Source organism: Uloborus diversus, chromosome 9 (assembly GCF_026930045.1).
Source record: "Uloborus diversus isolate 005 chromosome 9, Udiv.v.3.1, whole genome shotgun sequence".
In the NCBI taxonomy this organism is placed as follows: Eukaryota; Metazoa; Arthropoda; class Arachnida; order Araneae; family Uloboridae; genus Uloborus; species Uloborus diversus.
The window spans coordinates 33330169-33402257 of record NC_072739.1 but is presented as its reverse complement, the minus strand read 5'-3'; the positions used below and the strand labels follow the sequence as shown (position 1 = coordinate 33402257).

Genomic DNA, 72089 nt, shown 5'->3' with positions numbered 1-72089 from the left:
TGTATATTGCCTAATGTATATTATAATATGTAGCATTTTTTTTTTTTTTCAGTTCGATGCATTTTTTAACCCCCTCTCCATACTTATGAAGTTTAAGGGAAGGGGTTGAGCGCCTTCTTTCAGTTGAAATAGGAAGCTAAAATTCTTCCTAAAAAAAACTATCCACAAGTCTAAAAATATTGAGGAGTAAAAACTGTTATCTAGGAGAAACTTTTTTTTTTACATGTATTTTTGTACCACTCTTGTACACATTCCGTTTTACAGTAATAGTTATTTTAAACTTTTCTTGAACTTTTAACAGTGTATGCGTGTTTATTGTAGAATGACATTCGTTACTGAAGACATAAACGACACTTATAATGAGTATTCTACTCCGAAAAACGTGTTAATAATCTAATTACAAAAAAACACCAAAAATTATGGAAATTAGTGTTATTGTTTCTCGAAACATACTCGTCATCGTTCTTTACAAAATCATACACCTGGTGTCGTCGCTTACCCTGAGTTCTTTTAATTCCCCATTCTCGCAGTACCTCGGTAAACAATCGCACCACTTCCAGTCCAGATAAGGTATGTTTTTCAACTGCTTGCATACGGCGTCGTTCTTGGGATCTGCACAAAGTCTCGACATCGAAAATCTAACAGCAGAGAAAAATGTTGATTGAAAATATTTATCAACCTTTTAACGCATTCATTTTGTGATCAAAAGTTCAATAATGCATTTTGTAGCATAAAAATGAGGAAATAATTTATTTAAGCAACATCGTTTCTTTTTTTCGTTTTGAATTTTGTCAAGAGTCATTTTTAAACAAGAAACATATAAGAAACTAGACACCACAATTGGGCGGAGTCGATTGCTGTAAAGTTCTTTTATTGGACTCTTGATGCTCGCTAATCTACGGCTATTATGTTGAGGACGATATACGTCCGTAGCACTGCTCGTACCACTAACTACTACAATTCACTATGTACATTTAACTATATACAACAAGATATAACAGGTGTGTGTATCAAAATTTTCTACCTACATCATTCTCACGGGAAAGAAAACAACTGTTTACATTTACCATAATTTATTTCAGTCTTCAGATTAAATAGAAAATATCTGAGCCGTATGTAAAAACGTTCACTAACAAATAAGAACTAGAAAAAAAGCCGAGGCGCATGTAAAAACGTTCACTAACAAATAAAGGTAAGTGCACCAAATAAGGCCACCTTAAGTTTCCTACTCTGTTAAAACTATAGGTTGCATTTGGCTCTTTTCGACGGTGAAAAGCTGGTTCACCAGCGGCCCCTTATACGGTGCCGAAATTGCATCCTTAACACGAGTGAAAAACTGGCACCCTTCACCCAGCGTGCACCGCGGGGAAAAATAGAACCGTAAGGCAGAACATTGGCGCTCTTTCTGTTTCCTGTTACTGACCCCCCCCCCCCCCGTGTTGTGTGTATTTTTGGATAAAATTGTGTAAATTGTTATTTATTGTTTTGGGTTATAAAAAAGTCTTGTACATTTTCCACATTGCATAGTTCTGAAAATGATTAAAACTTGTAATTTAAGGAATCGGATCACATTTCAACTTTCCAACTTAGTTTAGAAGTGTTCATCACTTTAATTTGTACATCCACTTGGATTGCTCAGTAATTTTAATACGTTATTGACATTTACTGCAGCACGAAATGAAGAGCGTAGGTATTTGTAAATCATTTACGGGAACAACCATAAATATTCAATTGTATTGCAATCATGGAAAAATAAAATCGTTTCATAAACGTTCAAAATTTTAATCGAGAGCCGTACGTATATATGATTCGACACGTGAATATATCCGTATAGATAATAAATAAACAGTTTTTTCAATGTGAAGTTTTTCGTCAGATTAAAAGCCAAAACAAACTCTAACGATCTATTCACTCTTGCTAGAGTGACGAAAGAAGCCCAGTCATTCGCTTCATGCAAAAACGCCAACAGAAGATAGTCAACTAAAGCACGGAGATAATCAATTTAAAAAAATCGAGACGCGGAGAAGGAATTTCTTTTTTTAACCCGCTTTTCTTTCTTTTTTTTTTTCGTGCTTTCTGTTTTGTTTATACGCAGCACCGTTAGAATTTCAGTTCACTTGCTGGTTGCATCTTATTGTTAACAATACATCTCCTAGTTAAAAATCCACAAGCAAGTAAAACCACATATTCAAAATTAATGGTTGAATTAATTTTTCAACTATCATCTAATTTAAGCGTTTTGATTATTAAATGTTACTTATCCAGTGCTGCTAGCTATTTTTAGGTAAAATTTAAGCATGATAGAAATAATAAATGTACATAACGGCAAACTGATCAATCAACGTACCTTTGAAACACTTTTAAATATGTTCGAATTCCTTAAAAGCTACACTATGATCAAATGCCTGTACTCACACGAAATTTTGAAGAGTAAATCGCAGAAACTTTTGAGTTTTAATCCAATTTCGTACTTTATTCAATGGGAAAGTGCATCGGCGTAGTTATTTCCTTCGTCCTCCATTGATTGTGGTTGAACGACGTCAGAGACCGCATGCGCCAACGTTTCACCCTTGTTTTTAGGAGGTTTGTCTTCCCATTTATTAGCGTCATTCACCTTAATCACATTTCCTAGCCTCCATTGCACCCTGAAGCACCGTGTTTTCACCTCAGAGAGCCAAATAGCTTTCCAAAGGCACCCGTAGTTTTGACAGTGTAGCATATAGTGTCTCGTTCATTTAGTATTGTATTGGTCCCAAATCTTGCACATTCATCACACGACTCAAAAAAATAAGGAAAAAATGATTACATGTTTAAAGTCTCAACTATTTTTGTCCGCAATTTTAACAGAGAAAGGTGATTTGGCCTTCTTTAGGAACAGGAATCCCCAGAAGGCCAATCATGAAAAAATGCCAAAAAGTACTTTCAAACTGGAAAAATCGAAAAAACTTTTATTGTCAATATAAAAACATATAAAACCACATCTGATAATCTCAAGAACATTGTCAAAAAATCCATATTTACTTCAATGGAAAGATAATATGATAAGTCGTTATTTTCTGGATTTTTTTTTTTTTGGTCACTCTTCCTACAGTTCGTGCAAATATATTGTAACGGATTCGGTGCGACTTCCACTTTCTTGAAATGAAGACACAGTTCTTGATAAAAACACAGGAAATTTATTTACACTATGTACAGGAAAGATCTTCAACAACTGCTAAATTATTCATCAGCAATTAAGCAATTATCACACAACACCGTAAACTCAACGTTTACACACGTATTTACTTCCAAATACGAAAACAACACAGCGAAATGCCTCGCTATCAACAGAGCAAAAATCTTCTCAGTTCGAAATATCAAGCGAAACTAAAACTGTTTATCCATCGCTAACGGCTTAAATACACCGAAAAGAATTTTCTCAAATATTCCACACGCTTCTCGAAATGCGTTGACCGTTATCAAATTTCATCAATAAACAAAAAGGGAATAGGGGTCGTATATTTTAGCCATATGAAAAAGGGGTTGTATATTCATTACGGGAAACTATTTACAGGTTACGTTACTACAATAATTACTATTTACAGGATTTGTAACATTGCCCCCTTCCCAAGGACTGCACGTCCCGGGCAGTACAATCCCCAGAAAGGGTGCCAAACTTCTATCACATGTTCACAAATATACACATTAATTAATAACTAACAGATACAGAAAATACAATAATAACAAGAAATATTACTAAACATTAAAAGCAAAAAAAATTATCTACAATTTTTATGTTATCAACCATGGTTGTTTACGTAATACTCATGAACTATGGCCATAGTATGGGGCTAACCGATCATAATGTACAACCCTAGGTTTTGCATTAGGTGATTTTTGGATCCTCACTACGACGTCATTCAGTCGGTTAAGGACTTTGTAGGGTCCATCCCAATGCGACTGCAATTTGGGTGACAGACCTTTCCGTCGGATGGGATTCCATAACCAAACCTTGTCGCCTTCGTTGAATTCATGTCCAGTAGATCTTGTGTCGTATCGGGTCTTCATCTTCTCCGCCGCGATGTTGATTCGCTCTCGTGCGAAGTTATGAACGTCTTCCAACCGGGCCTGGAGATCCTGGATGTACTCCACAGGCGATGAAGGCGCATCCGGAGGACGACCGAAGACGAGATCACAAGGTAGCCGAAGCTCTCGTCCGAAGAGCATCTGAGATGGGGCAAATCCGGTAGTCTCGTGGACAGCACTGCGGTAGGCCAGCAGGAACAAAGGTAGCTTCTTGTCCCAATCCTGTTGATTTCTGGATACCATAAGCGAGAGATTATTTAGGATTGTGCGGTTAAATCTCTCCACCATGCCGTCCGATTGTGGGTGTAGTGGTGTTGTCCTAGTTTTCTCAATTCCGAAAATTTGACATAGGCCCTTAAACACAGCAGAGATGAAATTCCTCCCTTGATCGGAATGAATCTGCAAAGGTGTTCCGTATCTCGAGATCCAATGTTGGACTAGAGTCTCTGCTACGGTAGTAGCCTCTTGATCTGGAATGGGATATGCTTCCGGCCATTTGGTGAAGTAGTTGATGGAAACAAGAATGTATTTGTTCCCATCAGCAGTTCTTGGTAGAGGACCCAGGATGTCGATCCCAATTCGTTCGAAAGGAGCTCCAACGTTGTACAGATGTAGCTTCCCTCTGCTTCTCTTCTTCGGTCCTTTACGAGCAGCACAGGCGTCACAAGAATGGCACCACTTCTCCACGTCATCCTTCGCCTTGCTCCAGAAGAAGCGCTCCCGAACTTTATTGAGAGTTTTCAAGACACCAAAATGTCCTCCAGTCGCACTACTATGTATTTCTTTCAGAACATCTGAAATCCTGGATCGGGGAAGTAGTAGCAGCCACCTAGATGTCTTGCCGTCGTCAGATTCCCATTTCCGGTGTAGCACGCCGTTCCGTAAATGGAGTGAGTTCCATAAAGCCCAGTATCTTTTTGTTGCAGGACTGAAGATTGAAACGTCCTGCCAGCTAGGGCGTCGACTGTCACTTTCCATGAACTCTAAAATTGGTTTTATGTCGGGGTCTTCAAGTTGATCTTTTCGAACTTGGTCGTCACTCCATGGATCAGGTTCCGATGATATTGGAGTCACTGTCACCTGATTGGCGGTAGGGCTAGTCGTTCCATACTGGTTCTCGATTCGGGAACAATAGTGGCAGTTCTCAGGACAGGGTCTCCTTGATAAAGCGTCAGCATTACCGTGAGATAACCCTTTTCGATGCTTGATCTCCATGTCATATTCCTGGAGCCGCTGTATCCATCTGGCTATCTGACCTTCCGGATTTTTGAAGTTCAAAAGCCAAGTTAATGAGGCATGATCTGTCCGAAGCAGAAATTTTCGGCCGTAGAGGTAATGATGGAAGTGTTCTACAGCTTTCACTATGGCCAGTAACTCCTTTCTGGTGACGCAGTAATTTCGCTCCGACTTTGATAAGCATTTGCTCCAGTAAGCGATGACATGTTCATTTCCGTCAATTTCTTGGGATAAAACAGCTCCAATTCCCTCGTTGCTCGCATCAGTGTCCAGGATGAAGGATTTTTCAGGCTGAGGATAGGCGAGGATAGGCGTTGATGTTAAAGCCTCCTTCAGTCGTAGAAATGCAGCTTCGCATTCTTTGGTCCATTCAAACTTTTGCTTGCTCTCCGTCAGCTTATGCAAAGGTCGTGCAATGTTGGAAAAACCCTTCACAAACTTCCTGTAGTACGTGCAGAGCCCCAGGAAACTTCGCAATTGATGGATGTTTTCGGGACGACTCCAACTCCTGACCGCAGATACCTTCTCTGGATCGGTTTGTACACCCTCAGAAGAGATGATGTGACCAAGGTAGTTCACTTCCCGGCGGAACAAATTACATTTGGACGGGCTTAACTTCAGATTGGCTTCCTTAAGCTTTTGCAGCACCTTCCTAAGATTTGCCAGATGTTCTTCGAAGCTGCGTCCCACGATGATGATATCGTCTAAGTAGACCAGACAGGATTCGTAAGAGAGTCCTCTTAACACTGTCTCCATAAGACGCTCGAACGTAGCTGGTGCATTGCAGAGGCCGAAGGGCATCACTTTAAACTGCCATAAGCCTTGTCCAGTTGTAAACGCTGTCTTCTCTCGGTCCTCAGGGTGTATCTCAACCTGCCAGTAGCCGCTCTTCAAGTCCAGGGTCGAAAACCACTTGTGTCCGGAAAGAGTGTCCAAGGTATCGTCTATCCGTGGAAGAGGGTAACTGTCTTTCTTGGTGATTTCATTCAGTCGTCGGTAATCGACACAAAATCTGGTGGAGCCATCTTTCTTTCGGACCAAGACGATGGGAGAGGCCCAAGGACTGGATGAAGGTTCGATTACATCATTCTCCTTCATCTCTTTCAGGAGGGTTTCAACCTCTTCCTTCTTAGCGAACGGTAGTCGTCTTGGATGCTGTTTAATAGGGGGGTATTCTCCAGTGTAAATCCTATGCTGCGTTAAATTCGTACGGCCAACATCCTCCGATGTAGATGAAAACAGATGCTTGAAGTCGTCCACCAATTGTTCCGCAGCAGTTCTTTGATCCTTCGATAAGGGTGCACTCCCAATTAACTTCGATGTCAAGGACTCAGAAGACACAGTCTCGGGGGAATTGATTCTTCTAATGATGCAGTTTACGGGAGTACAAGTTGCTAACACTTCGCCTTTCCGGATATTCCTTGGCCTTTCACTCACGTTGGCGACTCTCACAGGAATTACATCCTTAGAAAGGTCCACAAGCGTAGATGCTACCAGCACTCCTTTTGGGTTATTGCTTAAGTTGGGGTATTCAATGAGTCCAAATCTAAAACTATTGCTTTCTTCAATGGAGCCGGGTATTAATGATTCTGACCTTGAGGGAATTGATAAATCTGTTTGGGCAATTATTTGATGAGCGGATTTTACATCACTTTCTGCGGGAAAGACTGCTATGTCTTCTCTCGTCGAGTGCAGCTCGTTAGTCTTGAAATCGAGGTTGAAGTCATACTTCTTTAAAAAGTCCAATCCGAGAATGAAGGGGTCTATGATAGCAGCAACGAATGCGGTATGATGGTAAATGGCATTTCCAAACACAATTTCTAAGTTCACTTTACCTTCAATCTCGATCTTGTCACCTGTCACAGTTTGGAGGGTAAAGCAGGGCGGCGTCCACAGAATGTTGAGTCCAAATTGACGAGCCACATCTGTTCTAATGATCGTAACATTGGCTCCAGTGTCAATAATCAGTTCGCAGGGAAACCCGTTTACGTATGCGTAAACAAACAGTCCATTACTGCCGCCACTCGTCGATGAAATCTGGAAAACTTTAAGATGGGGCTCATTCCAATTTGGCGACCTCCGCCCCGCGAGATTGCCATGGCTTAGTTTTCCTGGACCTGCGAGGGACAGGTGCTCTTCCCTCTGGTTTCTTGGCGAGCTTCGCAGTTTCTTCGTAAGTGACCCTCGCCGCCACATTTCCAGCACTTAGGTGATTGTCCATTTTGGTACTTGGGAGCCGAAGTCCTTTTGAGGATTCCTGCAATTTCTTTTATTTGCTTTTCCAGTTCAGCAAAGCGTGACGAAACCGGATCAGGCTCATCAGTTTTCACGCCGCGGATTGAATGGCGATCCTTGCGGGTTGCTTGCTGGGCGGCCTCCAACTTCATCGCATACACAACAGCCGAACTCAGGTCCTTGACATCCGCCATCCGTAGAGCTTTCTGGATTTCCGGATCTCGAACCCCGTCGATGTAGTAGTTGAGTGCCAGGTTGTCTCGAACATCCGCAGGACAGTCGCAAAAAGCAAGATGAGACAGTCTCTCGACGTCCGCCGCTAGCTCTTGCAGGGTTTCCTCGGTTTTCTGGAAACGGGACTTCAACTGGAGTCGGCTGAAGTCTTTCTGGCACTTCTCACCGAAGCGAAGCTCCAACGCAGATGTGAGGGCGGCGAAATCCAGGCGCTGGCTGTCCGGAAGGGTCTGAAGAATGTCCGCTGCGTCACTTCTCAGGGATGCTGCAAGATGGCAGGCCTTGGTAGCAGAGTCCCATCCGTTCGCTTCCGCCACTATCATGAATTGAGTTTTGTAAACCTGCCACGAAGTTTTCCCATCAAATGTGGCAAGTTTAATGGACGGTCGAGCAACCGATGTGGGAGCGCCAAACTGTACAGAGCTGCTTTCCGCGATCGCCAATCTCCTTTCCATGTTTTTAATTTTCTCATCCACATGGTTTTCAACTGTTGCGATACGGTTTTCTACTGTTTCAAACTTTTCATCAAAAGCATCAACTCGATGCTCTATCTCATTAAATTTGTTTTCCATCACAGTCTTTACCGAAGTAAGGTCGTTTTTAATTTCCTCTTGGTTAGAAGCTAAATCATTTTTCAGTACCATTAAATCACTTTTCAATTGTTCTTGATTAGCCGCAATGTCATTTTTTAATTGTTCTTGATTTGCAGTAAAACTTGCAGTCAAATCACTTTTTAATTGTTCTTGATTAGCCGCCATATCATTTTTTAATTGCTCTTGATTAGCCGCCAAACTTTCAGCCAAGTCACTTTTCACAGCATTAATTGCTTCCAGAAGTTGTTTTAATTGGTCATCCATTGCGCGAGTAATCACCATAAAAACAAGTCTATAAATTCAAACAGTCTTTATGAAAAAATGTCCAAAGTCAAACTTACTCCAAGAAAGTCCAGAAGAAGCCCCACGTTGGGCGCCAATTGTAACGGATTCGGTGCGACTTCCACTTTCTTGAAATGAAGACACAGTTCTTGATAAAAACACAGGAAATTTATTTACACTATGTACAGGAAAGATCTTCAACAACTGCTAAATTATTCATCAGCAATTAAGCAATTATCACACAACACCGTAAACTCAACGTTTACACACGTATTTACTTCCAAATACGAAAACAACACAGCGAAATGCCTCGCTATCAACAGAGCAAAAATCTTCTCAGTTCGAAATATCAAGCGAAACTAAAACTGTTTATCCATCGCTAACGGCTTAAATACACCGAAAAGAATTTTCTCAAATATTCCACACGCTTCTCGAAATGCGTTGACCGTTATCAAATTTCATCAATAAACAAAAAGGGAATAGGGGTCGTATATTTTAGCCATATGAAAAAGGGGTTGTATATTCATTACGGGAAACTATTTACAGGTTACGTTACTACAATAATTACTATTTACAGGATTTGTAACATTATGCAGCATATGCAGCACAAAGTCATATTCTCTACCTGATCCTTCGGTTGTCTTAAAAAGGATACCGGAGTCCTGAGCCATTTTGGGCTACAGCCTATTTTTCTAGGTTTATAAAATCACAAGAAGAAATGGTGGAACGCATCGATTTTTTTTTTGAAGTCGTCAGCTACGAAAATTAAGCCAATTAAGAGCAGTTTTTATACTTGCAAACTTAAGGGCCTGCAGAGCTATTTTGGGGCCAGTGTCAAATGACTTTGACGGGCCCCCTCCATATCGTTTACCTCTACGCATCTAGTTATTTCGCCCTCATTTTAAAAATCTCGGGCCCTCTTCAGGCTAGGTCTCGGGCCAACAGGTGTCCCTTCTCCACCCTGTGTTACCTGCAGTGAACCATGAAAAAGCAAAATGTTCTCTGAAAGCAGGCACATTTGCCTGTTGATAACAAACTAGTAGTTGATAACACTTTGTCAGCAAGTAGGCTTTTTTGATGATGATAAAATTATGATCTGGCACATTTTTGCTTTCCCACATAAGAAATAAATGGGGGGGGGGGCTTATTTGTCTACATGGCCTTATTTTGGGCACTCACTTTATTCTCATAAAGCCATACTCTTCTTAAAGAGTTATCAAGGATGTATTAAAGAGAATATAGTCTTGGTTGAAATGCACTAAGCTAAGTTTCTTAATTTATCCAATAGGATATAAAGTTAAAACCCTGATAATTATTTCCAATTACCCCGAATGAGATAAATAAACACCTTTGTGCTGAAAAGTAAAGCACAAAAGCTTTTGTCGGATGTCTTTTCATCCATAAACTAATTACTTTTTGCATTGAAAAAGGGGTTCCCTGTAACGCCGAAACACGTGTCTGCAATAATCTGCAATTTGTGCTTTTTTGAAGTTGTTATTTCTTACTTTACCCCGAATGATCTTAATGCAAATTACATTTAAAAAGGAACTTTCGCTGTTATCTTACACTTACGTATTATTATTTATTGTTTTCTGAGTTATTTGTGCTGTAACTCACAGGATAACATAAATGCATATTCGTTGAAACACATTTTTAGACTAATTTATGCCAGGGGAGATCAAGTACAGATGATACAGGGTTGAGTTTATACAAGGGGGGACACAATTTTCGGGTGCGTATGTACCCAGAACTAAGAGTCTTATGAAGGTGCAACCTAACTATGCTCATTTGACCTACGTACGGGGCAAAACCCGCGTTTTTTCGTTTTAGAACAACCGTAACAGATCGTTTTTTACGCACAAAAGTAAATTATGATTTTCTTTCAGCTGTCGAATTGGGTGTTGAAGTGATAAGATATCAAACTAAGCAAGAAACTTGTAATGGTTTGTAAGTTCTATTGGGTTTTATGTCGCAAGAGCCTTGATAGGCTATAATGCGCCAAACGATTGTTAAGGAGATTTTTAAAAAATACCAAAAAAACTGAAATTGTTCAACGAGAGAAGGACATAATCCTTTTAGAATTTTGAAAAGCTTTGCCGGAATAAACAATTTAAAGAAGTTATAGATATTGAACAACAAACCAAAGGAATAAACGGAAAAGTAAATTTGAGTAACATAAGAAACATGAATAACGAAACAAAGACATAAGGACAAACACTAAATTAAAGAAAAATCCAATCTCCTTAAAATACTTCTGTGTTCCTTGGTTGGTTGGTTTGATTGGGTTTTTTGGCACAGTAGAGCCGGTTTTGCAGTACAGCCTTAGTAGGCCATACTGCACCAAAGGAGACATTGCTTTTCCAATGTTCTGGTTACCTCCAAAATTTTAATTTTTTCCCTTATATCTCTTTACTTCTCACTGCCTCAACTGAAGATTGCAGTGTACAGTATTACATAATTGTACGTTGAAATCGGGCCCAATTCAGGTTTCGGGAGACCCTAGGCCAAACACTTTTTCTTGAGCCCCTTGTAGGCAAACCTTAAAATTTTAGCCCTTAACTAAAACAATCGTAGACATTTTGTGGCCCCTAAAATTCAGGGCCTTAGTCTACACTCTATTTGGCCTGTTCAGTAGTCAGGTCCTGGTTGAAATCAACAAGAAATTCCAAAATGAAGGATAAGTAGTTTTATACTCGCAACTTTACACAATTCTACCCCGAGGTTCTATATTTGTAAGCAAAATTTGGCAACAAGAAATCATTCTTATATGAAAAAAAATTAAAATATTCATCACTATAATATCAGTGTGAGTACTTACCCATTGTAATTGCATACAGTCATGGATGGCATATCAATTTTGTCCGGATTTGTTACTTTCACATCAATGACCGTCTCGTATTTCCAGTACATTTGCATAAACAAAATAGATTGGTAAATAAATCCCAATAAACAAGCTATAAAGACAACGACGCGTATGACTCTTTTGGGTAAATTACCAGCACTGGCAATCTGTGGTATTCCGGTAAGCATTGACTTCTGCAAAACATCGCTCACGAAATTCTGGAAATCTTCCTTCTTTCTTTTTACCATGCTTGATCAGAAGAAAATGGCCCCAAAAAACGTTTTCTATGCTTCAATACTATCGATGGAGCAAACGAATTTTCGGATGAAATTATCGAAGGATGTATTATAATATTTCCTTCTTCTTAAAAATCTTCTACAGGAGATGTTTTTAAAATTTTGAAATCTTATTTGGTGGCGAAATGATCTTTATATCTTAGCAATTTCAGTAAATGAAATATTTCGGTATTTAAAAATCGTCTGCTTTAACGGAAATGACGCAATTGGACTAGACTACAATAAAAAACACTCGGGGAAAAAAAATGATGAAAAATATATTCTTAAACTTAAAGTTTATTCATAATTTCAATTAAACCAATGTAAATTTTAAGATGAATTTTCTTGAAACCTCAAAAAGAGGTTCTTTTGAGACTTAACTAGTTCCTTCGCTATATCACTCTCAGAATAATAAACATTAAGTATGGTATTCCAAACTCGATTCTAAAGTTCAAAAAGAAAAAAAGTTCTCTTAAAAGTAAAGAATATTCTTGTACTAAAATCCACTTCCTCTCCCTAACTTTAAGGAATTAATTTCAAAATAAAATAACTTTTACTTCAAATTTTGAATGCAAATTTCCATAGAATTTATGTATAAAACATTCAGTAGATATGCCACTTTTTATACTAACTGAAACTTATTGGTAAAATTATCTAACAAATTGCCGTAGCGTTGTTGGTTTATATAATTTTTAACGAAGTTGATTTGTTTTTCATAAAGCAACAAATAAGGAAAATTTCAAAAGAGAAGTTGACCCTTTAAAAGAACGAAACATTTTAACATATTTCATTCTATACTAAGTCGTTTATATTTATTGAAATGTTAAGAAATCATTAAAACCTTCATTTATTTACGTAACCGTTGCAAGCATTTCCTGCAAGGAGTTTTCTAATTTTATTTACACTTTGTACAACTGCAGTCATGTTGACCCATTGAGTCACTTAAAATAAACAATTGCGCCTTGTTGTTTAATTAAGACATGAATAAACATTGGATTTTATTTAACTGTAATCATTTCTATTATTTCTATTTAAAGGTCAGAGCAGGTTCCTGATTGAAGGAATGGGAAATCGATAGATAATATTTACTTTAGCTGCAAGTTTTTAACCTTTGCAATCACGCAAAATATCTGAATAAGAATGCATTTTTATTGTAGGACTAAGCATTGATTGGGTGTAATGATTGACCTATTGTAGGAAAATGGCTCTGAGGGGTAATTTTACCTTTACTTTTTCGTAACAATATACATATTTATGAAGGTCAAGTTGTTATGAATGTAGGGGAACATGGGGCAAAGTGAAATAGTGGGGCAAAGTGAAATAGCGGGCAAAGTGAAATGGTGAAATATTTACTTTGCTTTTAGCTCCACTTATCTGGTATTATGTTAACTATCTAGTACAATACTGTTTGACCACGGATTGTATGGAATTGGCAAACATCCAGTTAAGGCGACTCCATCTGAAGGAGGGGAAAAATAAAAATTTTATGCGCGCATTCCGCTCATTTGAACGAGACTCAGCTTAATTTAGAGGCTAACATACATCTGTAAAATGTGACATCCCTGAAAACTAATAGATGCTTCCATTTCCGCGTGTAAACCGGATGTTTACCATTCCATACAATCCGTGGTTAAACAGTATGTACTTTATTCCAATTAGGGAAAAAATACCACCGAAGATTAAAGCATTTGTTAATACATGCATTTTTCCAAAAATGATAATCATATTGTAATATTTTGTTGTATGTCAAAAATTATTTTTGTTACTATAAAATGATAAATTTCTTGTTGTTAACATGTTGAATATTAATTGAGAGTTCATAATATTCCATGCAGTAAAAGTTTATTTAATATTGAGCTTATTGCTATTTTAAATAAATTGTACAATTAGTCAAGTTCATACGGGGCAAAGTGAAATAGTCTGTTTCATTTACTCACTCAATCATTTAACATAAATCACTTACATTTTCATTTATTAATTCATTCGTTTATATTTCTACATTTAGTAGTTCACTTATTTATTCATTCATTCACTGATTTTCTTATTCATTCATTCTTTTGCTCCCTCATTTATTTTTCTTATATTAATTGATTTAACCTTTTATTTATTGATTCTTTTGATCAAAACTATGTTTTATAATCGAATAGAAAATATTTCATTAGAAAAATATTTTATTTTTCACTCTGCCCCATGACAAAATTTTCCACATTTTTTTTAAAGACACAAATTTACTGCCAAAAATAAAAAATAATTTTTCGACGCTAGTTTTATTGTAATATATAATGTTCTTTCTTTATGTACTATAATTTTATAAACACATTTCCGATTTTTTCATTTTGCAAAAACTCAGTCATCTTAACCATTTCACTTTGCCCCACATTAGCCTACTGCAATGAAATCCCGTTACTACGAACTTCAAAGGGCCTCAAGTTTTATTCATTGTAAGGTGAATTTCGTTATAATAGAACTCAAACAATGTAATGGAAATTAAATCGGGATTGAACATTTATATCGTTGAAAGGGATATTTCGTTGTATTGGGATTCGTTGTAACGGGGTTTTCATCATGTATCCAATGTGTGGGAGAGAGAGAGAGAGATTTTTGAGTTATCAGAAGAGAAAAGACTTTTTTAACCATTCCTCAGCAGAGGCTTTAACTTTTATTTATTTATTTATTTATTTATTTATTTATTTATTTTTTTTTTTGGCCCAAAGCAAAGAACATGAACTTTCAGCTTTTTAAATTGAACCTGTTTTGATGTTTTTTTTTTTTTTCGAAATTTAACGCGTTTTACCAGTGTGTTAAAAATAGTTTTCGTATGGACATGTTTTTTTAGAATGTAAACACAACTAAGAATCATTAATGGTAATCAACAACTTTTTAACGTACAAAATTATCCGATTACTGCATACACGTGTGTCGAGCTTTTTCAATGCAAATAGTGAGCTTTTGGATGAAAAAAACGTCCGGTAAAAGCAACGAGAATGAACAATAGATAGTTTAAATAGCAAAAATAGCAAATTAACAAAACATACAAGACAAACTAGAACTCAGACCCGAAATTTATTGCATGATTCCCTTCGAGAAAAAAGCCGTTAAGCAATAAATTTAATGAAAAATCCCATGATAATAAATTTTAATGACAAAATGAAATTGCTGATGAATTAAATTAGCAATAAATTTCTGCTATAAAAAATGTAAAGATTTAATTGTAACATTTAGCGAAAGGCAAAAGACAAACTTAATGCAGAGAAAACCTGAAAAATGATCGAGAAACAACAAAACAAATTTCTCAGCAGCTGTATGCTGACTATAATGCCGTTAACAGTCATAAAATATTAAAAAATAATACTAATGCATTGTAATGAAATTCGTAGTAACGCAGTGTAGTGCTACAGTGGAGTAAAAAAGAAACAAAATTTTATTTTCAAACCAGACATGTAACAAAAAAAGTTAAATATTCACAGCCAGTTATTATCAAACTAATATGTAAGTCATTCAATAAGTGATTCGATCATTTAGTGAACACACGTAATCATATTGGTAGATTACCGATAAATCTGAAAAAGATAATCGACTGATGATTAATTATAACGATGATGAGTTTCAATACAGCAATTTTTTCATCACTTTTTTTTTATAATTGCAATATCGGCCCTTCAGAATAAATTAACAGTTCGTTTATCTTTGTGTGAGATGAGTTATTTTTTTCTATTTTCATAATTTTTCTTAAAAAATAATATTTCAAAATTTATTGAAGTTCGGCAAATCAATTGTTTTAGCAATGTTGATGACATTATTTTCTGTTGATTAACTAGACAGGAAAATTCAAGTATTTATTTTGTGAATAACTGGGGCTCATGCTACCTCGGATTACTGAAAACTTGGATTATCCGAAACATTCTCCATGACTGAAATTTTCCACCCTTCAAACGACATAAGCACGTGTAAAGAAATGGAAGTATTCTCTTCAAGAAAAATCTGCAGGCGTTTTGTCTTTTCGAAAATCATAAGACAATCTTCAAGCACAGTGCTAAAAGTTGGATGTGGAGAAAAGTATTGACACATGAGATGTGTCAAGCATTGTGTATATGATAAATGTACAGACCAATATAAAATAGGAAAATTAATTTTAAATAGTTTGGATGATTGAAAGTCCCTCCAAACGAAATCGCAAACATCTCTCACACAACAATTCAAAGGACTACTATTGTGCTAGAAATAATTAGCGCAAAGCTAATATTTCAAGTTGATTGCCAGCTAGCTCCAGAAGATCCCACTGAGCTGTTCTATCTTAATGCCATCTGGATGTCAGTTCTGATTACTTAGAACTAGTTTAGATAAGAAATTGTAAATATTGAACAACTCTTCAAATTTGTTTCTGTGAGAAGAGGATGTTACATTTTGCATTAGTTCATTCTAGTACGCTAAAAAAGGATATAACACCTATAGAAAGTTAGCAGAGATAATCGTACGTAAGTCACGCATCTATAGCTGTAAAAAATACAACGTCCATGATTGATGTTAGAAAATGAAGCTTCTCCGGGTGTCTGAAGAAATCACCCATGTAACTGAACCATTTCCTCTTCAAAGAAAGATAAAATGTGAAGGAGAAAAGAAAAAACTCCAAAATAGAATCAGTTCCTACTCTGAAGCAGCATTATTAGGCCTACAAGAACTAGACAATACCTTATGAGGTATTGCATATTGATATTGATATTCATTGTTCGAGACTTCAGCGGAGACCTCTCACTGCAGGTCAGAAGAGAAGATGTCAAGAGTTCAATTTTCCAATACCAACTACAGGAAAAAAAATATTAACCCCCTGGAATTTGTGCCTGTTTAGTCCGATTATCATTGCCGTTGTTTCCATCTATCTAGCCGTTGTATCCCTATTTCGTACAGTAATGAAAGAATGGAAAATGTTACTTTCTCCTCTCACCGAAACAAACTAAAAGTTTTTTCAGGATTACAAATGTCTCATTCAAACTAGTTTAAGCAGTCAAAACTGACATCCAAATGACATTAAGACATGCTTAGAGGAATCCACTGGAGTTAGCTGGCAACCTAGTGGGAAGTCAACGAAAAATATCTTTGTCCCAATTAATGAGCTGTTGGTATAGAGGTCAGAGGATAGACAATACAGTACAAAGCAGTAAATTGTCGCATTTAAACCTGGCTATTGGTGCATTGTACGCAGTTCTGTCTTAGCTCTGGATTAAGGGCGGTGACTTAATGCTTCATACACAAGCGTTGCCTTCGATTGACGAATTGAACCGCACCATTGTTGCGGACTCTCGCTGGTGTGCTGAGTTTACTTTAGCTACCAGCTTGTTGGTACTCTAAGCTTCAATGAGAGGACATCTGCCTCCAGCTCAGTTATGACTGTTTCAGGGTTATGAGTCCATAAAAAGGACGGAACTACAATTATGGATGTCATAACGGCTGTCGGTGTATTGCATGCAATACAGTACAACCTCGTTTATCCGGTCTAGCTCGGACCAAAGTCGATCCGAAAGATCTATAATTCGGGTCGTATGGGTAATAAGAACACCGAATTCTTAAAAAAAGTAGACTTATCATTTATTACAACAAAAAAAAACCATATTTCGTAGCAAAATAACACATAATCATTTAAAAGACATTAAAAAATATCAAAACAATTTTTTACTAAATTTCTTAACAAAGAACTGGTCCACTGTCTTCTGGTTTAAACAATCGTTTGCTTCGAAGAAATCACGATCAGTCTAACGTTTTGTCTTTATAGTTCAGCTGCAGCTGTGTGTGTGTTTGTTACATAAAGTGTTTGTTACATTTTATTGAATTTATTGCACAACATCTGCATGAGCTGCATTTTTAATCAAAATAAAAAGCGAATGTTCATCGTACATATAGTTACATACTTGCTATTATAATTTAAGATTATCTATGTGATCACAGTTCTTTTTTAAAAGCTATAAATTTTATCTGATAATCTTTAGATCCGGATAAATAAAGGCTGGATAAACGAGGTTCTGCTACGGTTAAATGAAACAGCTGCTACAGTCTGAAAAATTTCAGTTACTACCATTCTTCTTTATAAAAACATTCGACATGCTCATTATCCATTCCTACGAGCAGCGAACTTCAGTATCCATCTACCAGACTGGACTAGACTAGACAATGCGACTAGAAAATTTCACGGGAAATGAAAATGCAGCCAAGATGTTCTATGGGTATGATCTCCGTTTTGTTTTTCCAGTCTCTTTCTTTTCGGGTTTTCGGACAACTATTCCAGATCCGAGGTCTTTGGTCGGAGCTCCCCACGGCTGTAGTTCAGCTGATCCAAAGAGGTTGAAGATGCTTCCAGTGAAAAAGTATATGGCAGATGTGGTCACAAAAACGATGCCCCAGTTTTTCAGTGTCTGCTGCTCCGAGAAATCAAGAAACGTGTATTAATTTGCAATCGAACAAAAAACTGGGCTGTCATTCCAAGCTCGTCAGCTTGCGACATCGAGATTCTCGCAAGTTGTTACGCAGAAATGTCGCAAAGTAGCATTCTAATCTACTCGAACCTAGCCGCAAGATAAGTTCGAGTAGATTAGAATGCTACTTTGCGACATTTCTATGTCACAACCGATCACGTGAGCGAGAATCTCGATCTCGCAAGCTGACGAGCTTGGAATGACCGCCCTGGTCATGCAGTTTTATACTTGAAACAAAAGAGAATTATCCTACAGTCACACACACACGGGCTTTCAAAGTGAAAGGGCAAAGTACGAACTTCATTATAGCTCTAATTTCCTTATGAAAGGTTTAAAAAAAACATATCGTAAAACTTGATGAGGAATTGAAGCTATTACTTTATAGTCATAAATTCGTCATATGCAGCTTCGCTATAAACGAGTGCGATGTCTATGTGGAAGCCTGGAGATAGGTCTATATTATAACGCTGTATGCCAATTAATGGTGTTTAAAAAAGTAGGGGAAAGTGAAATAGGTAAGATGACTTTACTTTTTCTAAATGAACAAATTAGAAAAGATTTTTTCAAAATTACAGTACACAAAGAAGAAACAATGCATATTATATTAAAACTTGTATTGAAACATAAAAAAAGGGTGGAAAATTTTTGCTTTTTTTTTTTTTTTTTTGCTTTATGGGATATTGTGAAAAATAAATTTTTGTTATGAAATATTTTCTATTTGATTAATTAAAAGTTTTTTTGATCAAATGAATGGAAAAATAAAAGAATGAATAAATAAGTGAGTAGATACTGCAACAATAAACAAATGAATCAATAAACGAGTAAATCAAGAAATGAGAAAAATAAATGAGTAAATAAACTATTGAATAAGCAAGAAAACCCGTGAATGAACGAATAAATTATTATTATGAATATTAAATGCAGGAATGCAAATGAATTAATTAATGAATACGTAATTGATTTGATAAATGATTGAATGAGTAAACGAAATAAACTTTTTCACTTTGCGCCATTCATTTTGCTCCGCATACACTTATCTAGTTGTACGAAACATTTAAAATAAAAATAAGCTTAATCTTTACTAATAAAGCTAAAAGTCTCTCTGTCCGGATCTCTGTCTGTCAGGATCTCTGTGACGCACATAGCGCCTAGACAGTTCGGCCAATTTTCATGAAATTTGGCAAAGTTAGTTTGTTGTATGGGGGTGTGCAACTCAAAGCGATTTTTTTGAAAATTCGATTCTGTTCTTTTTCTATTCCAATTTTAAGAACAAAATTATCATAAGATGGACGAGTAAATTACGAAATTATCATAATGTGGAACCGTAACATGGGCACAAGCCAATTAGCGAGATACGAAATTATCATAACGTTTAACCGTAACCTGGGCACAAGCCAATTGACGAGGTACGAAATTATCATAACGTGGAACCGTAACATGGGTACAAGCCAATTGGCGAGAAAATTCACCATACATTATTTGTAAATATACAGGCGAACCAAAAGACCTTTTAATTTTTCTATTACGGGCAAAGCCGTGCGGGTACACCAGTATTAAATAAACAAATACAGCACCGAGTATTAGTAGGGCTAAGCTAGTATCCAAAACGTTAAAAACAAGAACTTAATAATTTTATAGTAACAAAAAGAATTTTTGACTCACAACAAAATAGTTCAATATTAGTTATATTTGCAAAAAACATCATTACTATTTAGCCCTAAGCTTCCGCCCCTAAGCCAGGGCAATTGCCTGAACCACATGCAATATACCAGACAGCCCGATTATCACAGCCACAGACTAGTTTCGTTCTTATTAGAACTCATCTGTCTGGATTCGTGAATAACCGAGGAGGAGGCAAATGTCATCTCATTCAAGCTGAGAATGACAACAAACTCGTAGATAAGTAAATTTATGTCACCAGCGAGTGTCCGAAGCATGTTCGAGCCGTAAATTGAAAGCAAAGCTTGGGTATTTACCAGTAAGTTACCACCACGAACCCCGAGCTAAGGCAGATCTGCGTGCAGGCCTCCAGCTTGGTTATTCACTAATCCAGACTGATGAGTTCTAATAGGAACGAAATTGCAGTCTCTGGATGTGATAACCGGGCTGTCTGATATATTGCATGTAATTCTGCATTAGCCTTGGCTTAGGGGCAGTAACTTACTGCTAAATCCCAAGCTCTGCCTTCAATTCACGAGTCGAACCGCACCATATTACGGATACTTGCTGCTGAGATAAATTTAATTTATATACCCGTTTGTTGTCACTCTCAGCTTCAATGAGATGGCATCTGCCTCCAGCTCGGTTATTCACTAATCCAGACTGATGAGTTCAGTTGCGGATCTAGCCGATTATTTTGGGAGGGGCCATTCGAATTTTTTTAACAAACTTTCTTTGGATATTCGGCCTAATGGTCACCTCTCAAACAGTGCCGGATCATCGATTTTTCCAAAAAATCACCGCCTCTACCCATCTTCAAGTTTTTCTGCTTAGTTCGAACGTTAAAATAACAACAGAAATAGGATGAATTTATAAAAATTAAGATAAGGTGAATACCTAAAAATTCTTTATGTGTAATTCATTGCTCTGAAGAAAAAGATATCAATGTTTAGTTACCTTTCGTGGCATTTGTAGAGGATCATGGGAATAAGGGGCTCTTCTTCTGAAAAGTTTCGAAATTAAAGCCATAAAACGCAAATTTAGGCTCTCTTTGATCTCGTGAGCAATACTTGTATTTAGAGGACAGCAGCATTTATAGATCGTTCAAGTGTCTAAAGTTGGCATCAAGAGATGATGTATACAAAATTCTAGAGATAAATAGTTTTATTTCGAGCAGAGGGACATAATTTCTTTCTCAATCAAAACTTAAATTTCTTTTTTAAAGTTAAACTCATGTGTTAAATTTTGGTATTTTCTCATTCTATTTTTTCTTTTTTTCTTCTTCTTAAAAAAATCCTACACTCTCACTAAGTTTTGAGAGGGGCCATGGTCCCTAAGGCCCCCCTCTAGATCGGCCTCTGGATGAATTCTAACAAGAACGGAACGATAGTCTCTGGCTGTGATAACTGAGCTGTCTGGTGTATTGCATGTGGACTTCATGTGTTGCTGCATGGCTAAAGCATTACCAGAGATATCCAGCTGAGTCCACAGGCGCCCGTACACAAAACATATGCTGCATAGTTAGGTACAAAATGACGGCAGAGGCGTTTACTTTCATTGCCATTACTCGTAGGAGATGTTTCTTTCATTTTCTCAGCCTCTCAGAAATAAAAGCTACCCTATGTTCCTATGCAATTATTTATTGTCTGGTGCTAGTACCCATGCTACCATCAATTTAGAATCACCCTATATTACAGTCTAGTAAAACACTTTTATTCCTCTACCTGAGAAAAAAGAATCTAAATCTTTTTGCCGGAAATGCTAATAGAAGATACTTACTCCATCTCTGACAGCCCATCCCACAAAAGCAGGCGCCAAGAAGCCAGACATGTTCGCCAAGCAGTTCGTAATTCCCATTAAAGTTCCTAGAGTCAAAATATAATTGGTTTTCATTAGGTAATGTGTTACTATTATCATAAAACTTACTGACTACAAAACTGAATCAACCCTTAAAACGACCTTTATTTCCATTCTTTGTTTATTTAGGATTTCAGGAGCAAGTAAATCATGTGTATTGTACTCCCCCCCCCCTGGCCGACTTTTCAGTGTCCCGTTCAGATTTCAATGAAAGTCATTTTTTAGATATTGAAACATTTATATGATTTAGGATCAGATGGGCTTATTGGAAACATGGGGTAGATGGAAAAAAACACTATTACCGCACTCGTAGATATTTTTCAAACTTTTTGGTGTTTCCATTTCCATCATTCCTGCTAACAACTAAACTTCTCATTCTTCCTATATTTGGAAGACTAAATTTTGATGTTAACTACTTTCGTGTGTATTTTACATAAATTAAGCGCGTAATCTACACTACGTGTCCAAAAAAAAGTAGCATGCCTTAATATTTGGATGGACCACCTTTTGCGCGTATTACAGCTTTCATACGCCGTGGCATTGCTTCAGTGAGCTTTTGTAGAGTATTCGTTTTTATTTTCTCCTACAATTCCATCAAGAGGTCTCCTAAACGTTTGATACATGAAGGAAAGTGTGATGTGTGATCTTAAATCCTTTTCGAGTACGTCTCACAGATTCTCGACTGGATTGAGGTCTGGACTTTGTGGTGGGTAATTTCTTTTTTTCCCCCATATAGACCTTCTGAGTGACAAATTACTTGAAGTGTTTTAAATATGCGTTTTATTATTAGAAAGTTGGTGTAGTAGAACCAGGGGCGGATACAGAAAAATCTCTCGGAGGGGACCCGGGAAATTGAATAGCACTTCCTCCTTCCCCCTGCCACATACGGTGTTTCATAACAAAGTTTTTATTACTTTATTTTAAAATGTCTCTTTTTTTAATTTTTTTAGGATTCCTTAAGCTAATGATCCACTTCTAAGAACATACATATTATGTACCAATATACTTTGAATGTGGACGTAAAACATCTTTCCCCCCCCCGTGTCCGTTTACCTTGTCGTGGTGGGGGGGCTTGCGGTGTGGTGAGTTCGGGGCGAGCTCTTGGGAGGAGTAGTGAACCCCCAGTTGCTCAAACAGAATATCGGCGGGAAGGGACTTTTGTTTCCTTCCTTCCCTCATCACACTTACCAAATTCGGACGAAAACCCCTAAGCCAAGGTGTGTCAACCGTGCCGATGGCTGCGTGGTACCGGGGGTAGTCGGTGCTTCAAACGGGAGTCTTCAGGGATAGCAGGCGAACCCTGTCGTACGCAGCCTTACCTCTGTGTAGGGGGGCTACACAGGGGCTAGACCCCACTTTTCCCCCTAGTTCCCAGGTTTATTTATGGATGATAATATAAATAACCCTTCTCCCCCCTGCGGGGAGCGTCAGAACGTATTGTCGAGCACAGCTAAGTTTTTTCTTATTAAACGCAACGATCCAAACCTCAATTTAAGCAAAGTTTCCCCCTTTTTGATAAATAAAGCGCTCACTCATTTAATAGGAGAATATCAATCTGTTAAAAAACTACGCAGCGGTGAACTTCTAGTTGAAATTAAAGATACAAAACAAATTAAATCTATAATGGCAATCACACAAATCGGTTCATATCTTGTTACAACTTCAGAACATAAAACTCTTAATTTTTCACGGGGAATAATTTCCGAACCTGACCTCCTCTTTACACCCGAGGAGGAAATCTTGGAGGGAATGAAGGATCAAAACGTACATTCAGTCAAAAGGATCACCATCAAACGGAACGGCGAAATAATAAACACCAAACATGTCATTCTGACATTCAATACACCTGTCCTCCCGCAACGTGTTAAAGCCGGCTATCTCTCTTGCCCAGTTCGCCCATATATTCCAAATCCGCTCCGGTGTTTCAAATGCCAGCGGTTTGGACATTCGAAGTTTGCGTGCCGTGGTACTGACACCTGTGCCAGGTGCGCAGAGCCCGGACACGACAGTAATACATGTAACAAGAGTTACAAATGCGCAAACTGCAAAGGGGACCATCCTTCATACTCCAGATCATGCTCAAAATGGCTCACAGAAAAAGAAATTCAGATAATTAAAACAACACAAAAAATATCTTATCCAGATGCAAGAAAACTAGTTGAATCCCGCACACCAACAACAGGTGTTTCATATGCTTCAGCCGTTAAGAAGGTACTGAAGTCTGTATGCGCACAAACAGATACCCAAACAGATGCTTCTACTAATGCCAAAACTGTAAACACAACCAAATCAAATAAACAAAATTATAGCCCCAAATCTTCTTTTAAGGAAACTAATCAAAATCAACAACAAATACAAAAAACAAATACTGTATCTGTTACTGTTAATGAAAAGAAACCACTCACACAGAATTTGAAAAAACTTAGTGAAAAAAAGAAAAATATTCAAACGCGCGCAAAAATCGGGGTAGCCTCTAAACAGAGACCCCCAAAACTTTATAATTTTAAAAAAGAGGACTTTTTACTCTCTAGTAAGAAAGTAAAATTAACAAAGTCCCAAATTGAAAAATTCCAACAACCTCCTCCCCAGGAGGAGGACGAGGATGTAGATTTTGAGGATCTTCCGCCATCCGACGATGAAGGGTGGACGGACCATCCTCCTTCATGAGCTGCTTTTTCTTCTTCTGGCCGTTTCTCCTTCCTTTTCTCTTCATGGCCCTGAGCATTCTTTCTTGGAATTGTCAGAGTTACTCGCATAATGTCACAGACATCAAAGATCTTGTCGAATATCACCAACCGGCCATATTCTGTCTGCAAGAAACTTTTCTGTCCCCTGCTGATAGACCGAGGTTGAAAGGTTTTGACATATACCGCAAGGACTGCTTGTCAGGAGACCGTCGTTGTGGAGGAGTGGCATTGCTGATCAACAATGATTATGCATCTAGCCAACTCAATATCAACACATCCCTGCAAGCAGTAGCTGCGCGCGTTCACCTTCACTCGCTGTTCACAGTTTGTTCTGTGTATATCCCACCTTCTTATGACTTAAGAAGCGTGGAGTTGCAGACACTGGTTGATCAACTTCCTCCCCCATTTGTCATCTTGGGGGATTTCAATGGCCATAATCCTCTCTGGGGGAGTCCAGACTCCAACAGTAGAGGTTTAACAATAGAAAATTTTATTGAAGACAATGATCTTTGCATCCTTAATAACGGTGAAAACACTTATTTTCATCTTTCTACCCAATCTTACCATGCCATCGATCTCGTAATATGCTCACCTTCTTTCTGCCACGTTGGGATTTTCAGGTGGAGGGTGGTCTCTACTCCAGTGGCCACTTTCCGATCAGGATAACCTCTACTGGACGCTGCGGCCATCAGCAGCATCAGCAAGCTCGACTTCGCATTGATCGAGCTGATTGGGCAGCATTTACCCAGTTGGCAGAAATTAAATCAGAAGACGTAACTGATATTGATATCGATGTAGCGGTAAAGCGAGTAACCGACATTATCCTAAACGCAGCTAACGCTGCCATACCAAAAACCACTAAAGGCAGGATCAAGTATCCTAAGCCTTGGTGGAACCTTGATTGTCAGGAGGCTCATAAGAAACAAAAAAAGACATGGAACACGTTTCGTCGTTATCCAACCACACAAAATCTCGTGGCACTTAAACGAGCTCGTGCTGAAGCTCGAAGGATTCGACGGAAGAGCCAGCGGGACTCGTGGCAGACCTATGTCAGCACAATCACGACGTCCACTCCACCAAAGACCGTATGGGGTAAAATAAAAAAAATCGTTGGCAACTACAATATATCTTGTGCACCCATTCTGGAGAATAACGGTCGTATTTTATCCGATCACAAAGAGGTGGCTGACTGCATGGGGACTTATTTGGCAGAAGTCTTCAGTGCAAATAACTATTGCTCAAAATTTTTAACCATCAAATCACGCAAAGAACAAAAAGTTCTAGATTTTAATTCAAACATTTTTAATCAATACAACACAAAATTCACCCTTCAAGAACTGAATGCTGCCTTACAAAAATCAAAAAACACATCACCAGGTCCAGACGAAATTCACAATAGTATGGTAAAAAATCTAGGCAGGTCCTCTTTAGAACATATTCTGCATCTTTTCAATAGAATATATTCGGAACACAGATTCCCAAAATCCTGGTGTCAAGCAACAGTAATTCCTATCCTTAAGCCCAATAAACCATCTGAAAAACCTGAGAGCTATAGACCTATAGCTCTCACTAGCTGCCTATGTAAAATAATGGAACGGATGGTCAACTCCAGGCTGATATACATTTTGGAGTCGCATCATCTGCTATCTCCATATCAAAGTGGATTCAGGCGTGGTAGATGCACAATAGACAACCTATTGCTTCTCGAAACATCAATAAGAGAAGCATTTCTGAAACGAAAACATCTCGTGAGCGTATTTTTTGACATTGAAAAAGCATATGACCGTACCTGGAGATATGGGATCCTCAAAACCCTTCACGAGTATGGGTTACGAGGTAATCTACCCATCTTTCTCTCTAATTTTCTAAGAGACCGAATTTTTCGCGTACGTGTCAAGTCTGTTCTTTCAGATGCATTTATTCAAGAAGAAGGAGTTCCCCAGGGAAGCGTACTAAGCGTAACTCTTTTTGTAATTGCAATCAACAGCTTAATCGAACAACTGCCTCCCGCTGTCAAGGGTACCATGTTCGTTGATGACTTTCAAATATCTTTCTCTTCATCGAGCATGAGTATCATTGAAAGGCAACTTCAAATGGCTATTAATAAAGTAACACAATGGGCGGAGGAAAATGGCTTTACTTTCTCTGTTCAAAAAACTTTCTGTATCCACTTCTGCCGTAAAAGAGGTCTTCATCCTGATCCAACACTTCTCCTTAACAATCAACCAATAGCTGTAAAAGATCAAGGAAAATTCCTTGGTCTTATACTTGATAACAAACTCAAATTTATACCGCATATACAAGAGTTAAAAAAGAAATGTTTACTAAAATTAAATATCCTTAAAGTCTTATCGAACACTTCCTGGGGTGCTGATACAGAGTCTCTCTTAAGAATCTACAGGGCTCTAATACGCTCAAAACTTGATTATGGATGCCAAATTTATGGCTCCACGGCAAAAAGCTATCTGAAAGTTCTAGATCCAATCCACAATCAGGCACTGCGCATCTGCACAGGAGCTTTCCGAACCTCACCTATTAACAGTCTTCATATTCTTGCTCATGAACAATCTTTAAACAATAGACGCCTCAAACTTTCATTGAACTTCTACTTCAAAATAAAACCTTATACTGATCACCCTTTACACCTTCATATTTTTAATCCATCTAATGTTATCTTATTTCTTCATCGTCCTTCTGCAACCCCAACATTCGGGATCCGAATGCGCCGGGTGCTTTCAGATTTGCAACTGTCAGATTTTAATACTCTCAATACAATAAAACTGATTGAACCATGGTGTGAAGTAGTTCCATCTACCATCAATGACCTCGCTAAATTCTCTAAAGAGGCTACCTCCAATACAGCCTACCAACAAATATTTTATGATACAAAACGCAAATATTCTGATTATCATGACATTTTCACTGACGGATCAAAAGCAAACGATCACGTCGGCTTTGCTGCAATAATAAATGGTCAAGTTACCGCTGAACAATCCCACCCATCTTGCTCTGTTTTTACAGCAGAAATAAAAGCCATATTGATATCTCTACAATCAATAACCCAATCCGCTCACAAAAAGTGGGTGATATACACTGACTCAAAGAGTTCAGTGGAAGCAATCACCCACTGCAACAATAACAGCCATCCCATAGTCATTCAGTCTTATCATTTATACAAAAGTCTTACACAAAATAATTTTCATGTACTCTTTTGCTGGATCCCTGGTCACGTAGGCATTGCCGGCAATGAAGCCGCTGATTCAGCTGCCAAAGACGCAAATATCCTAGTTGATGACAGTGTCCCTTTAGTTGACATTAAAAACGCAATATCTGAATGTCTTAACGCGCATTGTCAACGGACCTGGAATCTCGAAACACAAAACAAATTACATTCGATCCAGCCATCGACTAAAGGTTTCAAATCATTACAACTTACCAGGAGAGAACAAGTTTCGTTAACTCGTCTTCGCATCGGCCATACCAGGTTCACCCATAAATACCTCTTATGCCGAGAACCAGCTCCGATTTGTATTAGATGTAAAGTCAACCAGACAGTGTTGCATATCTTATGCAACTGCCCAAATTTTAACCAAATACATTTTAAATATTTTAATAATTTTAATCCATCTCTGAAAGAGTTGCTGGGGGACCCACCCCATCCCAATATATACTCCTTCCTCCGGGAGATTGGCTTCTCCTTTTTAATTTAGTGGTTGTGCCGTCAAAATGTAATTTTATCCGTTTTTCTTGTTACTGAAGGTTCTTTGACAACCTATTGTTTCAAACCCTTTCATAAAGTTTTTAATGTTTACAGGTTTTTTATTACTTGTTTTAAACTACTGTTGTTTATACCTTTCTCTCCAAAACATTTTTACTTTTATCATACCCTGATTTTTTATTTATGTATAAATTTTAAACTAAAAAATCGTTTGGCGCAGTATAGCCCTCAAGGGCTCTTGCGCCATTAAAAATAAGTAAACCAACTAAAACATCTTTAACGGTTTTGCATTTTTTATAAGCTGAAAAAGAAAAGGCTATTATTTCGCAAATAGCTTCCTGGATCAAAATAACTCTTTTAAGCACGCCTGCACATTTTTTGAAGAATGTTAGTTATTGATTCTATCAAAGAAAAATTAATGGACGAATCGCGATGTTACGTTCCCTTGAAGTCAAAACCAGCGAGTTAAATGTATAAATGCATTCTGCCACACTAAGACTCCAGTATGACTTCTTTAGCAAATAAAAATGCTATTATTAAAAATATGCTCTATGTGTGTTTTGTGTTCTGTTTAATTAACTATATAAAAAAACGCTATGGAGAAGTCAATTAAAAAATTGTGAATAAAATATTTAAATAAATTCATCCTTTTGGGGGGGGGGGGGGCACGGGCCTCCCCCTTAAATCCACTACTAAGTAGAACAGTAGTGAGCTAAATTAATTATGTCATAAATTATTTGTGGGCAACAGTTTGAACTTATTCATGCAAAGCAGTATCATTTATATTACTAATGTGTGTAGTTTTCTTTCTTTTTTTTTATCAACACTTTCTTGTTTCTCATGACGATTTTACATTAAAAAATGCCTTTCATTCAAACCTGATTTTTAAGTGTACTAATAGTTCTTAAAAATTCAACGAACTGATAATAAAATGTAGCCAGTTTTAAATCAATATTAAAAAAATAATAATAATTGAAATATTTGATACCAATAGGAATTCAAATAAATGAGTGCAGATTACATCTGTGACGAACTGTTATAAATAGTAATAATGAATTTGTAAATTAACAGATACTGGGATAAATTATATATATATATATATATATATATATATATATATATATATATATTAAAAAAATTTTGACATCAAAATAAAAATTAAACGAAAACAGATTTTTTCTGGGGAAAAAAAAAGAAAAAAACTCTTTACGTAATTATATAACTTGACTTGAGTTACATGTTACTGTAATCTCAAAGAAGCTTAATTTTTTTAATGAATAATTTCATACTTTTAATATCTTAATTTTTCCGCGCAAAATAGATAAATAATTAACTTGGCAACACACTGAAACTCATGGCTATGACACAATTAAAAGCAAACGACGTGTTCTTAAAATAATTTTGCTACAGTTATTGAGACATTTCGAAACTAACTAAACAATAGAAAATTTACATTAAAAATAAATAAAATAACTAGTATATTTAAATTTTGGCGGTTTCTTAAACTCAGAAAAATCAGTTTTGAAAACAGGGAAAATATTTTACTACTGCTAGCAATTTATTAAGTGCCGTTACATAGTTGAACTTTACAATATTTGAAGGAACTATTTATGATGATTTTAGTGAATGTCCTTATTATCCTATGAAAATTAACAAACCATCAGACAGTTTCATGAAAAGTAAAAAATATTACAATTTCAACAAGAGTTTCATAAAGCATCTGAAATTGCGCAGCAGTATTGATGAAAACATTTAAAATACATAAACAATCTTTCAATGTACTTCGATATAGTAATTTTGAACTGTTAGAACATCTTAATGCACTACACCAAAGCATCTTCATATTAAAGATAGCGTTTGATGAAAAATACGAATAGCAAAGAGAAAATATCTAGTATTCCGCACAGTGAAATCAAACAGGCAACGACACAAAATGGCGGACTGAACCCACGTGACTGCCCGCCTCCAATCGCAGTCGAAAGCGGCGCGCAGTGCATGGATCAAAGTGTGTCGCCACTTAAGAGACGGATCCAGGGCTTTAGTCCAGATGAACAGAAACAACCCCAAATCATTACACTGCCTCCGAAAGAGTGCACAGTGGAACGAGACATGTAGGGTCCATTGCTTCGTGTGGCTTTCTTCGACCCCTGACGCGTCCGTCATTTTGAAAGAGCGTTAATCTTGACTCATCGGACCACATGACCTTTCCCCAATCATTAACAGACCAATTTTTATGATCTTTTGCAAATTGCAGTCTCTTTCTTCAATTAATGGCACTCACAAGTGGCTTCCTTATTGCAACACAGCTTCTTAGTCCCGATTTTTGAAGTTCTCGTCGCATTGTGCGCTTGGAAATTGTTTTACTTCCCTCGTTGAAGAGTGCTGTGAGTTAAATGGTCGATTTCTTGCGATTTTTCTTCACTAATCACTTCAGAGAACGCCGGTCACGTTCGTCCAGAATGGATTTACGACCACGAAGATGTCGAGAACAGGTAGCTTCTCCGCCATCTTTCCAATTTTTAATAATGCCTTGAACAGTTCGCAATCCTATACCACTAATTTCAACTATGTCTTTGCATTTTGTCCCACTTTGGTACAGGCCAACAATTTGCCCCTTTTTGAACTCTGTTACATCACTTCCTGGAACACAGCTACCGATTCCAGTCATGCTTACTTCGAACTAAATAGTCTTCTAATGCAACACCCGCATTTTAAGCTTGCATCGAGCAAAGATTTATGCAAATATCTATAATACTCATCGAACCACATTCGTCCAAAATTGGAACGTTTAAAATTCAACCGCGACTTTTTTTTTTTTTTTTTGGACACTTAGTGCTTTTTTTTTCTTTTTGCATTATTTTTCTTTTTAAATGATAATATATTACAAGGTCCGGCTTTTAAAGGCCAGGACTGACGTAACTGTAGGAGAACGAAAAGATGGTGCTAATGATTGCATATTGAAGAGCGTTTTCTTGCGCATGTGCAGTGCAATCGGCGTCATTCTTAAGTAAGTGGTTCTGGTGGAAAGGCGCATTAAACATAGCTCTCAAAATTCCTGTCATCGGAGTGAAAATGGAGCAAAAAATTAGCATTAAATTTTGCTTCCAACTGGGCAAGACAGCTGCAGAATCATACAAAATGTTGAAACAAGTTTACTTGAACTCTTGAATGGTTTAAACACTTTCGGGATGAGCGCAAAAGCGTCGATGATGATCCACACACAAGTCTACCGCAGTCCGTACGCACGCTGGAAGAAATTGAAAAAGTTCGCATTATGATGACAATAGGAATTGAAGAGCGACGTTTTAATGCGCCTTTCCACAAGAACCTCTTACTTTAGAATGTCGCCGATTGCACTGCCCATGTGCAAGAAAACGCTCTTCAATATGCAATTATTTGCGCCATCTTCCGGCTTTTCGTTTTCTTACAGTTACCTCAGTCCTGGAAATTAATATCCGGATTTTGTATATTTGGATAATTCAGTGGATAATTCATACTACTTTTTTAAGGCTATTAGCCAAAAATTGGGTAAAAAATAAGCAATTACCCTCCCTCCCCCCCCCCCACCCCTAAGAAAAAAAGAAAGTTCAGTCTAAAAACAAATTATCTAGTGCACTATTTTTTCTTTAAGCTACAAAAAATTAAAATAATTATTCAGACAAAGAAAATACCTGTTTTTTAGTTATTTGTCAGAAAATCAAAAAGTAGTCAATGAGATAGCTGATATTTTTAAGTTATCTAATCCTTATATATATATATATATATATATATATATATATATATAATAGCGAATGATCGAATAACGCTCCTCACGTCACCAACAATGAAACTTACGACACGGCATGATAATTTGATAATATTTTTTGATAACGATTGAAATGCAGGGAAATGCTTTATTTTTAACAAGGCTGAACTGGATCCGGTAACTTAACTGTTTTACTGGTAAGACAGTCATTTTAGGGGAATGAAGAATCGAAAAAGTGGTCAAAAATGAGCGCTATCCACTGGAGTTTAGAGTTAGTCCACTGGAGTGAGGGTTAAAATTTTAACTATCAAAATATCACCACACAGGCAATATTGCTTCGTTCAAATGTTGAAGCAATTTTCACCCGTCATAGTAGCATTTCTAGTACTATTATAAAGTAATATAGACATCACAAAATAAAAAACTCAAAATATTTACCCGTCTTATTTTTACCCGTTATCTTGACGGGCGACTTTCTAGTTTTGTTTAATAATTGTTGTTTCGGCCAATGTACATCATAAGTCGAGCTCAATTTAAGTTAGGGGACCTAGGGCCCGTATTAAAAGTTAAATTTTGTATTTTTTTGTCTCATTGTTATTTTTGCTTCAAACTGTCAATACCTAAACCCTGTATCTGATTTTGACCATTTTTGCAATTAGAAGTATACATCTAGGGCTAACGGTTGCGAAAATAGAGTTCTTGCAAGTTAAACCGGAACACCCTGTATATTCTGAGCTATAAACACTCAGGGACTCAGGGCATATTTAAATACACTTGCTTTCTCACACAACACATTTGGAACATATTTTAGTATACATTCAGACAACTGAAACATTTTTTCTGAATTAAAGAATTACAAAGTGATCCCAGTGTGTACCGGGAATTGGCAGTAATTATTTTTTATTACTTGACTCGTGGCTTTGTTCAATCCTGCTACAACTACATCGTCCGTAACAATCTATACGAAAGCTATGCCGAGTGAGAAAGGTGCTTTAATTCCTTTACGGGGCACTCGTGACAGTGGAGGCCAATCGTTTCCGTGCCTTCGTTTCTTTGAGGATTTTCATTGGTAAACCTAAATATAATAATGAGTCTTCCCAAATATGGATTGACATCTCGTTTATCGGCCAAATTGGAAATTGATTCCATAAGGAAAATTTCCGAGTAAATTCCAATTTCCGATATGAAACAATCTCTTTGCATGATGCTGTTATTTTTTAACCTGGCATCATTGAAAGCAAAATGAATTAATAAATGAATGTTTGTCAAAGTAAATCATACACCGCGAAATTGACTTTTGTCGCTAAAACCTAACAGTACTCCAAGTTCTAAAACGACGCCAAGTTAAGCTGAATAACAGCACTTTGACTTACACTTTAGCTTCCTACAATTTTTAGCGAAAGTTACTCAAGTTTAGTTGAATTAAATGGGGCTAGAAACCTTCACTTTATTTCTGAATCCTTCGTACCTTCAGTACACGAGGGATTAACCGTTAGATGGGGATCCTGACAGCTCTGTTTTTAGATTCAGATCTGGAGTCAAACAATGCCTGCCCGCAGAGGTACTGATTTGGAATGGTAACTTGGAGTTGACTATGAAGGAGAAGGAGCGTTGGAGGTAAGGAGGAAGACTATAAATATTTTACGTGCACTAGTCATCACTAGTGTACACAGAGGATCTTCAACAGGCAGGCATTGAACCCGCTACTCTTCAGTTACAAGTTCAAAGCCTTACTAATCAGACCACCACAACTGAACAGGACCACGGTTGGGCTGCATGTGTTTGTGTCTTGGGTTGTAATAAGAAGGGAATATTTTTCCTCCGTAACACTTATTATAGCTTACCTGCAAATTCTGGACTCATGTCAACGTGGGTGACGTTGAACCCTGAGTATATGAACCCGTTGAAACCCACAGAGAGGGTAAGCAGAACCACAATGACTACCGGGTTGCAACCCACAAATGCTACAGCCAGTATACCTACACCGGGACCATAGAGTGCTGAAAACAAACAAATACACATGGATATATTTTTGTCTTCTACATATGGCAGGAGGTAGCTTACTGATTACATCAAGTCACTTTCTAAAAGCAGAAAATAATATCAGTATACGAATTTACAATCTCAATTTGACACAACCGAAAAAGTAATAGTGCATCTATACTATTAAAATCTGTGCCTGTCTATCTGTGCGTGTGTGCATGTCTGTGTATTTCTAACACTATCACCTCTGGACTGTCAATATGTACCAGGTCAATATTAGGAACATTAGATACAGGACATCCAGGGGTAGCCATTCCAACTTGTCTCACCTCTCTAAACCTTAAAGGGCAGAAGGTATGAATTGATTAAAATATCATTAAAATCATGAATTGTCACCTGCCGCAAGCAGCGAACGAGGGCTGGCAAGAGAAGCAAGCAGAGGGCGGAGCCCTGCTTGTTCCACTGGTCCCCGACTTCAGGAACTAATGTCCAATTGGACAAATGAGTTAAACTACTGCCTATGAAATCAGTTCCACATTTATTGCCTGTCAAACGGAAATAATTACAAAAAATTCTGTTCTACATTACATTCAGAAAGATTTTCCAAGAAAAAAAAATGAATGCAAGATGCACCTCTCAGTGTGACAAGGCTAATGTCAGATGGTCTTAGCACTATTTCAACATCATGAAAGTAAACCCAAGATCCATCTACAAAATAGATGCCCATTGGTAGGCATGAGTATTTCTAAGACATTTGCACATTGATTAGCCTTCACAATTCCTCCAGGTTAGGTTTGCCTCAACTATAGTTAATGTGTTATCTTGTAGATTGCGTTACCTGTCTTTGAAAGAACATATGAGGCAGTGAGAAGCAACGGGATGCAAGTGGACTTTTTAAAGTTTCGAGTAAAACGCGTTTCAAGTTCAATTCCTAGGTGGACTTTTATTGAAATTTTTTTCAAAATTATGCTGCAAATTTAGCACCCACCAAAGCTACTAGCACCATCCCTTGCCATAAAACTGAGGTGAGGTTCACCTGCTATTTGTACTGATTAGCTCCAAATTTTACATTTTGGCACTTACATCCCTTTGCTTCTCACTGCCTCATCTCTGGAGTGTCCCCCCCCCCCCTACTGCCAGTTTAGGCCACCTTTTAGTACTTGTGAGATCCATACTTGTTAAATTCGCAATGAAACCATGGCAATGAAAAGTAACTTCAGAGAGAGGAGAGGTAAGGTTTAACAGTTAATTTTGATTCTAATATCTTGATAGTTATATCAAACTCAACTCATTTTTTAGACAGATTTCTTTAATATTGAAATACTATTCAAGGAAATGTATTATGTGTTTAAGTTGAGGTGAAATGTGGTCGAGCTTTATACGCACCAATGGAATTGATGATTCTTCGGATGGTGGTGATGCGTAGATTGGACTTGGCTCTCAATTTGTCAGCTACTATGCTAGCGAGGACTGCGAAAACTGCTTTCGTCAAATAAGGAAGAGCAGAAAGAACTCCATTCTGAAAAGAAATTGACACATTTTCTAAAATCACGGTGTGTAAAGGTTTTATTTTTATGAATGTAAACAGTAAGTTTTGGAATAAAAAGAAACCCCTCTAATATATATCTGTAAAGTGAAGTAATTCGCCATCACCCGGCTGAATTTAACTTACACTATATGTACAGTATTGCAAGTGCATCTGGTTGTTCGGTCTTGATGCTTGATTCTAATGCCTTTTATTCCTTTTGCTACTCAATTTAATTATTCAAGAAAGAATAAATGCTTATTCTCAAACATTAGTGTGTCTCAATAAATACCTAAAATGTTAATAACAAAAACTTTAACACTTTATAATAATAAAAATAATTGTTGACTGACAACAAAATATTACAACATGAGTATCAACTTTTATAAAACTGCTTTCATTATCATATACTTTGACCTACAGGGGTAACTTTTACCTGATTGGAATAGACGACATGTGTTTTTTTAAGCGAATTGCTTATTGTTCTCACTTGACCGTTTTAGGCGCCCGTCTGCCCTTTGATTTTTGGAGGAACTCCCTCTCCGCCGTCCCATCCCGATGCTGCTCCTCCAGCGAACACCGTCTTTAGGGTGCTTCCATATACTACACACACACACACACACACACACACACACACACACACACACACACGAGTACACACCACTACATATACATACACATGCTAACACATCACTACATACACCCACACACATACATCACTACGTACACACATTCCGCTCGTAATTGCAAAAAATATAATTTGAATTCAAGATGCCAAAATTTATTAATTTTTTTTTTTTTTTTTGTCTTGTCTATGAAAGCCGTATTAGATATAACCGTGAATCTTGATGACGGCCTAGAGATTCCATCAATATTTTCGGCATAAAGTTCTATCGATGAAAGCAAAACTTCCATTCTGCTTGTCACTTATAGTTGGACAGTCAAAAACACGGCTCGGTGTCAGTTGCGTATCTGGACAGTTATCACAAATTCTGTCGAGTCTCGTGCCCTACCTGAAACATTTCCCGATAGATGGCGCTAAAAACATAGTAAATCTTTCCCCATTTAACTTTGCCCCGCATTTCCCTACTAGTAATCAGGAATTTAATGTTTACTTACCTTTTTCAGATGAAAATGCAAGATGTTTGAGAGGTATGTAGGGAGCTCCGTGAGGAGGGTGTAAAAGCCCCAGCTGTTTCCAAAGTGGGTGATGGCCAGAGCCCATACAGGTCCAGATAGTAAGATGGATCTCCAAGGAACTGGTGCTCTCTGCAAATGAAAGATAACACTCATAGTCTTAGATCCGACTTTGGTTGACCCACTAACCCCATCGAGTTTCTTCTTAAGGTAGATATAAAAAGTTAGATAACTAGGGGACTCCGCCCTCTGCTCGATATCGCTCACTAGTTCTAGAAAATTGTTTATTTGGTTCCCAAAGATTTAAATCGTCCATTTGGAAGAATCCAGTTAAAAAATGATTTACGATCAGAGCAAAATAAAAATATCCCCCCCCCTCTTCCGTAGAAAATAGAATCTTAATAAAGAACTCGAGAGAATGAACAAAATTAAAATCCCGCTCCCATACGAAAACAATAAGAACTTGATGGAACAGGGCATAATCAAGTGAGTTTTAAAAAAAACGCTTTAAAGAGCTTCCTTTTCCAAATTTCGAGAGTAACTTATACCATTTTCAGAGCTACAGGTGCTAACGAGCTCCTAAACATTGCTTAACGGAAGGTTTGTACGGTTGAAAAGTAGTTTTCAAATCTATTGCCTCTAGTAACATTTTGCACTTCAGTTCCATGCTTGAATTGAGTTTATCCTAGAATTTTTGCTAAAACAGAAACCCTTATACCTACTGCTCTAATTAATTGAGAAAATTAGAATGAGCTTAATCTGATGCAAGGGAAAGAAAAGCTATTTTGAGTTACATGGAATGTTAAAGGTTGTGGGAAATCTTTCATCCCTTTAATCGCAGTTCATGTGAAATTTTTACTTAAAAAATTACAAAAAAACTAATTTGATATTCAAAAAAAAAAAAAAAAATAATAATAATAAATAAATAAATAAAACGATCCGGGAATGAAACGCGTAATTTTTCACCAAATTTCAAGGCTGTGGGTTCTATGAGATCCCCTAGACGAAGGTCCGCCACAAACAGAATTTCCTAATTCTTTCCCATTACTTTTTTTAATGTATTGAGAAAATATTGCGAACACGCTGGTTAAAGGCTAAACAGAAGTGATCATTGCGCGATTTGAAGTTTCAATAATTGAATGTTTTTTGCAGGAAACCTGCTGGCATCTTCAAATTTTGCATTTGTCTGCAGTTTTTTTAAACTGTAAGTTAGATCTAAAAATCCCGCAAATGACGCTTATTCGACTCAAAACATGACGTCTTCGCAGGAAATAGATTATGTTATACCTGCACAAAATTCTGCAAGAAATCTGCAGAGATTTTGCAGATTTCTGCTAAACGACTTCTTTAACTTTAGAATAGCTGCAAAATTAACCAATCATTGAAGTTCCAAATCGCAACAACCCTATGATTTGATCTCTTTTGCGTAGACAACCCTACACCCCTATTTTATAACATTTTCTTTAAAAAACGTCACGTCAAAGAAGTTGCGAAATTCTATTTGTGGCGGGTCTGCGTCCCGTAGCACCTACAGCCTTGAAATTTGATACAAAATTGCTTGGAGTCCCAATGGTTTGCTCCTTGGAGCGTTTTTTTTTTTTTAAATTTCGAATTATTTTAATTTTTTTAAAGCTAAACTTTCACAAAAAATGCCTATAAATAGGATCAAAGATATTCCACAGCTCTTAACATTCTATGTCAATCGAAAGAGCTTTTTTGAGCAATCACGATTGCTTATTGTTCTCACTTGACTATTTTTGACGTTCCTATGATTTTTCCCACCGCCACCCTCCGCACCATCACCGTCGACGGGCTCCTCACGATGCTGCATCTCTAGCGAAAGCCGTCTCCAGGTTGCATCCATGTCCTACACACACGCGCATACATATACAACTACACACACACACACACACAAACGCATACACACACATACACAAACACATGCACACATACAAACACATACACACACGCATACATACAGATACCCACACATACACACACAAAAACATGCACACACACATACACACAACTACCCACACATTCATGCCTGCACACAGACACAAACACATATGCCTACACACACATACACATCCCCCCACCCCCACAGACACAAACACACATGCCTACACACACATACACATAACCCGTACACACAAACACATACCCCCCCCCCCACACACACACAAACACACACGCCTACATACACACACTCGTGATTGCGAGAAACATAATTTGAATTCAAGATGTCAAAATTCAAATTATATTTTTTTTCTGCATCAGATTAAGCTTGTTCCAGTTTTCTCAACTAATTAGGGTAATTGATATAAAGGTTTCTACTTCAACAAAAGTTCTCATTTCAAGCATGGGACTAAAGTGCGAAATGTTACTAGAGACCATAAATTTGAAAACTACTTTTCAAACGTACAAAACTGCCGTTTTGCTATGCTCAAGAACACATTAGTTACAATAACTGAAAGTTGATACAAGTTAGTTCAGATCAAGGTGAAGGGGTTCTTTCCAAAGTTTTTTTGTTTTTAAAATACTTCGTTATGCGTATTTCCATCATGTTCTGTTTGTCTTCGGTTGGGAGCGAAGTTTTAATATTGCTCTAATTATAATGAGCTCTTTACGTGAACTCTATTTTCTACGAAAAAGGGAGGATGATTTTCATTTTGTTGTAACTTTAACGCGTATTTTTATCTGATTCTTCCAAACAGAGGATTTTAATCGTCAATCAAATAAGATTACGTAGCAATTTTCAGGGATTGGTGAGCGTCAACGACCAGGGAACGGAGCCCCCCTTAGACTATTAGAAAATGATAGTATCTAGAAGGGATTTTATTCGGGTATCCAAATTTTCAGCTCAAGATATTCAGTAATTTTTATGATATTTTCTAAAAAATCAATTTGGTTTTCGTTTGAGGATCCGATAATTTGCAAACTGAAACAGTGGAAGTTAATTTCTATGTAAAGAAACCGAAAAATTGGTCAACTGTGATAATTTCAACTATAGCTCAACTGTCATAAGTTAAAATTATAATTTATATAAACATAAAACTTTTAATACTCTACAAATTTGTTACGGAGTAACCGGAGATCCGGATGAAGGAGGGTAGCATAAGCGAGGCTCTATTGTATTATAGTTCGACCACGAAAAGTTGAGCTCTTGCTCCGCCCCGTTTCAAAATTGTCCATTTTCGTGAAGGGGCGATATGGAGAGAAAAGTTGGAACGGAATTTGCAAGTGGTGCAAACTGGACAGGCAAATACGATTTGCAAATGAACATGTCACATCCTACGTAAGTGGGTGGGTCTTGGTTTTACTTATTTCAGCAGCCATTGGTCAGAGATAACAACGCTCCCAGTGATTAATTTCAATTGAAAATTGACTAGAGTAGGGTTGGTGTAAAGAATGCATTGCTTGTCATTTTTATCTTTTCGCCAACGCAACGCAGTTATTGCAGCAACTTAAATCTTTCAGGTCTAAATAATCACTTAAAGAAAATATACTTGGAGTAAATTTTTTTTCATATTGCCAAAATGTTGCTAAACTCCAAAATATGGTACGTGTTTTTCTTCCTTCTGTACCTATTTTAAGGAAAATGGACCCGTTTTCTCAAATGAGTGACAAGAGCTATTTGTTCGTGGTCGGACTATACACATTAAGATTTTCTGAGTGTAAAAATAATTTCCACATCATTTCTTTACAAAGAATTGGTCCAATCATTGGACTCCAATTTCTGCCTTTTCAAACACGTGGGACGTTTGAAGGAAGCACGGTTGCGCAAAAACTTTATCATTAACAGATAAAAATAAAAAGCCAATGCTTGGCGTTCTTGTATTTACGTTATTGGTATTACATTTAAAATTAACATCAATGTGTACAGAATGGGTTCAAATCCTGCGGATTTTCCGGAGATCCGGATAAACAAGGACCGGATAAAGGGGGTATCGTCTTTTATTTTTGCTTTTATATCAATTTCATGTCTTAAAACTCACCACACCTTCCTGTCTGTCCTGTCCACATCGAATGTAGTTCAACTCTGCCTTTGATATGTGAGGATGTTGATCAGGGCTTTCGTATGCAAAGATGATCCAGAAAACAAACCACACGCATCCAAGGGCGCCTGTCACAAAAATGGAGTTCATCAGCGAAGTAGAGTTGCTTAACTAACGCAGCAAACCATTACAAAATAATCAAAGTTGTATCAATTCTATTAATCATATTCAGTAAGAATTTGTTTAATAAATTTAACTATTAAACAGTCATCCTAAAATTTGAACGATAATTTTAGAATGGCTGTGATAACACGACGCCTCACCTCGGTAGAGTACACTTCTACTTGGGGTGAACCCCCCGAGAAGGAAATCCTACATTTACTCAGGAATAATATCTGTCGTGGTACGTTATTGGTAAGGTAAAGCAGCTTTCTTCACACCTATATTAACTAAAGAAATGGTTTAATCGCTCGTGCATCACAGAGGAAGTTATCAGGACCAAACTATTCTGTTATTAAAACCATTGAGAAGAGATAAAATAGAGGAAGTGAAGACATACTTTCGTGAAGAAAAGACCCCAAGTCACGTAACTGATTTTAAAGCAAAACATTTTAAGAAATCAAGTTTTTTGCTAGTTTCAATCAAAATGTGTCAAACATTCGTCGCTGTTGAGTCACGTGACTTAGAGTCATTGCCCCAGCTTTGAATTTGCTCCCTCTATTTACTAATTCCTGCTCTAAGGGTAAAACCTCTTGATCTGCATTGTCTAAACCCAAAACTTGATTGAATAACGAAGAATCCACCTTTTCTGGGAATATCTCCAAAAGAATTCCTGAACATTAGTTAAATTATTCGGTTTACGTTATTTAATTTCAGAGTATGAAAAAATTTAAAACTACACGTACTTTATGGAATGAAATTGTAACATTTCTTTTATGCTGCATCTTAAAAGAGTGGACATGAAATGCTATTTTGAATAATAGACGTGCATATTACTTTATATGTATTTCAGAAAGCATAAAGTTGCTCATTTATGAATGATTTTCGAAAGTTAAAAAACGTTGCTTGTAATATATTTCAATACTTATTTTGTAACCCATATGACAGACCGCCGAATGCACTTTTATTGTATTAACAGGTCCAGATAATGCCCCTACATGCGTACATCTTTGTTATCAATCAGTAGCGATCAATAACTCATCGATCAATCGAGTACCTCAAGGCTTCAAATTGGATAACCAAAGTTACTAAAAAAACAATAAAGACATTTCACAAATTATTTGCTTTATTGCAATTTATCAGCATAATCTACTGTTTGATCAGTCTTTATAGTTAAATTAGTTAAGGGCAAGTTCACGGGTAATTGACTGACATTTTTATTGCAAAACAGGAAGTATTTTTTAATGCTCAACGCAAAATATACGTTGTGCAAACGATCTTTTCTCCTGGATTATTGTACTTTTTAAGCAGATTTTAATGGTTTAATTGAATTCTCGAAATACAATTTGGTTGATTTTTAAAAATTTGTTAAAAACACGGTAACTGACTGACATTTTAAGCAGTAGCATGTCAGTCAGTTACCATGCTTTTGACATTTTTCTTTTAATCATTCGAAATGAATTTCAAGACTTCAACTATACCATTAAATTCAGCTTAAAAAATACAATAACCCAGGAGAAAAGATCGTTTGCACAACGTATATTTTGAGTTGAATGTTACAAAGTACACACTATTTTTCTCTAAAAATATCAATCAGTTACCCATAGAATTGCACTTAAAATATTTTCAGTTACTTAATAATTGTTTATTAGTTTTAATAGTAGAAGTATTAAAATACTTTTTGTTTTCTCTAATTTTCAAATATAGATTTGTTGTTTTTTAGTATTAAAACTTAAATGTTAAAATCTTGAAATATGAAAAAAAAAAAATTATTGAAAGTTGTTTAGCCCCCTAAGAAAACTTTAGTGGCAGTTGATTCACTTACCAAACACATAAAAGACAGAAGGCCAACCACCTAAGAAACTCGAAGAGCTAAGGTAACCAGAGAGAGAAAGGGGCAACTACTGTCCCTAAGGGTCCACCCACTGTAGACTAAGCTAGAAAGAAGACTTCGCTCGTATTTGGGAGCCCAGCGACCTAGGAAGGCATTCATGGCTGGATATGTGACCCCCTGAAAAATCAAATCCAAAAAATTTCATTATTAAACGTATTTTATGATAGTACTAGCTGCGTCGCCCGGCTTTGCACGGTCCACCTCGAAAATAAAAGTTATGTCAAGTGACGCGAGTTCAACACTCAGGCTTGAACCAAAAAAAAAAAAAAGTCAGTGAAATTTTGCGGCAGATTGCGGAACCCCCCCCCCCCCCCCCAAAAAAAAAAGTAAACATTTTAAATCCCCTGATTACACGAAAAGCCTCAAAACAAAAACAAGAATTTTACCTGTTCATATTCGAGAAAAAAAATGGCAACAGATCTTTTATCTTAATGATTTTCTTCACGCTATACATTTTAATAAAAGCGTTGTTGCCGAAAGTTGAGATGAAGCACTGAATAATAATTTGAATGGAGGAAAGCCTTCGAAAAATATGGATTTTATTTTGAAATCTAAGAGTCATAATTAATAATTTTTAATTGATATCTCCGCTAATTATTATCGGAGGATTATGTTAAATAGCCAAACATGAAGACGGGAAGATGACGAATCCATCGATACCTGGTTCGATGGTCAGTTCACTGTCGTTCGGGAGAAGAAGCTTGGACATAGATAGATAGATAGATACTCAGATTTTATATGTATAAGATTGACATAAAATACCAGCATCGCGAAAATTGATTATTTTCAAAAAGTCAAAAAACAAACTTTTATCGTTATAAATGTTTAACATGAAATCACTAGAGTACGTGGCATACAAAATCAACGCAAGCCGTAAAAGAATGGAAAATAATATTTCGAGTTATTTCCAGGTTTATAGATCATGGTATATTCGGCATGGACAATTACCTATCAGCGTGGAGCATAATTATGTAATTGTCACGTGACATCATTGATATAAAATGACATGATGTTTGTACATGAAATTTGAGATTAATGCAAGCCGCAAAATAGTGGAAAATAATGTTTGGAATTTTTTTTGCAGGGGGGGGGGGTTATAGATCTTAGTATACTCAACATGGGCAATAATCTATTAGCATAGCATGATTATGTTATTGACACATGACATTTCGCATAACTCGCGATCTATTTGTCTAAGTATTGTGATCTGAATGACCAGCGATCAATCTGCTGAACTACTGTGAACTGAACGACAGACGATCGATCTGTTGAACTCACATTCACAGTGCTGTAATCACAGTGACTCGCGATAAATTTGTTGCAGTGTTGTGATTTGAATGATCGGCGATCTATCTGATAAACTATTGTGGTCTGGATGACCGACTGTTGATCTGCTGAAATGCTGCAATTAGAATAACTCGTGATCTATTCGCTGAAATGTTGTAATCTGGATTGATTAATCGGACATCGATCTGCTGAACCATTGTGATCGGCATGACCTACGATCGATCCGCTGATCTGTTGTAATCAGAGTGACTAGCGACCAATTTTCTGAGTGTTGAGATTTGAAAAAAACCGGCGTTTGATCTGCTGAACTGTTGTTATCAGAGTAACTCGTGATCTATTTGTAGAAGTGTTGTGTTGAATGGATTGAACAATTGGAGATCTATTTGATTAACTATTGTGATCTGAATAACCGACGATCTATCTGCTGAACTGTTGTAATCAGAGTAACCTTCAATCAATGTACTTCTGATTTAATGCTGTGAGACACATAACATAATGTACCTCTCCAAGCCCCTCCATGATTCTTGCGGCTATAAGAGCGTAGACATTCCATCGAGCTGCCAAAGGAGTGAGCAGAGTGAAGATGGCAGTGACGAGAACCCCTATTCCGAACAACCACTTTGCTCCCCATTTCTCAGCAGCCATTCCTCCAGGTATTTGTGTAATTATGTTACCGTAGAAAAAGGAGCCCAAGATCAGTCCTTGAGTGTCAGAATCCCAGTTGAATTCACCATAAGTTGAAGTCTGGAACGGAACAAGAAGTAGTTTATATAAACAACCCTGCAGCAACATAAACGTCATAGTTTCTGAGTAAATTTAAATTGTTTGTTACTTTTATATTTTTAAATGTCCAAGATAGGAATTAACTTACAGACGATAGTATTACACTGGAATAGTTTACACTTTGTCGTGACTCGAGAAGGTTGGGGCAGGCGATTTCTAGCCCTCCTTCTGATGGAAGGTCAGGATGGAATGTCTTTCTCACCATGGCAACCATGGCGACACTTAAGTTCACCCGCATGGTATACACGTTGAAAATACCGAGAAAACTCCACCATGACATGGCGTACCTCGCCGGGATTCCTAAAAGAGATGAAAGCTAAGAGTTACACCAAATAAAATAATAAAATTGTGGGCACAAAATTTAGCATGAAAAGAAATAGTATGCATAGACGAATAGAGTTTTAATGTCTGTACCTCGGAGCCAGACTAACGTCAGTCCAAAAATGGCAATTTTCAGGTTATTACTTCTTTATATGCAGAATCTTTATCCGCATCGAGTTACCACAACATAATTCTGTAAAGGAACACCTTTATAATTATTTGCAAGTATTAAAGAGCGCGAGCCCCATTGTTTGTATGCACCAGACGATAGTTTTTTCACTCTCCTGCAAAGTAGCAGTTATGTGACTTACGTTAGTCTGGCTCTGAGATATAAAGACAAATATACAGTAGAGTAGAATTTATTACTGAGAGAAATAACATGAGTGTAGCTTTAATCGAAAAAAAAATAATAAAATTCTGCTCTTAAAAGCGACGATCAGAAAATATATTTATCTCTAAACAAATACCAAAATAAACACAAAAACCGAAATAAACCAGATCATGTAGTACAATATTTCTCAATGGTACTTTTTTGTGGATACTCCTAGTACTCCATAACTTTTGTAATACTTCATCAAACTTCAAGCGTAAGGCTTCATTTTAAAGTGTTTCCGTAATATTTTATTTTGCACAAATATTTTATTTGTGAACAAACACAAAGTGCCAACAGTTAACTCTTTAAATCATTGCGCAATCTCTCCGTTAACAACGAACTCGTTGCCAGTCGTGTGAATAAAGGTACTAAAAAATTTAGTAAAAAAGCTGATATAACTCCAGTTCTATAATAGCGTGTCTTTGTTTCAACTGCAATCCCTGTATTTTCGCAACCGTTAAACCTAGATGCATAATTCCGATTGAAAAAGTTGTCAAAATAAGGGGCAGAATTGTGGCATTGAAAGATTGAAGTGAAAACGAAAATTAGTGAAAAAATACGAAATCTAAGTGAAAATCTACGAAATCTGCTGAGATTCAAGGCGGACCCCTTGTCAGTTTTGTTTCGATTTCAGAATTTTAAGCGCCCATGCAGAAGATGAAATTTTAACTTGTCGCCCATTCAGAAGAACGACAAGTTGTTGAAGTAAAAAAAAACGAAACGTTTACATTTTTCATTGTTTTTGAAAAACAAATGCTATAATAAGTAAACACACATAACAAAAGCTCGTAAAATTTGAAAAAAAAAAAAAAAAAACACTCTATGAAAAACTATAATTGTTAATCCATGTTAGCCGCTATATTTATCCCCACAAGTTGTTTTGACTGCGAGATAAATAGTGTAAGTCACAAAACTCTGTATCAGAATTACGAAAAAGTTCTTCGTTTTGTGGTTTCTAATTAATATCTTCCGTGATTTAAGACATACAAAGATGAGATCTAACTGAGCACACGCTCTCATTCAAGTCGCCTTTCAAACAAAAAAAAAAAAAAAAAAAGAATTGTCAAAACCGAATCCATCCATTTAGGAGCTACGGAGACACAGATATACACATAGACACGTCAAACTAATAACCCGCTTCCTTGCTGGGGGGGGGGGGGGGGGGGGGGGGAGAGATTCCAAAAATTTATTTTCTTTTATTTAAATTGGTTTCTTTCTAGAGTCTGAGGTTTTTTTAAGGGATGAAAAAAAAATAGTTATTTTAGTTAAAAAATGCAGGTTTTAGTCTAAAGATAGTTAAGAAAAGACGTATGAGAAAGATGTGATCATTTAAACTATAAGCTAATTTCTGTAGTCTGAAATCATTTAAGGAAATATATATGACAAAAAATGCAATTAATAAAATTAAAAGTTGCTGCCTGCAGTCTGAAACCACTTTAAAAAAAACACAAGAGAAAAAATTTTAATTATTTAAACTAAAAACTAATGTAGTCCATAGACACTTGCAGTCGAAAAACAATGCAGTCGAATAATACTAATCAAAAACAACATTTGCTTCATATTAAAGTAAATTTATTCGATTTTCAAAACAAACGACGAAATCTCGGACTTCAGCTCAAAAAACTGTAGAATGTCCAGTACACTGCAAATTTTCAGTACAAATTGGAAGCACGTTTAGAAAACTTTAATTCAGAAAAAGTGTTCTAGTGATCTGAATGTGCCCCGTTAAAAAAAAAAATGTACTCCGGATCTGGTACGAATGTGTCCCGTTAGGTTTATATCATTGCCTCAGAGCAACGGGAATATATATTAGTGTTATTTCTGGGACTGTTGCTCTGAGGTGACGATATGTTAAATTTAAGCTTCGGAACACATTTGTGAACATATTGGGGGTATATTTAATAGCAGATAGGAAATAAATTTGGACACATTTGTAAAATCATTGTTTTTTCTTCGCACAAAAATTTTTTAAACAACTTTCTTTTAACTACCGGTCAAAAGCCAGTTTCAATATAATACTAATAGAAATTTTGTCACGAAGAACCGCTGTTGGCTGGTGTCGCAAAGGCCGTCAAAAAGGATCCTGGTCAAGGAGGTTAACAAGTGCTCAGCAGGATTGCTTTAAAGTTAGTAGCAAGAGCTGTTGATACAATCTAACCCTACTAGCAAAATGTCTTGCATCAACCTTGACAGATCTTGATATTATACTGACGGCGTCAATATTGACGTGTTTCATACTGCATAAAGCTTGCATAAAGATTAAAAAGCAATATTACAATAACAACACGTATGCAACATTGCATTCATCTTAAAATATCAATATTGATATTACCTTAAAATAACAACACGTATGCAACATTGCATTCATCTTAAAATATCAATATTGATATTACCTTACAATAACAACATTGCATACATGTTGATGCCGTCAAGATGATATTGATTTCATGCTGTCGCCGTCAAGGTAATTAGTACACAATAGAACAGGTGGACCTTCGTTGATACTTGCGCATGCGCACAGTTCTTTCTACCCAGCGTCCCTCGCATTGCTTGGTGGCACATCTTTCTAATTTGATTCAGTCTGTTCAGAGGAGCTGCACGTGGCGTTGCATTTCTTTAGGCTTCGTTAAGTTGGTTGCTTAGTTATTAGTGTGGAATCGTATTGTTTTAGGAATAACTTATGAATGACTGATAAGTGCATTTATTTATTAATATAGTACTAAACAAATCATATCGCAGACGATGTGTGATCAATGTTAAAAATGGCCGAAAATAACTTTTTTCGTCCCTAGACTTTGAAACAAGGGACATGAAGCCCAGAATTTCGTATTATCACTTCAATCTCATGAGTAAGATTAATTTTATTCAATGGTTATTTATGTTATTCTTTAAGATAAATTCATGTGTTTTGTCCATGGTATATTTTCAATGCTGACATCCATTTGGAAATGTACTTTATTGTATTTATTTACTTATTTATTATTTTGCTTTATTTACTCCTAAATGTGTTATAAAAACTTCCGCAATTATTCCTAACTAGGCATTTTATGTCTTTATAATACAATTAGAAGCATGAATTTAAAAAATAAGTCAAGTATTACGCAAAACGAAGAAACTTTCATTTTTTAAATTAAATTGCGAGTACTATTAATACATTTATATGAATTTCCGATCAGATGTCAGCTTTAAGAAAATATTCTTAGGCTAGAAAACTAAATTGAAGAATAACAGAAATAATTAAAGAATGAAATTTAATTCTGGACTTTAAAGTGAAAATAATACAAAAAATAAAATAAAATAAATAGATAAAACACCTTGCAAACGTGCTGATTTCATACTGTCATGACAATGTATCCTGACATTTTCTTGTCATATCAATACGTATGCAATGTTACAAAAGCAAGATCATCTTGCCTAGACCTTGATTTCATGCTGTCATGACAGCATCTTGATATTATCCTGTCATATCAATACGTATGCAAGATTACAAAAGCAAGATCATCTTGCCTAGACCTTGCTTTCATGCTGTCATGACAACATCTTGATATTATCCTGCCATATCAATACGTATGCAACATTACAAAAGCAGCGTACCTTGATATTTTCCTGATATTATGCTGCAAACACCTTGTCAGTCAATATTGTGGCAGCATGCTGACAGCATAAATGGAGTAACATAACAACATTGAGGCAGCATTAATGCAAGATGATTTTTCTTGCACGTCAACCTTTATGCAATACTGAGGCAAGATATTTTGCTTACTGGGAAGGAGAATTCCATTTGTGCTGCAAAAAGTGTGCTACAAAGTGTTCTAAAAGAACAGTCATATGTCAGTGCTCAAAAAGTCTTTTCAAATACGTTCCCACAAGTGTTCTAAGGTATTTTGAACTAAATAATTGGTCTGAAAAATTCTCAAAACAGTTTTGAAAACTAATACAAAAAGTGTACTTCAAAGTGTTCTAAAGAAGGTACATGCGTCAGCGTTCAAAATGTCTTTTCAAATACGTTTTCACAAGCGTTCAGAAAGTGTTTTGAAGTAAATAAGTGGTCTGAAAAGTGTTTTCATAAAATTTTTGGAACTTCCATTTAGGGTGCTTCAAAGTGTTCTAAAAAAGATAACAAGTGTCCTGTGTGTCTGTGTTCAAAAAATGTCGGAAGATTTGCAGTGTAAATTTAGACATATGGAATATATGTCTGGAAATAATATGTGAAAGCATGCCTACCTGTAGAACAACATCCCGAATCCTTCTTTCCGAGAATAGGGGCTTTCTCACCCCTAGCTTCCTCCAATTTCACCGAATCCATCATAGCTTTCATATGCTTTAACGTAATGCTGTTTCACCACGTGGTACTCGTTGACATTTGCTTGTGTGAAAAATGTTATACTCTTCCTGTACATTTCGTTACCGCAGATACACGTGTTAATTGCGGGTCGAGCTGCCTCGTTGTTTAGCAGGTTCGTAATGCCCACAATCAGAGTTTGGAATGGCTTTGTGTCGAACATCCGCGACATACAAAAATTATCGTCTGCCGCAGAACCGTTTTATCTTCCTTTGAAGAGCGAGAGCGGTATCCTAACTCGGCAGTGACACCACAGACTGATAAGAGACCTGTGAAAATCTTTTTTTTTTTTTTTTTTTCGGATGTATTCAAGTGTTTCAGATTTTACGAAAGCAGAATTTCAGTTGACAAATGGTTTTAGTGATAGCCACAACGAAAAGTGTCGCAGTCGCAATGTTTGTTTTTGTTTTGTTGCGTCTTTACAGTTTACGACACTTCTCAAAAACTTCAGTCTCAATTCTGATGACATGACCTGCACAGCAGTTTACTTATTAATTTATTTATTTCCTTACTTTCTGTAGAACCTTGATTATCTAAAGCTCTTTTTACCGAAACCTCTTTTAACCGAAGTGCGGTTCCTTAATTTTAACCGATTTATTTTTTTTTTCGGTAGGCAAACAATATCGCTTTAAGGGCACTGGGTTCCAAAATACTTTCGTTCATTTCTATCACTTCTGCTTCGTATTTTTTTCCCTTTCACTACCGTCAGTAAATTTTTGAAGTACTCTAAATAATACCAGCTTGGAATTCTTTTCAAGTCAAAAAATAAAAAATAAATAATTAAATAATAAATAAATCCAAACTGAATGTAAAGTATTCATTTACTAAGTAATTATTTTTGGAACCACTCTTTTTCTTTAATTAAGGGACAAAAAAAAATTAGTTCACTGAGGTATCAATAAAGATCAAAGGTTGCAATATTGTCTTTCTATAGTGCAGCTCTGATTAGTTGAGCTGTGACCTTGACTATGTTTACCTGTATTAGGGGGGGTTAGTAAAAAAAATATACGTGTTATTGACTCGGATTTTAGTTGGAATATCTTTGAAAAACTACTAAGAAAGTTTCTCAACTCAACTTAGCTCCAATTACCCCTCCTTATTTACCGAAACAGAGGTAAACATTGTCAGAGCCGGAGCTCAACTTCTCAGAGCTTCACAATATATCATAGAGTAAAGAAATTTACTTACTTATTTTACTATACATTGCATTTTCTAACTTGTGTGCTATTCATTGAGCACGTTTATTGGTTATAATCTTACATTATTAAAAACTGCGCGTATGTACATATCAATCTATGTAAGTATCTATCTATCTCTGTTCGAATTACTTCTCCTGAACGCCAGTAAACTGACCATCGAACCAGGTATCGATGGATTCATAATTTTCCCGTCTTTATGTTTGGCTATTTAACATAATCCTTCAATAATAATTAGCGGAGATATCAATTAAAAACTATATCAATTATAATATACTTAGATTTCGACATAAAATCTCTATTTTTCGAAGTCTTTCATAACTTAAATGGAGAGGAAATTTTCTAAATCTACATTGAAGCGCTCGTAACTTTAATTTTGTTAACTGCTTTAGAATTAACATAAACATAAAGACATTAAGATCAACTTCAATTGCTGACGTGTTGCAATCAAGGGATCATATACTCATTTTGCTTCATACTTTTTATAGCGAACCAAGCTTATATAAATAATCTTTAGAACTAAAAAAAAACATATTTTAAATTTTATTTTAAAGTTTTTACGTTTTGAAATTCTTTTGAGGTGAGACTTTTTAATTAAAAACATATTTATTTGTTGAAAACTAAATAAGGCTTTCATGGCCGGCGTCAATGTGAAGAGATATTTAAAGGAAAAAGAAAATAGGCGTGGTCTTTTTCCTTTAGACCACGGCCTAAAAGCCCGGAAACGTTATCTCTTCATATTTACTTGTTACTTATACTTCTTTGAAAAAAAAAAGAAAGAAGTGCATTTACTTTCGCTTAAAAATAAATGCATTGCATTTAAAGAGAGAATTGCTTATAATTACTATTAATCTTTTCTGAATATTGTTGTTTTGTATGCTCGACTTTAAAGCAACTTTTGAACAAGTATTGTGAAAAAAATAAAAAATAAAAAAACTTGTAAACTTGCCCACAATTATATGCTTGCTTAAGTTCAGCTTTGAAATTTTTTTGTTAAATTTATTAATATTTCATTTAGTCATTGTTTTCTTTTTTGACCACTATTAAAAGCGGAAGTATGATAATTTTATAATTACTATTATTTTTCATTCTTTTTTGCAACAATGGGGTCGTTTCCGAAATTTTAAAAGTATTTTTTTCTTAAAGAGCAATCCTATGTTTTTTTAACATAGGATTTGCCCGTTTTTTAAATAATTTGACAAAGTTTAGTAGTTTTTATCAATTACTTTAATCGGTGCGCAGATTCAATTTCACTTTTTACGCTTCTGCACATGACATCACAAATGATGAAATGCCACTACTGATGTCATTTGCGCAGAGCGCAATATTTAATTTGCATCTTTACTACTCATATGTACTGGCAACAATATGGTTGAGAGCTAGCACAGAGCGCAATATTTAATTCCCTTCTGAATTATCGTAACCTGGAAACGCGGTTGACAGCAAACGTAAACATTCAGCGCGACAATGTTCATCATTTGTGACGTCAAAAAGACCACTCCTTATTTAAAAAATCGGACACTTTAAAAAAAATAATAAAAAATTAAACGTTTTGAAAATAAAAGATTTTTTTCGCTCCAAGTTTTTTTTTTTTTTTTTTTTTTTGTGCTCATTATATCAACTTCAGTGACTGAAAGTAGTTCTTTTGACTAATGGAAACATCCCATTAAAAACCGGAAGGAAATCGCAGGGATTATGACAGATAAAGTAAACTGAAAATTTGTCTTTAAAAATTAAAAAAATAAAAATAGAATTTGGCCTTATTGGTCAACGTGGCTATTTTTGTCGCACCCACCTTAAATGATTTCCAGTACGAAGATTGTATTTTATTTTTTTCACCAGTGTTAACGTCTCCAATTTGGAGAATATTCGAAGACGTCTTACTTTCTTCAATTGCACTTCACATGATTCATTACTTCATCCCCGTCTCTTGTCCACTTGAGTGCGTATCTTTTTGGAGTAGCGGTATTTAAGATCTAATTTTAAGCAACGAAAACACTTTTCTCGATCGATATGCTCTCTATAAAAATGCTTTACATAATTTTCCTCACGTGACTGATAACGGAGGAATATAATCCGACTGGCAGTCTTAATCTACACATTCACCTTTGATAGCACTACTACTCTGTCACGTTTTCGTCTGTAATCCGAAACTAGTAGGGAGGATTTTTTTTTTTTTTGTAATACAATTTTAGTTAATGGGGTCGTTTCCAAAATTTTAAAAGTATATTTTTTCTGAAAAAGCATGCTTAAAAACATAAGATCTGACCATTTTTCAAATAATTTGTTTAAGTTTAATATTTTTGAAAAATTACTTAAATCGGTGAGATTTCATTTTTTGCGCTTCTGCCGGTGACATCACAAATGATGAAATGCCATTCAGTGTTGCCACTCACAGAACAAAATATTTAATTCGCATCTTTACTCACGTGTATTGGCAACGATGTTGTTGATAGCAAGCGTAGAGCGCAATTTTATTTCACTTCTTGATTATCATTACGTGGAAACGCGATAGAAAGATGCGCCAAAGAGCATCATTTGTGACGTCATCAAGACCACGCCTTGTTTGAAAAATCGGACATTTAAAATACAAAATTAAAAAATAACCGTTGGGAAAATGGAAGTATTTTCTGGGTCCATGTTATTTTTTTTTGGCTTATTCTATCGATTTCAGTGACAAAAAGTACTACTTTTGACTGAAAGAAACAGCCCCATTGTGAGGGACATTCTTTTTTTTTTCTTTTTTCACATTCAATGGATATTTTTAAACTACTAGGTATCAAAGGCTTTGCTTATTGATTTTGTGGTTTTGCTTTAACCACCATAGGTGACTAATGTACTAAAAAAGGGGGGGGGATCAAAGGCGATGTGAGAAGGAAGACGAGTTTAGGTGGGCGGAGTCCCTAAATCTGACGTTTTTGGAAAATAGGTCTATATTATAGGATTTTGAAATGATTTTCAATTAAACGGCAATCTGTAAGAAAATTTCGAGACATGGTCTCAAAAATCAGTATGGATGGTCACAGTAGACTCCCTCTTCCTCAATTCAGAGTTAACTTTCATGAAATAAAGTGATAAAATGTAAAACATGCATTTATTTTATTTTCTGCTTTAAACACGTGAATCGATGAGCACAATCAATTTCTGAACGATGATCGATCATTAATTTTGAACTTAGAAAAGCCCCTTTGCTTCTGAACGTAAGGGGGCGGTTGCCCCCCCCCCCTGTCTCCAAACTGGCCCAGATCTTCGTGCCCGCAGACCCTGCAGTAAGGGGGGGGGTACGTCCTTAAGGTGCCCAACGGCCCAAGAAAAGGGGGGGAAATTGAGAAAAAAACTAGCACTAAGACTTATAAACGTTACAAATATGCACTGTTGCCCCTCTGGGGTGGGGCGCTACGGATTTTGTTGCAGGGGAACCCAAAATTTATAGATCTGGGCCTTCTTTCGTACGTAGGGGACACCCCAAACTTAAACTTTTGGGAGGGAAAAATTCGGGTATTCACACATAAGTACATCTAAAGGAAAGGGACCTAAGGGCATTTAAAAATTGCAGTATTGCTGTTCTGCAGTGCTAAGCACAAAAGTCGTATCTGCACTTTTTATCAAAATTGAGTTATGGTCATCAAGTGATTCTTTGTCAAATATTGTATACCTAAATACAATGTTTTATGGTCATTTGTGAATGGGAAATATTTTTTGAAACATTCTGAACATTTTTTGAAACATTCATTTTAAACTTAAATGCTGATACGACTTTTACGCTTGCACTGTTGTGTGCCGAACTGTCAAAGAAAATTTGCCGAATAAGGAAATTTTTGGGAGGTCACAGCAACCTCCGTCTGGGTGAATCGGACTTTACGAGCTGCCTATTTTAACTACTTATATGCTTACCATATATATTTTATCAGATATTTTTTCAGGGCCTGTAATTGAAACCTGAATCGCTTATTTCAAAAACCAGTCAAGCACCTACCTCTAAAATTTTTAGCATCATATTTCAAAATTTTTCAATAATGATTATAATATTTTGAATTGAAAGGTATCTCATTTAAGTATATTTCTTTCAGTAAAAAGCGTTGTAATAAATATTGAACAGTTTAAGGTAATTATATAATTAGTATATAACAATTCTCGCATTCGGAAGAAGTTAGAGTAACGTACATAGATAGATAGATACATACAAATATTCTTGATTCTCAATGTTTAAGATTACGATCATCGTCTTTATTAAGCTGTGCACTAGAACTAGCTTTGGGGAAACCTAGAACTTGTCAAATAACTTTTAAATTTTTAGTTTTTTTTAAAAGTTAAATTGATTACTGTTCAATAAAACCGTAATGTAGTTTAAGGTTCAGAATAAAAACCCATGGCAACTTATCAACTTTATTTAATTACACGGTCTCAAAGTTGATAATTTGGAACAAAAAGAATCAAAGTTTTTGGTCAATTACTCTAAAAGGCCTGACGGCCTGATTCAATCTTTGAACAAAAGCTGTTATTGTACTCTACGTAATGTAGTTATAGACTCACGTCAGAAACTCATAGAATCTAATCAGCTTTCTTAATTTAACGGTCTTAAAAATAATGATTTCAGTATAAAAGAGCGTTTTTCCTGGAGTTCAGACGCGTGTTCAAAATCTAATGAGTTCAAACAAACAAAAATACTACGACCTATCAAATCAACAGCCAAATGTACTTTAAGTTCGCAAAATTTCACGCTCCCGTGTGATAAAACGTTCTGTAACATTAACCACAACACGTAAATTCGTCTCACAAAGCTGATCCGCCATTTTGGAGCACTATTTTTTGGAGATTCTAGACCCTTAGGATTTGGATCTCGGAAGCTGAATATTTGCATAGGTTAGTTTCAAAGGCATCTCCTACAACCTCTATAAAATTTCTTCCAATTCGGAGATGATCGAGCGGGGGCAATTTGAAAAATCAGGTCAGCTCGAATGGAATGACTCTTATATAACATTATGCACAATCAAATGCCAAATAGCAGATCAGCTTTGTGAGACGGTGAAGCGAATTGCCATGTTGTGGTTAAGGTTGCGAAAAATTTTATCACACTAGAAGCCCGAAATTTCGGGAGTTTAAAGTACGTTTGGCTGTGGATACGTTCTAGTATTTTTGTAAGATTGAGTTCATTAGATTTTGTGTAACACGCATGTCAACTCCTGAAAAAAAGCTCTTGTATACACAAATCAACAATGTTGTGACCGTTAAAAAAATAAAGCTTATTAGATTCTCTGAGTTTCTGATTATGAATCTAAAACTATACTACTTAGAGTATAATTACAGCTCTTGCTCAAAGTTATTGACTCCGGCCTTTTAGAGTAATTGACCTAAAACTTTTATTCTTTTTGTTTCAAAGTATCAACTTTGAGACCGTGTATTAAAAAGTTGATAAGTTGCCATGGTTTTCTAACTTGGAATTCACAGGTTAACTATACCACATGGACCATAACTAGAACTGTATCACAAAGTCATTGACTCATCGCGCCCGAAGTAATTGACCCTGAAACTTGAGATTTTTTTGAAAATCATCAACTTTGAGACAGTTTAAGTACAAAAGTATATATACAGTAGCCCTAGTTATTTTCTGTTTTTCTGAGTACTCTACTGTGGTAATTCATCCTATACTAATTTCTGAGGGTCACTCACAGCCTTAGCAGATATCCGAATAAGAACAAGACAAAAAAATTAACTAAAATAGCACTTTCAATTGATCCCCCCCCCCCAAAAAAGATAAGAGTGAGTAACCAAATTTTTTATGCTAGCGTGTAATTAGAATTAAGTAGTATCCACATACCACTTCGTCCTATTTACAAAAAAAAAAAAAAAAGCTCTTAAACACATACGATAACTACTAAAAACTACTAAAATTCTTTTAAATTAAAAGAAATAACAAGAGCAACGAAATAGGAGGCCGGTGCACAAAAAAAGTGGGGGGTCAAATGGAGTATAGGGGTAGGTAGCGTGGCCCTTGTGGTTGTGCATTTTTAATAAATTGGGCTAGATTACTAACTGACTTTTAATATTACTGATTCAATAACTTCTAAAAATGTGGAATATAGTATCAAAAATCGGGACGGATGGCCACCGTAGACTTTACCCATTACCTTTTCATTTTAAAGTTCCATTCTCTTGGAATAAGATGAGCAAAGTTAATTTATTTGGAATTTTGAGGGAAAAAAAAAAAAAAAACGCGAAGGCGCTCAGGTTCAATAGAGGAAAAAAAAGTTTGAGGGAGCAAAAAAAAAAAAAAAGGAAGGCTTACAGTTTTGAGGACGACAAATAAAAAAAAAACAATAAGTTACGCAGGTTTGAAGGTTTGAGTGACAAAAAAGCTGAAGGCACTCAGGTTTGAAGTCGAAAAAAGAAACAAAGGCACACACATTCGAGGGCTTAAAAAAAAAGAGAAGAAATGAATAAAAAATAAAATTAAGCACACAGGTTCGATGGCACAAAAAGAAACAAAGTCCTACCACACGTTCGAGGGCGAGAAAAACAAAATAATAATAAGGCGCACTGGTTCGACTGCCCAAGAAATAAAAAAAATCAAAGGCGCTCCAGTTTGAGAGTGAAAAAAAAAAAAAAAAAGAAAAGAAACGAAGTTGCACAGGCTTGAGAGCGCGGAAAAAAAGAAAGAAAGAAAGCACCGACGACGCAGTTTCAAGGGAGCAAAAAAAAAAAAAAAGAAAAAAAAGTTTGATGACGAAAAAAAGAAACGAAGGTGCACAGAGGACGCAAAGCGGGAAGGTGCATCGGTCGCCCATCTGGTGCGTGCCAACGGGGCCCGCGGGGTAATCTGCCCCTGACTGGTACAAAGGAAAAATTTGAATTCTGAAATTTTGAATTCAAGTTAGGATTTTCGCAATCACGCGCTGCGACAGGGCCCTACTCATTGGAGTTATTGTTTCTTGAAACGGCTCCTGTCCCCCCAAGCTTGCCCCTCCTCCTGGGCGGTTACTTGTGTATAGTTGTGTGGGCGTGCAGGCACGTGTGTGTTGTGTAGTCTTTTATGTGTCTGTAGACCTGTGTGTATGCACGTAGGCGTGTGTGTATGTGTTTGAGCGTGCATGTGTGTAAGACATGGACGCCTCCGACCAGAAGAAGCGGATTCCGGGGGACAGTGCTCAAGACCAGAGGAGCCGCGACGGCAGAGGCCGGTGGGCGGTGGTGCAGCAGAAGATCGTGATTGCTCAAAAATAAGAAAATAAATCGTTTCAAACTTTTAAAATACGATATTGTAATTGCATTGCCAAGCATTTCATAACTTCATCCTTGATATTGTTTTTAAATCACTGTTTTAGATACTGATATGAGCCTACGTGGTTCTGTAGTAGAAGCTTCGTCTTCCAAGCCAAAGATTGTGGGTTCGACTTTCGACTCCCGTCGGTGTCATTTCCTTTTCTGCATGTGTCTGGAGGCATGGCGCTGTCTACGCAGTCCTATGTGTATATGAAGCAGTTCAGCTTCTGCATAAAGTGAAATCATTGGTGAAAATCTTTAAAAACATCAGAAAATGAGGACAAATGGGAACGAATTTTCTAAAATGTGCATATAGCTTCACTGAATGGGGTCGTTTTGTCGCGTTATTGTACTATGACAGTAGGCTTCCAGACGTCCCGGTTTGACCGGTACAGTACCAGTTTTCAGACAAAGTTCTGGTGCTCCGGCCGGTTTACTTCATGTCCCGGAAAAAGATGAATTTGATTACAAATGACCAAAAAAGTCAAAAAAAAAAAAAAAATTTAGTTTGAATTCTGAAATTTTGAATTCAAATTATGTTTTTCGCAATCACGAACTGCGACAGGACTCTACTCATTGGAGTTATTGTTTCTAGAAACGGCTCCTGTCCCTCCTCCTGGGCGGATAAGTGTGAATAGTTATGTGTGTGTAGGCTTGGGTGTGTGCGTAGACCTGTGTGTATGCACGTAGGCGTGTGTGAGTGTATGTGTGTGAAGTCGTTTGTGTGTATATGTGTGAGTGTGTGAGTGTATGTGTGTGAAGTCGTTTGTGTGTATATGTGTGAGTGTGCGTGTGTGTAGGACATGAGACGCCTCCAACCAGGAGAGTGGATAGCTCGGGACCGGAGGAGCCGCGCCTGCAGAGGACGGTGGACGGTGGTGCTGCTGGTCCAAGCTGAAAAAGGAACCAGACGCCAAAGACGGTCAAGTGAGGACAATAAGCAATCGTGATTGCTCAAAAAAAAATTTAAAAATTAATTTGAATTTTGACATTTTGAATTCAAATATTTTGTTTTTCGCAATCACGAGTATGTGTATGTAGGCGTGTGTGTTTGTGTGCGGGGGGATGTGTGTTTGTGTGAATGGGGTATGTGTATGTGTGTGTAGGCATGTGTGTTTGTGTCGGTGTGCTGGCATAAGTGTGTGGGTATTTGTGTGTATGAATGTGTTTGTGGGGGGGGGGAATGTGTATGTGTGTGTAGGCATATGTGTTTGTGTTTGTGAGCAGGCATGAATGTGTGGGTAGTTGTATGTATGTGTGTGTGTATGTTTTTGTGTGTGTATGTGTGGCAAAACAGTCAAATGAGAACAATAAGCAATCGCGATTGCTCAATAATTATTTGGCAAGGATTATCTAGGATAATTACTTTGTCTTTTGTAACATTAACTTGAAAAATTAATATCGGATAAGTTTATGAGGATTTTTACACTGGGAAATGAGTCCTTGACAATGAAAAGTAAAAGTAAATAATATCAAATATTTTTTCCTCAGTCAAAGCGTTTGTTCTTAGTAAATTAACTTGTAAATAATAACATACAAGGAGTGAAAAAATGTTTCATTTACTCCTCGCATTATCAGCTTGTTTCATTTCTTATTACCCTTGTTTAGGTTCATAATTAGTAACCATTTACTCATATCACTGAGAATAAACTTCCCTAAAAAATACTTTTAAAGCCAGCCAGGGGTGTGTACCCTTTTGAATACTCACGACGCTGGGGGGGGAGGGGTCATTTCCGGTGTCCTGGTTGAACATTTCAGAAATCTGGCAAGCCTATGTAACAGGGCCAATTGTGACGTCATCCAACCAGATTGACTTCAGAGTTCTTTTCGAACGCGACCTTATAACAATAAAATTTCCAACAGCTTTGGCATCCGAAAGTGCTAATAACTGTGACTGTGTTGATCTCTGAAAACAAACCATTTTATTTGAAAATTGCAACATTGAAACAAAAGTTTCATTTCAAATATGAAGCTTGTCAGATTTTTGATGAAACTTAGTCACGAAACAGTTACTATAGAACTGAAAAACGGCACTCAAGTTCATGGAACGATCACCGGCGTAGACGTAGCAATGAATACACATTTAAAAGCGGTTAAGATGACTGTGAAGAACAGAGATCCTGTACAGCTCGAAACTCTTAGCATAAGAGGTAACAACATTCGATACTACATTCTTCCTGACAGTCTTTCTCTGGAAACGCTACTTGTTGATGACACACCAAAGGCTAAAGCAAAGAAAAAGGAAGCCGCAATTGGAAGAGGACGAGGCAGGGGACGCGGCCGGGGTGCTCGGGGTCGTGGAAGAGGACGTGGACGACGATAAGTTTTACTTACAACTTTTAAAGGTATCAAGAACATTTTAAATAACATTTGAGATGCGATGTGTTTGCTATTTCATGTAAAGTATTCTGAACTACTGTCGCGCTGAATAAAACATATTTACATTCTGAGATTTTTCTGTAGCTTTTTATTTTGGACATTAGCAAACAAACGTTAAAAGTTGAAGTGCTTTGCACTCTGTTCTGAAAGAATATCTTAAAAGTGGTTTGTTTAAGTCCCCCCTTTTTTTCCTGCTTAGGTTGTGGAATACCTACTGACTGTTACAGATCAGAAAATCATTAACATAAAACATGAAGTGCCGTAGAGCCCTTATGTACCGTATGCATGCCATCACTTTCCCCCCAATGTATAAAGACAAAATAAAAATGTTTTATTTATTCATGAAGTTTCTATACAGTCTCGCACATCCAACATGTAGCTGTAATTTTTTAAGGCAATTTATTAAAATATTCTACATTAAAATTACAGTCTGTAAAGTTTGGCTTTGTATTCAATGCAAGGTATACTGTGTTGTCTTTCTGACATAAATTACTTTCGGGAAAAGTTGAGTATCATTATATTGTGTCACGTTTTATACCTGCAGTCGACATTAGTCAGACCGCAGAAGGTCTAAAACTAAACCATGTTGTTTTAAATGTATAAATAACCCAAAAAAGGTAATTAAAAAACATTTTTATACAGGTAACAATTTTTTAGATACTACTTAGATCACTTTTCTTGTATTTGGAAGAAGTTGCATGATTCATTGAAATGTTTCATTAATAGTGTGTAATATATCGGGGGGTATTTCGGAACCTTGGTAAAATTTTTTATGTTTGTCGAGCGCCCTATTAAAATTATTTGCTGACCCCTGTTTTATCCAGTGCTAGATCTACAATATTTTCCAAACCAAAGAAAAAACTTGTATGGCTGCCCTTACCCACATCTTCCTTAGTTATATAATATGAAGATAAAAAGTGATTTTGTTTTATGGCTTTGCTTAAAAATAAGGTTTCCATCACCATGTTATGTTTTAGTATAAGGGGCATTCCAAGGTATTTTTCATTTATGTAGAGTCCGTAACGTGACCTTCTTTGCCATAACTTTTTAATTTACTGTTTGATTAGCATAATATTTTATTTTGATCTTTTCCTACCAACACACCAGCTCAAATTAAAATAATTTGCAAATCAAACGGTAAATTAAAAAGTTATGGCAAAAAAGGTCACTTTACGGACTCTACATGAATGTCAAAAATACCTTGGAATGCCCCATAAAAGAATAATGAGCAATTACTTTTTTAAACTAGATTAGTGATAGTGTATATATGAAAAACTGAAAATTTTTATCTGGTTCTGTCTGTACTGAATTGTAATTATAGAGTAGAAGCATTATGCATGAGTGAAAGTCTGTTTCACACACCAAAAGAGGGATCTTTGTAGTTTTTCCAGTTGAAGTTAAAATTGTATAAGTTAAATTTAGAGCAACACATTTCAAAAATGCAAAATTCATTTATAAAAGTAAATTGAACTCATTTTGATTAATGATTTAAAATAATCACTTGATTCGTATCAATCTATTTAGATCAATGATTTTTTCGTGAAAAAATCATTTGATTTAATAATGATTTAAATCAACGAACCTGTCATTTAGGGAGCCAGAAGGGGCAATTGACCCCCCCCCCCGGCTGTGACCAAGTAATGTATTTGCATGTTAGTGGGTGTAATTTTGATTGTTTTTCAGTATAATTTGCATTAAGTATGGACACAACTCCCCTGGAAAATGACATGCCTGCTTCCTTCCTGTTTTGAATGAAGTTTCGGTGAATCCCCCCCTCCCCAAATTATGGTGTAGCAGGGTTTGAAATAGGGTTCAATTTTTAGGGGGAATATCCCCCTTTACTTCAGATTTCAGGGGGGGGGGGTTTTGAATTTGGGAGGAATTTTTAAAGGTAGGTACTGAAAATTTGTTTAGAATTTTTTAATAATTCATTTTTATTTTATTTTTCTATTTATTCATTTTTAAATAATATTTTTTTTTAATTGTAATATCAACCCCATTTTCAAATAATTATTCAGTAATGTTGCGATTTTATTTTATTATTTAATTTTTATAAAAATATTTTACAATTAAGTAATATTCACTTACACTCAATTATTTTTTAAATAGACCATTTTCTGGTGGGGTTCAGTTCCCATTGATTAGAATAATATTTCTACTGCACAAAGACTTTTTTTTCTGACTATCAAAAAGTTAATGAGCAGCTTTCAGATCGCATTTCAACCGGCAGATCGGAATCCGTTGATGTCGGAGAATCGGAATCGATTGACGCCGTGGGCAGATTGGAATTCGTTGGTTTCGGCGGATCGGAAGAGGCGTTGATCATCGGAATTCGTTGATGCCGGCAGATCGGAATTCGTCGATGTAACTTGAATTGCTTTGAATTTTGACGGACGCTTTATTAAAAATTTATACATTTTTCCATAATGAAAAAGGAGCTATGGAGTTTGAAATTTTTAAAGTACAGCGGTTAAACTTGCAAAGACAAAATGGTGAAAAGGATTTGATGCATTTCAAAACAAGACGAGTGCTTGAAAATACACGTTGTAACCTATGTCCTCTCTTATTTATTTGTATAAAAGAAGTTCCAGTAGGGTTGCTCTCTAAGTTTGATGAGACGGGAAATCCGGGTTGCGCCGATGGTGCGGGAGGGGGGAGGAAATCGTTCACACTTCGCCAATATTACCACACGGAGGAAAATTTTTTTTCTCTTCTCCGCTAGGAATCCCGCACGGACCTTTGGATTGTGCAGGATTTATCAATTTTGTATGCGTTTCGTGCAATCCTGCGCTCTATTTCAAACCCTGGTGTAGCTTTTGTTCAAGATGAGGCCCTGCTTTCCTTTAGATCTGGCACTGATGTTCTCACGTGGGAAAGCTGTGGTAACCTGATTGGTAAGAGGTCCAACCGGAGGGTCTTGGGTACGTTTTAGGGCCATTCCACCGTCACAAGCGGGACAAAAATATGCTTAAATTTCCTTAACATTTAGTCATATCTTTTAATTTAATTAATGAAACAGGGGTAAGCAATTTTTTTAATCCTTACATTTGATACAAAGATACTCCTGACACAATTACATTTTTATTAAACAATTTTATTATTTAAAATTTATTTACATGCATCACGTGCGGGAGATCCAAAGTCAACCTCTGGTAACTTGCTTATGCTAATATTTTGGCTCTATTAATATAGCAATGACAAAACAAATTGTAGATTTTAAAAGCTATGGTTCCAACCTAAAGGAAACACTTCATTAGTTTAGAAATAATTACTTAAACCATTGAAAAAAAAAATGTATTTGCCCATTCCATTGAAAATGGTCATTTTGTCCCACACGTGACGGTTCCTATATTTCATCGAAAAGAAATAATCTTTGAGGAAAGTTTTTGCTTAAGAAGTTACACATGCGCTTGTGATTTCTTAAGCAACAAAATTTTGTTTGTTTCTTTTTAAATTATTATTTTTTATGAAATGTATGAAGAGTCGTGTGCGGGCAGGGTTGGCAGGTTTCTGCCAAGGCGGTAAAAACCACTGGTAGAAACCGGTTAAAACCGGCATGGCAAAAACCCCCTTTCTGCCACATTTATGGCAGAAACTCAAAAAATGACATACATGCAATTCCTGCAATACAAGAGAAAATGTATAAGAAAAATAATCAAATATTAACCCAAATACAATTTATTTACAACACTCACTATCACCATTCAAAATCAAATTTTACATTGTTTTCACACTGCAGCAGCCCGTAACAAAATAAAAGTTCTGACGCTGTTTCTAAACCTAAACAATTTCTCAATTTGTTGTGCACAAAGGAGAAATTTGAGAAGATTCTTTCAATCCCAGCAGAACTAGCTGGCATTATCCTCAAAGAATAAGCAAGATTCACAAAACTTTCATCTATAGCACATTTTTACAAACTGGACCACTATTTGGTAGCTGGAGTAGTTGTTACAACTTGATTGGAAAAATAGGTTTCGGGAAAAGGGGCCGATTTGTTTTGTAAAGCTATGGTATAAGGTATATAATCTGGGTTAATATTTGTGAGTAAAGTTCGGGCACTTTCTTCTTGATTACATGATAAATTTACTCCCAAATACTTTGGATGGAGCATATAGGAGAGTAAATGATTATCAGTAACTGCTTGATTAAGCTCTTTGAGAATAGCTTTATTCAGTTATATTAAGTGTAAAATGACAAGTTCCTGAATTTTAGAGTTTAATGAAATAAAACAAATCTGTATTTATTTAAATATTTGATATATTACACTTTATATTAAATGCAAACAAAATAATTATAAACAACAAACTGAAAAATTTGTTACTTACAGCATTACAAGGCTAAAACTTCTAACACATAGCAATTTCAACTATGACATATTTTTAAACTAATTATTAAATAACTATTATATTAAGTTTTTGCAATGACGAAATGGAGTTATATTTTTTATTTTACTTACCTAATTGCCTGTCATTAAGTAATTGCTAAAGCTATTAAAAACGTTTTGTAGTTTTTGCCAGTTTCTACCAGTTTCTGCCGGTTTTTACCGGTTATAACCAGTTTCTGCCACTGGCAGGGCAAAAACCAGTTTCTGCCGGCAAAAAGCCAACCCTGTGTGCGGGACAAAACGACCGTTTTCCATGGAATGGACCTCAAACAGTTCTTTGAGAAACAAGAAATTAGGATTTCACTATACCTTAAAATTATTTGTATTGAATGTATTCAAAGTTTTATTTTATTCTTTTTTAAGTATTTAAAATTAAAAGTTCATCTGAATTTCAGTATTATTAAAAAAAAAAAAAACTAAGGAGACCAAAATAAGCACACTAATAAAAGACAATTGAGGTAGTGAGAAGCAAAGTGGTGAAGGCGAACATTTTCAAGTTTTGAGTAACACTCGTTTTAAGGTAAGGTCCTTGGTAGACTTCCATTAAAATCTTTAATAAATCATGCTGTATAGCAGCACCTACCAAAGCTACTAGTACTATCTCTCGTTCCAAGACAGAAACGAGGTTCACCTACCATTTGTGCTGGTCTCCAGATTTTTAATTTTGTCACTTACATCCCTTTGTTTCTCACTGCCTGAATTGGATAGAGCTGTGAATGAAAACAAAATGCTGCGAAGTGTCCTGAAATAATACCTAAAAATTTCAGGACTTGCAAACTAACATGATTTGCTTCATTATTTCAATTATTTGGAAAAACAAGTTTACCTGATATATTTCATCACGTGAAACTTGATGACCAAACACCTAATTGATTTGTCTATCTACCATAGATAAATCTATTATAAAAATCTACTATAAATATATTTAAAGAAAATATTATCTATTGCCAATAAAGCAGAAAATATTAATGAAAGAATTACAGTTCTTAATAATTTTGCTGAGAAGGATTAATTTATTATGAGTTGGCAGACTTACCTATTCCTCCCTACAAATTTACACAACCAGGAACATTGTTACAAACTAAACAAAATTTAGTCTTACTTTTTTCAAAGCATGTGTAGAAAAGCCAAATAAGAAATAATACTAGAGATGGAACAAAGGTTCGGCCTGGCCAAATCATGAGCTGTGATTCGGCTGCTTTGGCCTGAAACACTTTGTTGCGACTTTTCTTTTACAATTTGATATTGTCTTTTAATTTCAAAATTGTACCTTACAATAAATCATAACAGAAATGCATATTTGACTTTAAAATTTGTTTCTATTTAACCTTGGAGCCAGAATTCATTCAACAATCAATAAAACATCGATTAGCAATGTTTTCTACAGAAAGTTTCACATTACATTATAATTAGTATATAATTTAATTGAAAAGCTAAAGTTTTTAAATGATGCTATATAAATGTACTGCATTAAATATTCTTCAAATATTGCTAGCTTTGATACTTATAACAATAGTGATGTTGTTTATCTATACATATAATAAAATAAGATGTTTGTGTGTGTGTGTGTGGCGCGCATCCTGGGAAAACGGTAAGGCCTAGAAAGATGAAATTTGGTATACAGGTGTAGTTTTTGCTGAAGTTGTGCACCTCGGGCTTCGATTTTCGATATTTTAATTAGAAAAAAAGTTATTTAATATTTTATGTGATTTTTAGCACTTTTTAGTACTTTTAACCTCACAGACCCCGAACCAATCTCGCCACACAAATATTTTTTGTACTATAGGGTCGGAAATTTAATTTTAAATATGATGAACAAAAAAATTTTGAAAATAGAGCAATTTTTGTATTTTTTATAAATTTTTGAAAAAACCTTTATTTTGCATTTTTTTCTGGGTTTTATATTTTTCTAATATCTTCCTGCGAGAAGTATCAAAGCCTCATTTCTAAAATTTAAGTTGGTAATAGTAAAAACATTTCGCCCTCTTCAGAAGAAAAAATTTCTTAAAAATACGCAATAGTTTTTTTTTTACAATTTTTTTAATGCTGAACACATCATGTCTTTCCACGCATCATTCGAAAAAAGCGTTCTTCAATCTTCTATGGCTCAGACGTCACTACTTGGATTTCGATTCGGTATTTACGACGGAATTTTAATCGCAAACAATGTTAATCTTTTTTTTTTTTACTATATAGCTTACTTCTAATTTTATGACGTGATTACCACGTGTTTTTCCCGCAGCGCTTGCTTTTTTTCTTTCCTTTTTTTTTGTTTTATTTAGTTATTGCATTTATTTCTCTTTTCATTCTCCCCTCCCCCCCCAAGCTGGACGTTTTGTTGTACCTATATTACGTTACATTTCATAGTGCGCATTTAAGTCACTAAAAACAGCGAGATTTTTTTTTTCTTTGTCACTTACTTTACCTTGTTACTTTTGGCACAGTACGGGGAATTTTGGAGATAACTTTTTTTGTGCTGTACTTAAAATAAAAAAAGCGGTTTTTTGAGGGATCTTTGTTTTTATTAGGAAATGAGCTGGGAGGTTAAAATAAATAGAGATGGATAAGAAATATTAGAGATAGATCGTAAAGGTAGATAGCCGCCGAAGGCGTCAATCTTGGCGTAAAAATGTGAATGGCACAAAAAAAGATAGAGATGGATTGATTAATACTGCTGCCAAATTTATTTAAACGGCCGCCAAAGGCGGCAAACTTGAATTAAAATGGTAAATGACAAAGTTAGCCAAACAGCCGCCGTAGGTGGCTGCTTGCATAGAAAGGTGAATGGCGTAATAGAAGGCGAACCAGCTGGTCGTCGCAGGCGGCTAGTAAATATATATATATACATAAGGGTGGTACAAAATTTCAAAGGTGAAAATTTCTTGAGTCTTACCCTCCCATCTGGTCTTAATACATAAGAAAATTAGTGACACAAAATTTTATAAAATTTGTGTAATATTTAGAGGTAGCTCAAAGCAGATAAAGTTTTGCAGCATTGCCAAATATAAGTATTTTGAAAGGACTGAATTAATCAAATATATAATTGCTATTTCCATTAACAGAAATTAATTACAAATTACAAAATTATTTACAGAAATCATTTACATTTATATGCATCATCTGATTCTTCCCCTTTAATTTAAATTGATTGTCTTTGAAATTTGTTACAATTGACAGTCTGAAAATTGCAATTGCAGTATCTGACCCCTTTCACCCCACGGTGAGGTGAAATGGGTCATAACAATAGAAATATATAATAACTAAGAAATTATTTTGAAAGAACCGTTTATTTATTTTTACTTATTCATTACTGAAATATTTTAAACTAAAACTCTTAAATATAATGTCCATGACCATCGAATTCTGGCTCGTTCAATGTCTTCAAAATTTGACGTCTAGAAACAATGTCTGTATTTTCCTTCTCAGGGAAGATGTAGTATTTGCATGAGATGGCTTTTCGTAGATAATTTACGCTGTAATCCTGGTCATTGACATCTTTCAAGTGACCAACAAGTTCTTTCAATGATTTTCTGCCATTGTATTAAACAAGAACCCCTGGTGCATGTTCTTGCATTAGTAACTCGGACACTTCTTTATTCAAGAGTTGCTTCTTAGAAGATGCCCTCTTTCTTTTCTTTATAGCTCTTTGCTTCTTTTCTTTCGGTTACCTCTGTGCAGCAGTTTCTTCTGTCAATATTTCTCCTGATGTATTCGCACAGTACGTTTCCTTTTCCTTCTGGAATTTTCCATGGCTTATTTAGTTGCAGCTGATTGACTAGGAGAAAATGTGTGAAGAATTACAGCCTTCAGATCTCTGTAAGGGGATGCCAATATCTGAAATGCCAAACTGGATCTTGAAGGTGCAGAACTAGACGTTAAAGGTGCAGCTGCTAGCCTAGATGTTGTTGGTGCTGCACTGAATGTTGAAGAAGTGTCTTGAATTGATGCCATTGCCCTCTCAGGGAGCAATATTCAATGTTCCACTCCAGAATGGGAAGAATGGCCCCGGCAAATCCCTTTATGGCATTCTTTTTCTTCAGCTCTTCAATTAATTTATTCAGTAAGGGAGAAAAAGTAGCTTTTGTCACTTTCTGTAGCCGTGATTCCCTGTACCAATTCTTCAGGATGACTCGCCATGCTTTTTTTACTGAAGAAAATATACTTACATCTAATGCTAGAGGGCATGGCTCACATTTGGTGGTAAATAAAATAATTGATTCTCTATATCTGTTTTCACTGTTTTTGGCATATTTTCAACATATTTACAAAATCCCTTTACCTAGGCTTCAAACACATTGTGCATTTAAATAATGCCCCTGGTGGACCACCCTTTGTCCAAGTTTCATAGAGGTGTGCAATTTTGTACACAGTAAATGGAGTAAATAATACATAGCTGCTGATATAAAGAACACTGTATGTGGCTTTTCTAGTATCAGGAGATTTCAGGTATGCATTTTTAATTTGCCGCTCAACAAAACCTTTGCGGCCCTCAGTTCCTACTCCCACTTTGTCCAGGTTAAAAATCCTTTCAGGGTAATTCATCAAATTATTGGCAGACAGTACATTAGAATAAATCTCGAAGAATTGGTTTAGATCTTTGGCTCTTGCTTTTGTGAGCAATCCTGGCTTCCTCTTAAATAAATGGTTATGCATACCTTTTTTAAAAATTTCTGGCCCACTCTATGCCAAGAGCGCCACAATTGAATTTTTCAAGATTGGACTTTATGCATTCCTGAGCAACAATAATTATATCTTGTCTGTCAAATGGGAAACCACATTTTGATAAAAACTGTGGAGCTAAATCAATACATCTTTCTTCCTCTTCATTTAGCTTTGTACATCCACCTGAACCTTTGCGACTTGGCGTCTCTAAGACCCATCTCCTCAGTGTTTCTTTTGGTATATTATATTTCTTTACAGCCTGCATGAATTGCAAACTGTAATTCAAATGATATTTTATGCTTAAACCCCGACTGAAACACATGTTCAAGTTAGTTGTTACATCCCTGTAAATAACGCACGTCTATTATTGCTACTTTTCCAGGAAGTGGCAAAAATATATTTTGGCCAGAACAAGATTTTAGCTCTATTCTCTCATTTTTGCTACTTCTTCTCTTTTTTGTGGAAGAAGTTGATTATATCACTAGTTACTATACTACCAATTTGTATAACTGATTTTTCACAATCTTTTTTATTCTACGTTACTATGTCTATTAATAAATATTAAATGGAATAAATGCATGAAATATTAATGTGTTAAAACCTATTTAAATGTTTATGTGACGCCTTTAGCATGTGTACAAAGATTCCATTAGGCACAAAATGTCACAAGAGTAACTGGTGGTAGCCTTTAACAAAAACAGCTACAGTCAATAAATGTGTAATCAAACAAATTCAATTACTATTGTTTTTTGAAGATAGATAATTATACCAATAAAATTTGATTACCCCCCCTTCCCCCTGTATTCTTCTGTACTCAAAGGGATTGTTTTAAACAAAATTTTATGAAACTGCATTTTTTTAGTGGTCACAAGAGTAACAAAACCTTTATTTATTCCCTAGGCAAGCAAACTGCATTTTGCTATAAATATGTTTAATGAAGCGTAATACATGTATCTTTTTTACGTGATAACTAATCTTATCCGACATAATGTTTTGAAACTTAAGAATAGGGAGGTTTTTTTAAAAATTTGATCTGACTGTCGCAAGAATAACCATGAAGAAGTTTGTCTCTGCTATTGCAGTATTAAAGGAACTAGAAAAGTATCTGTAGTAAATGCGCAGTCTTTAGAATATTTGCTATATAGCAGCCATAAAATTGCAGCTTCAAACAGTTGTTCACAAATTTAAGAGTTTTGTGAAACTTGGAAACAATCTTTTGTTCTTACCAGGCCTTGAAAATTATATTGCCCGACATGCCCGGGGCATGTAAAAATTCCGATTAGGCGTGAATCTTTTACCCTTAAATTCCCGGCTGGGCATGTAATTATTTAAATTTTTAAATTGAGTACTGGTATATTTGATGACGACTTATTATGTACTATTTCTTTAAACTTCTATTTCTGTTTTATATTGAAATATTTGTTGTTTCAGATATTAGGGTTGCCATTGGCGACTAAAAAGGCGACTTTTGCGACTATTTCTTACCTTAGGCGACTATGGCGACTTTTTTGGCAAAAAACAGGCCAAAAACGACTATTTTTAAAAAAAAAACGGCGACTTTTTGCAATAAAAAGCGACTATTTTTTCATATTTTATGAAATTTATTGAAAAAGAATTTGGAAGAACGATTTTGAGCCAACCAGTTGCATTCTAACACACTATGGAGATTGCATCATACAGTTTTCAGCCAATAGCGTTTTGCCGCGGCGAACGCGTCGATCTACTGAGGTAGAATTCAAATGCAAAAAGGGGGGGGGGGGTAGAAAGTTTGAGCTAAAAGAATCTTCTTTTGAACTTTCCCTTTATTCACTGTTATTTTGTTCCAGTTAAACTATTTTTAGATTGTTTTCTGTTAGTCCAAGGATTGCAGTTGTTTCTTATTTGTGTGTTTACCAAGGATCAAGGATTGTAAAGTGTTAAAAAATATTATTTACTTTACATTATAACAGGGATAGATCGCCGGTTTTTGTCTTGGTTTTTAAAGACTTTTTTTCCCGATTTTTCTCGGAAATTTTAAAATTTTCAAATCAATCAAATTTTTAAGTTAAACTATCATTTGTTTTCTTTTTTAAGGATAAAATTACTTTAATATGCCTCCCACCATCCTACCCGAAAAAAAATCGTAAGTTCTGCGAAATCAAAACTAAAAACTAGTATGTTGTGGCCATCATGAAACTTTCTTCTATATTTTTCTTTTTTTTTCTGATCCCTCCCCATGCTTGACGAGGAAGCAATATTCCCAACAAAAACAAAATTACACATGCAAAAACTTGATGACCGTCCCAATGTCTGAATTATTGCAAAAGCAAAGCAAAGAGCGAAAATTGAAAGTTATTTTCAAAGCCTTGCTTGAATTAATTACAAATATTTTATTTGTTAACAAACATAATATGGCAACAGTTAAAAATTTTAAATCATTGAGATAATATTTCCGATCATTTCCATACAATTAAAATCACGAGAAATACGCAGACGACAATCTATTACGATTTATCTTTCTTATTGTTGCATTAA

General features: G+C 36.0%; 1 protein-coding gene across 1 annotated transcript; it reads right to left on the bottom strand.

Moving 5' to 3' along the window:
* Positions 1 to 17363: 17363 nt before the first annotated feature.
* On the bottom strand, positions 17364 to 44870 carry LOC129229774 (putative inorganic phosphate cotransporter). Its single transcript, XM_054864147.1, has 10 exons — positions 44747 to 44870; positions 44377 to 44619; positions 42628 to 42705; positions 42520 to 42595; positions 40532 to 40663; positions 36520 to 36659; positions 35262 to 35394; positions 33737 to 33892; positions 21665 to 21750; positions 17364 to 18169 (listed from the first exon to the last, which is right to left on the bottom strand). The coding sequence occupies exons 1-10, from the start codon at positions 44861 to 44863 to the stop codon at positions 17972 to 17974; spliced, it is 1359 nt and encodes a 452-aa protein (XP_054720122.1). The 5' UTR covers positions 44864 to 44870; the 3' UTR covers positions 17364 to 17971.
* Positions 44871 to 72089: the final 27219 nt, after the last annotated feature.

Bases quoted from the DNA above. Each gene is read 5' to 3' on its own strand.
- LOC129229774 (XM_054864147.1), bottom strand. From the start codon at position 44,863: ATGGTGAGAAAGACATTCCATCCTGACCTTCCATCAGAAGGAGGGCTA. The intron at 21,751-33,736 runs GTAAGCTATAAT...TTTTGACTCTAG, and splicing joins CATGAGTCCAGAATTTGCAG to GAACTTTAATGGGAATTACG. The intron at 18,170-21,664 runs GTAAGTATCTTC...TTCTCGGAGCAG, and splicing joins GATGGGCTGTCAGAGATGGA to CAGACACTGAAAAACTGGGG.